The 71,747-nt window shown below is 39.1% G+C and overlaps 6 protein-coding genes across 9 annotated transcripts; 5 read left to right on the forward strand and 1 right to left on the reverse strand.

The window, feature by feature from the left end:
* The first annotated feature begins 19,956 nt into the window (after nt 1-19,956).
* LOC121986706 (zinc finger MYM-type protein 1-like) lies at nt 19,957-21,003 on the forward strand. Its single transcript, XM_042540654.1, has one exon. The coding sequence runs from the start codon at nt 19,957-19,959 to the stop codon at nt 21,001-21,003; it is 1,047 nt and encodes a 348-aa protein (XP_042396588.1).
* A 64-nt stretch (nt 21,004-21,067) lies between these two features.
* LOC121986707 lies at nt 21,068-22,049 on the forward strand. The gene is made up of 3 exons (XM_042540655.1): nt 21,068-21,388; nt 21,467-21,523; nt 21,588-22,049. The coding sequence occupies exons 1-3, from the start codon at nt 21,068-21,070 to the stop codon at nt 22,047-22,049; spliced, it is 840 nt and encodes a 279-aa protein (XP_042396589.1).
* A 938-nt stretch (nt 22,050-22,987) lies between these two features.
* Nucleotides 22,988-24,903, forward strand: LOC121986708 (chaperone protein dnaJ 20, chloroplastic-like). The gene is made up of 2 exons (XM_042540656.1): nt 22,988-23,428; nt 24,431-24,903. Exons 1-2 carry the CDS (start codon nt 22,988-22,990, stop codon nt 24,566-24,568), a joined length of 579 nt encoding a protein of 192 aa, XP_042396590.1. The 3' UTR covers nt 24,569-24,903.
* A 3,023-nt stretch (nt 24,904-27,926) lies between these two features.
* Nucleotides 27,927-30,370, forward strand: LOC121986709. The gene is made up of 4 exons (XM_042540657.1): nt 27,927-28,205; nt 28,825-28,900; nt 28,956-29,077; nt 29,189-30,370. The coding sequence occupies exons 1-4, from the start codon at nt 27,927-27,929 to the stop codon at nt 30,368-30,370; spliced, it is 1,659 nt and encodes a 552-aa protein (XP_042396591.1).
* Nucleotides 30,371-40,020: 9,650 nt separating this feature from the next.
* LOC121984490 (60S ribosomal protein L32-1-like) lies at nt 40,021-43,062 on the forward strand. 2 transcript variants are annotated; one of them, XM_042537423.1, is made up of 5 exons: nt 40,032-40,156; nt 40,252-40,297; nt 40,433-40,524; nt 42,465-42,646; nt 42,735-43,062. In XM_042537423.1, the coding sequence occupies exons 3-5, from the start codon at nt 40,435-40,437 to the stop codon at nt 42,862-42,864; spliced, it is 402 nt and encodes a 133-aa protein (XP_042393357.1). In that variant the 5' UTR covers nt 40,032-40,156; nt 40,252-40,297; nt 40,433-40,434; the 3' UTR covers nt 42,865-43,062. The 2 variants fall into 2 exon arrangements, with proteins under 2 accessions (XP_042393358.1, XP_042393357.1); XM_042537424.1 differs by lacking the exon at nt 40,252-40,297 and having other exon boundaries at nt 40,021-40,156.
* A 480-nt stretch (nt 43,063-43,542) lies between these two features.
* LOC121984491 (pentatricopeptide repeat-containing protein At1g06710, mitochondrial-like) lies at nt 43,543-48,487 on the reverse strand. 3 transcript variants are annotated; one of them, XR_006112930.1, is made up of 3 exons: nt 45,326-48,487; nt 44,886-45,059; nt 43,543-44,804 (listed from the first exon to the last, which is right to left on the reverse strand). XR_006112930.1 is itself a non-coding variant. In XM_042537425.1 (2 exons), exons 1-2 carry the CDS (start codon nt 48,329-48,331, stop codon nt 45,018-45,020), a joined length of 3,048 nt encoding a protein of 1,015 aa, XP_042393359.1. In that variant the 5' UTR covers nt 48,332-48,487; the 3' UTR covers nt 43,543-45,017. The 3 variants fall into 3 exon arrangements, 1 of the variants encoding a protein (XP_042393359.1); XR_006112931.1 differs by having other exon boundaries at nt 43,543-44,592; nt 44,659-45,059; XM_042537425.1 differs by having other exon boundaries at nt 43,543-45,059.
* Between the last annotated feature and the right edge of the window lie 23,260 nt (nt 48,488-71,747).

Raw genomic sequence — 71,747 nt, forward strand, 5'->3', positions numbered from 1 at the left:
TTCATTTTTGACATTTTGGTTTCATTTCTCACTGAATCTCTTTATATTGTCGCTTGTCTCGGTTCTTGATTGTTTGTGGCTCCCGTGGACTCCCATTTGCCCCGACCATGTCCCATTTTTGACCTATTTAGGAAGAAATCAGCCGGTGAGGGTTCCTCTAAGTCATCTGCTGAGAAGTCCAAGTCCCAGGCACCCTCCCGACCTCAACCTTCCTCTTCTTCGAGATTTCCAAACCGACAGTTTGAACAAGCGTTTCAACAGAGGACATTCAAGCTACTCCCATGTCGATCTGTGGATCGAAAGTACATGGATGAGTTTTGTCCCTCTATATCCGAAACCCTAGCCTATTATAAACTTGACTCATTAGTCTACCTAGAAAGGGACATCAACTATGACCTAGTATCTGAATTCTACAACAATCTTCATCAGAACAGTGATGGTGCTTATAAAACCTGATTCGCTAAAAGAACTATCGATTTCTCCATCAGAGAATTCTTTGGGTATCTAGGTTGACGTATGTGTTCAGGAGATCCTTTTCCCATTTATCCTGATTTACCAGAGTCACTACCTCCTCTACTTGATGTATCACTTGACACTATCTATGAGTATTTCTTTGGACACCCTAGACCGGATGGACTGGATGAGTTGGATGTCGAGTTTCCTACTTTTGCGGCTCTGAGACTAACTCCTCCTGACTATATTCTTTTTAAAATAGTCACCAACTGTCTTCTTCCAATCACATCCAAACCTCTAGCAGAGATCCGACCATACCACTGCCTAATGCTTTATGGTTTGCGTCGGCGTCTCGATTTTGATATCATGTCGAGCATCTATTCTTCGATCATCTCATATTCTCAGCCTAGCAGCTCCACTGTTTATATGCCTTATGGGCATATAATTACATATTGGCTCGAGACCCTTCAGATTGATGTCTCTAAGGGTAGAATAGTCAAGATGGTCAGACAGGATTGCAGACTTGGGAAAAGGGCATTTTCCAAGTCTGGAATCATAGGACAGAATGGGACTGTTCGGTGGAAGGATGGGAGAGCACTAGGTGAGTTACCACGGGGACCTCCACGACAGGTTGCTCCTGTTGCTGCTCCTCCTGCTGCTGACGATGGAGAGGCCGATCGACGAGCGCTACGATGACTTACGCAGTCAGCAGTTGGTGATGCAGTAGCTGCTTCTGGGCTGGATGGCCAACTACCCACCTCCGCAGCGTTTCTCGGGTCATCCACCTTCGAGCTCCAGCATGCTGCCTCAGGATTACATGCCTCCCGTAGATGATGATGATGTTCCTCATGTTGAGGACATTGATTGATACATTCTGTTTGACTGTCTGTGTTTTGGATGCTATTCTGTTGGATATTTTTGTATGACCTGGATATCTATTGATATGTTGTTTTTCTTGTTTTTTTTTATGTGTCATTTCCTATTGACTATTGATATGCTGTTCATATGCTTTGTCTTGACTACCTCTTATTTCTTTATTACTGTCTCATAATACACTTAGAGGGAATTCTAGGTGCATTAAGAAAATGACAGTATGGGTTAAGGGGGAGTCTTTTGAGTTTTGTCACCTCATTTGCACCTTTTCGGTGTTTGACAAAGGGGGAGAGGATATCTAAGTTTAGAGATGTATGGAGATTTGATTTTAGGGAGAAGATAACGGGGAGGATCTTGATTCCCGTTATTGACTTCCTTACATCGTGGTGTATTCATCTGAGGGGGAGGATCTTGATTCCCCTAAAATTATGAAAATAAGAACATTTCTGATCTAAACTTAAATCGTGTTATCAAACAACAAAAAGGGGGAGATTGTTGATACAGTCTGACCTGGCTGTTTAAGTTTGTATCAGATGTTAATTAAACTCGATTTGATTAATGATCAAGGTTGATCAAGTGGAAGGAAAAGTCCAAGTTGGAAACTTGGCACGGGAGGTCGGAGAGGGCTTGGTAGCTCATTCTCGGACCAGTCCGAGAGGGCCAGCTCTCTGACCCGAGAGAGGGCTCAGTAGCTCGTTCCTGAGACTGGCTCGGCGGCTTCCGGACTAGGTCGAGAGGGCCCTGGCCCTGGAGCTGACTCGGGACCGAATTAGGTTAGAGAGGGACCTAAGTGGACATTCCATGGTACATTGAGACCGATGATATGGATCGGCGCACGACCGATTGATGGGAGTTTCCATGGATCGGTGACCGATCGGGAAACAGATTGAGTAATCTCGGTCTTTGGACCGATCAGAGGTATTGCGAAGAGAAGAAGGAGGGATCGGTCGTGGAGACCGATCCAGCTGCGGCCTGATCGGTGATATGCCCTGATCGGTCCATGGATCGGTGACCGATCCACACACAATCAAATTTGTTGTTGTTTCTGCGATTCCTCCACTACATTTGATTTGCCTGATTCATATAACCTCTGTCTGTTAGCTTTTGAGTTTGCAGGATCACAGGTATCATTCCAAGCCTAATTTCAAATTAAGTCCATAAGAGGAATACGACAAATGGCCTTTCTGCTGTGATTCGCGGCGCATGGTGCATTTGAAGCATCAACGGCTACTGGTGTGATCTGGCTGCGATCCGCTTGACTCCTGGTGATTGGTTCGAGCTCAGAAGACACCAGTGAAGACTGTGATTTCATTGGTGTGAGTTCAGAGAACCAGGTAAGGAGGAAGAGGGATTGGCTGCAGCGATGATTCTGTGCAGTTTGACCATGATCCGTGACAGCGGGGACAGGGGCTTAAGAAGCAGTAGTGCTAAGTTCTTGAGCTCTCGGGTGAGAAACTGCTGTCTGTGAAGTTCTCTGTTTCCACTGATCCTCGCGTGGTTGTAAGCTTTAGTTCATTCTTCTTTGCCACCGAGCTCTGTAAGTCTTGTGCTTTAACATATATATTTCTTGAGATTTTGTGGAGAGGTTACTCCACCGAGAAGGAGGATCTTTAGCCGGAATTTATCCGGGGTGCGATCTACCGAAGAGTAGGGGCAAGTTATCCCCGAACCTCATAAATTCGTGTGTTAGTGTCCTTGTTTCTTCTTTGTTTTAGTTTCCAAATTCCGCTGTGCTAACAAGTTTCTTTGTAGAAATTTGTGTTTAAGTTTTTAAGAGGCTATTCCCCCCCCCCCCCCCCCTCTAGCCATCTAAGATCCTAACAATCAACATTTTCAGTTCATTGGCAGTCAGATACCTTCCGAGTAGTAGACAGAGTTCACACGAGATGATGCAGGTATTATTTATTTCTGAGACCGATTATGCATACCTCCATCTCACCCGGTCAGGGAGGAGTTACTTCAGGAGGCTCATCGCTCCTGATTTGCTATCCACACATGTGAGACCCGCATGTATCGAGATATGAGCCATTCCTACTGGTGGAACGACATGAAGAAAGACATCGCGGAATTCGTAGCTAGATGTCTTGTCTGTCAGTAGGTGAAGGCTGAGCACCAGAGACCTGCTGGATTACTTCAGCGGATTCCTATTCCTGAGTGGAAATGGGAACACATTGCCATGAATTTTGTGGTGGGTTTACCTAGGACACGACGAGGCCATGATGCGATTTGGGTAATCGTTGATCGATTAACCAAATCGGTGCACTTCTTAGTGATCCAGAAGACTAATTCCTTGGATCGATTGGCAGATCTGTATTGCTGAGAAATCATCAGATTACATGGAATTTCTTTGAGTATTATTTCGGATAGAGATCCTTGGTTCACGTCCCGATTCTGGAAAAGTCTGCAGTAGGCTTTGGGCACTCAACTCCATTTTAGTACAGCTTTCTATCCGTAGATAGATGGGCAGTCAGAGCGGACCATTCAAACTCTAGAGGACTTGTTGAGGCCTTGTATATTGGATTTCGGAGGCAGCTGGGAGGACCTTGTGTCATTGGTAGAATTCACATACAACAACAGCTTTCATTCGGCTATCCAGATGACATCGTTTGAAGCGTTATATGGTAGGCCTTGTTGAACACCCACCCTCTGGGAGGAGGTTGGGGAGGCTCAGCTGCTAGGGCCTCATAGAGCTCAGCAGGAGGCAGAGTTGGTCCGGACTATCAGACGGAGGATGTCAGAGGCGCAGGACAGCCAGAAGAGTTATGCTGATCGGAGACGGAGACCCATGGAGTTCTCTACTAGCGACCATGTTTTTCTACGTGTTTCACCCACGAAAGGGATGAAGAGATTTGGTATTAAAGGTAAGCTAGCTCCACGATACATTGGATCTGGTAGCTTATCATCTGGCACTACCACTGTCCCTAGTGTTGGGACTTTCGGGCCGCAAAAACCGCTTTTTGCGTTGCGAAAACCCCGAAGTTCCATGCCACCGGATCCGTGTGAAGATTAAAATTTTCATGTATAAGTTTTCTAATCCTAGATCTACACTAGATCTACATGGTAGAGAAGTTATACCTTTGATGCGAAGCCCTTCGCTTATCCCGCTCGTCCAAGGTTCGCCGGATCTCAAGGGTGTCAAGTGAACACCCCTCTATGTGTATCCACACGAACAAAAAGGTGGAGAAGAAACCTTAGAGTGTGCTAGCACTCTTGAAGGTTTCGGCCAAGGTGGAGGAGAGGGAGAAAAGAAGATGAGAGGAGGAAGAAGAAGGAGAGAATGAATCACAAAATTGTAACCCACACAATAATGTGGTCGGACACTTCATGAGGAGTTTTAAACTCTATGGAAAACCAAGAGTCACAACTTTTGATCTCCCTAATGAGGTGGCACACACATGTACTATCCTTGATGATGTGGAACATCATCATTGGCCCACTCTATGCCAACTCACAAATGAGGTGGCATTGGTCAAGTCAAACTTGACCTTTCATCTTCCCTTTTTAAGTCAAGTCAAACTTGACCTCTTCTCTCCCATGGTTGATCAAATCTAACCATTTGATTCAAACCAATTTAATTTAATGAATCTATATCCATTGAATTAAATTGACTCAATGAATCCAAATCTAATTAGACTCATTTAACACATGAACCAAATTGAGTCCAACTCAATTAGTTTAATTAGGATTACTCTTAATCCAATTTGGTTCATCACATGAACCTAATCCTCTTGGTTCATCATATGAACTTATTCTTCATCTAATTTCCCTTTGTGTGTGACCCTATAGGTTCTTGTAACGTTGGCAATGCTCCTAAACTCATTTAGAAGCATAAGTAATGAGCGGTATCTAACAACACATCATTACTACCCAAGTTACAAGAATGTTGAGATTCAACATCACCTTATGACTACTAATTGTGACTCTTCACAATATTTGACAATTTCCTTCTATCATTGACATCTAGATTGATCAATGTGAGGCATAGATCGTGTCATCCTCTAATCAATCTAAATCTTAAACTCCAAGTAGACTCACTCTAATCAAATGAGCTCAATATCTCATATTGACTCATTTGGGCATGGCCATGCACTTAGTGGTCTCACTCTATCAAGAATAACGATGTCACTCCCGTTATATAGGAGGGATAAATCTCATCTACATCACTCACATCCCTCCGCATAATTTGTTACATACCCAGTAATCGCCTTTATAGTCCACCCAGTTACGCATGACGTTTGATGAAGCCAAAGTATGCAACTCCTTATGTAGGGAACCATGGTGACTTCAAGTCCAAGGACTAATAGTCATACTAATAGCCACATGAGAAAGTATATGACACTCATATAATGATCCATGATACTTTCTCATGACGGGTCATTCAGTATACATTCTCCAATGCATACCCATGTGTCAACTTGATATCTCTATATCCATGACTTGTGAGATCAAGTCATCGAGTTGACCTACATGCTAGTCTCATCGTACTAACATTGTCCCTGAATGTTAATACCTGACTATGAATGATTAAGAGTAGTGTTCTCTGTATCATCTCACTATTGATTCAACCAATCGATTGATATAGATAAGAACCTTCTACTCAAGGACGTTATTATACTTAGTTATTTGGCACCAATACAAGTAAGTATAATAACCAAAACAAATATCTTTATATACATAGGAATACGATACAATGAGTCCATACAACAATCATCATATGATTGGATCTAGGGCTCTAAATAACACCTAGCAGGCATTCACGACGTATTCCATGTGTCTATGCTGAGGAGATATATATCCGACCCGACACATGTGCTGGCAGATATCTCAGTTCCTATTCAACTTGATGTTACCTACGAGGAGGTTCCGGTACGGATTCTGGACAAGAAAGAGCGTCAGCTGCGGAACAAGACTATCCGGCTGGTTAAAGTCGGATGGCAGCATCATTTGGACGAGGAGGCTACCTGGGAGCTCAAGGATACGATCCGAGCTCGATACCCCCATCTTTTCACTTGACGTATGTGAGTTAATTTCCGTTCAACATTTATACTATCTATTTATTGTTAGTACTTACTGATGGTAATAACGAAAATTTGGGGACTAAATTTTTATTAGTGGGGGAGAATGTAAAATGTCGAAAAAGGGAGAATAACCATAAGGGATTTTTCTGAAATATTTAGAAATTTTCTGAAAATTTTTCGAAGCTTGTATGAAGAGTTTAAGGGGATCAAATATTAGACCTCGGGAAAGCCTATTTAGACTACCCCATTTAAACGAGGGAAAGATTGATTTTTATTTTTCTTTCCTTTTCTTTTCTTTACTTTATTTCCTTCGTCTTTCACCCGTGCCCTAAGCAACCCGACGGTTTCCATCTCCCCAAACCGTCGACGTCGGTTCTCCACCTACTCCTCCTATTTCTTCTTTCGATCCTCAAACTCTTCCTCTCGATCTCCACTTTTCTCCCTTAGAGGAGCAAAGGATCAGTGTGCTTGGACTTGCCTGTCCTTCACTGCGAATCCACTTCTCCAGCTATACCCAAGCAACCGGGGTCGAGGTCTTCTTCTTCCTCATTGTGGTTGAGTTATGGTGCTAGTTAAGGTGACCCGCCCGATCACCTTACAGTCATCCTCGTCAGATCGCGCCTCTCCCTTTCTTGCGCATCCTTGCCCTGCTCTGCTCGTCGCCACTGCTGGATTCCTATCTTTGGCCGCATGTACCAAGGGGCTCTCAGTAGCCAAGCTTCTGATCGTGCCATAGAGTTGCCTTCGGGTCACCTCTTTCCGATCTAGCACCAGCTCACTGTGTGCTGGCACACCTGTGCCCTAGATTGTCGGGAGCCAAGAGTGTGAGTAGGCGACAGAGAGCTGTGGAGACCTGGCAGTGTGACTGGGAGGTAAGGGATTGGATCTCGATTGTGTGCTCTATTCTTGTCCAATTCTGCCGTGAGCATCACCTGTGTTGGAATGGAAGGTTATGCTAACTTGGGAATGGTGGTTCTGGTTTCTCCAGCAGTATTTGCAGTAACTTCACAGTAGCACCACCAAGATTTTCGGCAATACCTCTACAATTTATTCATCGTCAGCAATACCACGATCGAAGTTGGGTGAGTTTGTTTGGATAGGTTTGATTTATTATATAGTTGGTTGTTCATGTATAGTTAGGTTAACTTGTGGTTAAGTTAGGAATGGATTGTTTTTAATTTGATTTAAGGTTAGGTTGATTATGTATAGATTTTAATCTAATTGATAAGTGGAACGATTAGGGTTTAACGAAGTTAACCCTAGTTGATCAATGGATTTGATTTTTAGCCGGAGATTTGTTTTAGCTAATTAATTTATGTAAGTAGCTAAATTTGTATATCATGCGTTACAGGACTTTGATTCGAGACGAGCGTCTCGACGAAGGATTTCTGGATTCGATTTTCTATTGAGGCGGGTACTTTGACTTATCTTTTAAGATATTGTCGTTTGATATGTATAGTAATATTTAACGAGTAGTAATATTTATGTTCATTTCTGCATTGGTATGTCATTATCCATTACCTGAGCATGCTATATTTATTACCTGCTTTTGCATTCATATTCCTTCGATTATTTATGTCCTTAAAGTAATGACATACCATGCCTTATTATGTTCAGGACATTGATTTATTTTACCATACATGACATGTGTACCTAGATCATATTATTTGATCCATATATCTTTTGGTACACATTTTGGTAGAGATAGATAGGATCAGGATATGTCCATGCTTAGTGTCATGCATCATCTCACATGATTGCATGTTGTGCGATTGTTGGATCCATTATTGTTGAGCACATCGTAGTTACATGGATCTGCACACACAACCACTCACGGGTTAGTGATTTTTATCAGGCAGGGTGTGTTGCAGTAGGTTGCTCTGTCAAGGGCTCCGCTGGTCCACTCATGGGTAGTGTGACACAGCGTGGTAGCAGGGCAGGGATCCCTCCTCTGGACTGGCTCAGGGAGATGAGAGCATTGAGCTCCCCCACTTATGATTTGGGGTAAGGAGGATAGGTGTACTCCGATAGTATCCCGTCCACTCGGTCACTCAGGAGCAGTGATGGCAGAATGCACGGTTGTCATAACCCTACCCACTCGGTCTCACCATCGTGTGTGAGATGGCTGACTAGCGTCAGGGGTGACCAGGACATGTTGCATCATATGCATTGACTGCATTTATTGCTTGTGTTTGCTTCACTTTATATGCTGCATATTTGGTGGATGCATATGTTTGACATGCATACAGGATTTATGATACTCTGGGTCTGACAGCCTTGTTATCCTTATACTAGGTCCTGGTTAGTATAGATACTCCTGCTCCTTATAGTTTTGTAATTTTCATATGATATATATCCAGGAGACTGTACGCATATGTATTATTAATTATTATTTTTTACTATGCATGTTAGTAGTTACCCACTGAGGAGTTGACTCACCCCGTTGATATTACTATTTCAGGTTGAGGCTGTCCGGAGGATTTCCAGTCGCTAGTTCCCCCTCTAGATTGCGAGGATTTCCATTTTGGATCTTTTCTTTGGTTTTCTTATTATGTTATTGTCTATGTTTTCAGACTTGTATCTTTTTGGCACTTGGATCTTGTATGGTCCTTTATTATCGATGGGTTTTCATTTGGTATATCTTCCTACATGCTTGCCCGGACGGCAGAAGAGGTAGGTTTGGATGTATGCTGGTGATTTGAGTTTTATGGGTGTAGTTGAGTAGAATATAAGATTTGAGTTTTATGGGTGTAGTTGAGTAGGATATTTGAGATGATTTCCTTATCATTGCTTAGGTTAGGGTTTACTATTATACTGCGTGGTTGTCACTTTTATTTTATTGTATGTTTTCGACCGTGTTGACCGTGTATGGTTATGTTGTAGAAAGTTTCAGATTGTCACCCATACAGGGGAGATGCTGCCGAAATTTCTTCTGGCAAGGACTCCCCCGGGGCGTGACAGTTACCACCCTCTAGGACCTAAGGTTGCCGCCTCTCAGGGTTTCAACCACCTAGGGTTACCGCCCCCTAGGACCTAAGGTTGTCGCCCCTTAGGGTTTTCCTCCACCTAAGGTTAACACCCTCTAGGACCTAGAGTTACCACCCCTTAGGGTTTTCCACCTGCCTAACCGCAGTTAGGACTTTCCTGAAAAACCTCATTCACGCATGTTAGATAACAATTAACCTTAACTTTGAATTCCTTTGTCATTATCAAAATTTGAGTTCGATCGTCGAATGCTTCCCGCACCAACAATCTCCTCCTTTTTTTATTATGACAATAAAAATTCAAAGTTAAGTAAAATAATGCTATAAAGAGTTTTCAAAAGATAGTATAAGCAAGATAGTACAAACATAAACTTAAGTACAAAGCTCCCCCTTAGTGAAAAACTTAAGTATAAAGACTCCCCCTTAATAAAAGCCCTCTTAAAAATTTAAATTTGAATTTTCTTATACTCTCCCCCTTGTCATATATAAAAAATCGTCAACACAAAGAAGGAAAAGAAAAAAAATTGAGAAAGTGATTATTGGCCTTAGCTAAGAATAACTTTGTTTGAGAAATGATTAGGCTTTTAAAATTGAACACACTTTGATAAATTCTTAAATTTTTCTTTTGACAGCTTAGCTAACTTTTTGAAAGTACAAACTAGGATCCGGCAAAGGTGAGCCATTAGATGGAGAATATCGAGCATTAGTCTCAATAGGAGTATCGAGAACCCTATTATCTGTAAGACGAGCACGCTCAAACGGATCAGATATATACTTTGACTGAGATAAAAGATAACCTTTCGAGGAATAAGCAACCTCAATGCCCAAAAAGTAGTGTAGTATACCCAAGTCTTTCATAGCAAAACAATGAGCTAACTCAGACTTCAAGGAAGCAATTCCATCAGAATCATCACCAGTAATAATCATGTCATCAACATATAATGATAAAAGAATACGACTTGCACTCGTACATCTAACAAACAATGTTGAATCATGATTACTAGGATGAAAACCAAACGAAGTAATCACTGTAGAGAACTTCTCAAACCAAGCACGAGGTGCTTGTTTGAAACCATAAAGCGCTTTACAAAGTCTGCAAACTTCACCAGGTTGGTGTGAAATACCAGGAGGAGGTATCATATAAACTTCTTCATAAAGATCACCATTTAGAAATGTATTCTTGACATCCATCTAAGATATTCTCCATCGACAAACAGAAGCAACAGCAATCAGAGTATAAACAGTCGTCATTTTTGCAACAGGAGCAAATATTTCCTTATAATCCATGTCATACTCCTGAGAATAACATTTAGCAACAAGATGAGTTTTGTATCATTTGATAGATCTATCAGATTTAGTTTTGATCTTATATACCCAACGAGAACCAATGGTATGTTTTCCTGGTGGCAATGGGACCAAATCCCAAGTATGACTCTAATGCAAAGCAGTTAGTTCGTCAGCCATAACACTCTACCAAAGTGGGTTACAAAAAGCTTCTCTATAGGATACGGGCTCAGAAAGACAATGAATAGATGAAACAAATGAAACAAAAGAATGAGAATAACAAGAATAAGCAAAATCTGGTAGTTTAGTAGACTTACGAACACGAGTGGATTAACGACCATGGAGAGAAGGATCATTCGCAATCTCAGGAGATGATTGGGTGCTGGCAGAAGGAGGAGCATATGGAGCAGATATCTCGGGAACCAAAGCACCAGATTCAGTTGAGCTACCAATAGGAGCTGTGGGTGAAGTTTCCTTAGTGTCGGTATTGAAATGATCAATGCAAAGTAGATCTGACTTTGTCATATTATGTGAACTAGCAGGAATAGAAAAGAATGGAATATATTCAAAAAACACAACATAACGAGAGACATACAATTTTTGACTAACAGGATCAAAGCAACGATATCCTTTTTGACTAACACCATAACCCAGAAAGACACAAAGAACATACCAAGAGGCTAACTTATTACGCTCTGTATGTGGACGAAGGACAAAGTAAGTACAACCAAAAACACATAAAGAGGAATAGACAGGAGCATACCCATACAATTTTTCAAAAGGTGACAAACCTGAATTGTGTGAGATTGGAATTCTATTAATGACATGAGCGACAGTAAGGATTGCTTCCCCCCAAAAGGCACTAGGAACACTGACAGATAATAAAAATGAACGGGTTGTTTCGATAAGATGACTACGTTTCCGTTCAGCCACGTCATTTTGTTTAGGAGTATCTGTACACAAGGTTTGATGAATAGTACCATCAGAAGCAAGTAAATGTGAAAATTGATTTGAAATGTATTCACCTCCCAAATCACAACGAAATACTTTATGACACTAGAATGTTGAGTTTTCACAAGAGCTCTAAAGTTATTGAAAATTGTAAGATAATCAGACCTGCATTTCATAAGATAGACCCAAGAGTAACGAGTGCAATCATCAATAAAGGAAACATAATACCTTGAACCTACTTTTGTAGGAATAGGAGAGGGTCCCCACACATAAGAATAGATAAGATCAAATGGAGCAGAAGAAAACAGAAAGACTTTTAGAAAATGGTAAGGCAGAAAATTTGGCCAGTTTACAACCACTACAATCAGAAATATCAGAACTTTTTAAAGGTCCTAATACTCCTATAGAAGCTAAAAATTGCAAACGAGACGCTGAAACATGACCTAAACAAGAGTGCCACAAATAAAAATTAGAAGATGAACGACTCAAATGAAAAGATGATAAATCCATACTTGAAGCTACAACTTTTGATACTTTGAGTTAATCTTAAACATAGAGTCTTCCTTGCCTATGATCGGTCCCAATTAGCATCTGAGATCATGGGTCTTGAACATAACAATTGAATGAAGAAAAAGAGACTAGGTATCCAGATTCACATAATTGACTAACAAAAATAAGATTTAGAGTAAAACTTGGAATATAATAAATATTAGTTGGAGATAAAGAAGATGTAACAATTGAACCAACACCTGCTAATGACATAGGAGTACCATTAGCAGTCATAATAGATATAGATGAACTAGGAGAAAAAGAAACAAAAGATAACAAATTGGATGACATATGATGGGAGATACCAAAGTCCAAAATCCATAAGGACGAAGATATATCTGAAATACCAGACGATGACAAACCTATATGAGAGGAAGTTGACATGGCAGAGGGCTATGAGGCAAGGAACTATTGAAACTGCTCAAACATATACGAATCAGATTTCCATGAAGCATCTGCATAACTAGACATGATGACAGAATGAATAATTCTCAGAATAACCAAACTGTAAGGATATACATTTGTATGATCTGTAAAAAATGACGGCAGTGTCGAAATTAGTAGAAAAGGATGTCAGTGCAAAAATTGGCAACATAGGATGTCAATACTGAAATCGACATAAAAGAATGACGGCACCGAAATTGGCAGCATAGGATGTCGGCGTCGAAATCGACAGAAGCAGGATAGAAAATAGATGATGGCGCCGAAATCAACAATAGCAGTAGGAGACGGCAGCAGTAACAGGAAGCAATAATAGAGGGCGGTAGAAAAAAAATTAGGTTAGAGAAGGAGAACCTTGCTATGATACCATGTAGAAATTAAGAGAATGAAAAACTAACCGTATTATTGAATCTAAAATTAATTGAGAAATAAAGAGTACAAGGCCTTTATATAGTTAATTATAAGAAAAAAATCTAAACCTTAAATTGAAAAGGTAAAAGACTAAATCTAAACCCTAAACTAAAAAGGTAAAAGACTAAATTGCCCCCAAGGCTATAAACAAATAATTCTAATATATTATATAATATAAATTATATAATCTAAAATTATTGAGGTACCTTCTCATGCTATTTCTTACATTAATAGTGATAAAACTACTCATGTTGGCTATGAATTACCTTTCAGGCATAATCGGGGTAAACCCCCAAATCGATACTCTCTCGAACAAAAAACCAAGTAATCTAAATATCTCATTGTGAATTATGTGTCTACACTTGTCTGATCCTCTAAACGTGTTGTATCTGAACTATCCTCAAATCAAGTTCCTACAAATGTAGAAGAGACATTGGGGAGTCCTAGGTGGACTCGAGCAATAGAGGAAGAGATGACAATATTACTTAAAAATAAGACATGGACACTAGTATCACTACAAAAAAATAAAAATATAGTTGGCTGCTAGTGGGTATTTTCTATCAAATATAATGTCAATAGATCGATTGAGAGATATAAAGTAAGGCTAGTGGCGAAAGGATATACACAGATATACAGTATAGATTATCAGGAAATTTTCTCGCCAGCAGCAAAATTAAATACAGTCAAGGTACTTTTGTCTCTTGCAAGAAATCTTGATTGACCTTTATATCAATTTAATGTAAAGAATGTCTTCCTCCATGGTGATCTAGAAAAAGAAATATCATGAAATTGCCTCCAGGTTATAAGACAAATGCTCATACTAAAGTGGTATGTTAGTTGCAAAGAACTCTGTATGGGTTGAAGCAATCTCCTAGAGCATGGTTTGGTTGTCTAACTACTACCATGAGAAGATATGAGTTCAAGTAAAGTCACTCAGACCACACGTTATTCATAAAGCATCGTCAGGGTAGGATAATTACTCTAATAGCATTTGTGGATGGCATGATCATTGCAGGGGATAACCTAGAAGAAATGGCCAATTTAAAAAAGAGGCTGGCCACCAAATTTGCAATGAAGAATTTGTTATGTTTGATAGGTGTCATAAGACAATCGTCTTATGATTTGTATTATTTATTTTGATAAATATAAATTCACTAATTAAGTGCACTTTACTTATATTTTTGAATGGTCTTAAACTCATTTACTAAATATCTACGATATGACTCATAGCATGAGAAAACTTGTGATTGTATCACAACTAGTGAGAGTCTCTATATGTGTAATTATTAAAATATTGAAACATTCCCTAGCCAATGAATTGATATATTCGGATATCATCACTAGCTGAAGATATTGAGATGTTGAGAGTTAAACGTGGATGTTAGTTATGATAACAGTTCATTAGAGTGACCTGCTGTAAGACTTTATATGGTTCTCTACATATATAGATATATTTGTGAAGTACTTACTGCAGCTTGAGGGCAAGTTTCTTTTGACTTGAGATATTCAAGTCGCTTTGGTCATAGAGGCTTATACTTTGACATCTTAAGTAAAGCATATCCTTAGAGATATAAACCCGAGATGATTGAATATAAGTCAAAGTATCCGAAGGTGTTTGGATAGCCCATAAAGGATTCATTGATCCTTGTGAGGAGACGTGTACCTGATGGTCACTTATTAGGATTATTACTCAAAGTCTTTGCAAAATATCACATGTTAAGAGTATGAGACTCTTAGACACGTGTAGGAGTAATTTGAATCCATAGGATGAGAAAATATTACTTGGACTAAATGTGACGTAGCTAGTCTAGTGGGGTCATACATATAGACCATGTCCTGAACCAAGTAGTTATAAGATGAGTGAAAGGAACAAGACACAACTCACGGTAGCTATTGAAGGATTCAGAACTAGTTCTAAAATCAATTATGATTTTCTAATTAATTAGAGATTATGATGTACTACTAGGTGTCATTCATAATCGATCCATAATTAAATAGTTGATTATAAATAGCCAAGATAAATCAAAAATCTATTGGGTCACACACACTACGAGTATCTAAAAGACATAAAACAAGTTTTAATTTTCAGATCAAGAGATAAGATGTTTGGTTGGACCAGATGAAGGGCAAATATGAAAGATACTTTATCAGAATGGAAGTATGGATGGGTCATATCTCTTATAAAAGAGTTAGGCCCTATATGGTTTAGTAATAAACCATATTGGTTTGGTTTAAACCAAGTTAGTTTATTTTGAACCAAACCAAGAGGTTAATGGACTAAATTTTGGTTAAGAAAGTTGGGTCGAGTTTGGGTTTTTCTAGACCATATATATATATATATAATTAGGTGGAGAGAAGAATATAGATTTCATTATTTGTTGGTTTAGGTTTTTTGAAAAACCTAGCCTCCCTCCCTTTCTCCTCTCCTCTATATGTCACCGCCCACCACAAGCCAAGAGGAAGAAACTTTTCTTCCTCAAGCTTTCATTTCTTCTTCTTCTCTTGGATCACATCAACTCCACGCTTGGATAGTACCAATAGGAGGTGAACCTTGTTGCTTACCGGAGTTGTCTTAAAGAACTCGGCATGGATACAAATAGAGGCGAGATTTGTGGGCGTCACTAAAGTTGATACCCTTTTCCCTACGCATCATCCGTAAGGAACACCTAGAATAATTATTATTCTTAAGTTTTTTTATACGATTATATCTGGATGAGTTGTATCATGCATGCATATGGTGTGTGTTGTAATAAAATAATTTTATTATCATATTTTTGCTTTCGATGCATATTCTGTGAAACATGTTAATCACACACTGCATCGAGTATAACCCAACAAAATCTTGGAGGACTGAAGTATTTTCTAGGCATTGAAGTTGCTCGTTCAAAGTAGGTATATTTCTTTCTCAACAAAAATATGTTCTTGACTTATTAGTAGAAGTTGGACTACTAGATTTTAAACATGTGGATACCCCAATAATCCAAAATCACAGGCTTAGAGAATATCCTGACCAGGTTCCAACAGACAAGGACAGGATCAAAAATTGGTAGGGAAACTAATTTATATCTCCCATACTCAACCTGATATTGCATATGTGGTAAGTGTATTGAGTTAGTTTATGCACAGCCCAAGTGAAGATCACATGAGAGTAATGGTTCGTAGTGTCCAATATCTGAAGTCATTTCCAGAAAAGGGACTTATGTTTATAAAGAATCATCATTTATTGATTAAGGGGTATATAGATGTTGATTGGGATGGTACAATTTCAAATAGGAAGTTCACCTCTGGGTACTTTACAGTTGTTGGTGGTAATATAGTTACTTTCAAAAGTAAGAAGCAGAATGTGGTAGCTCTATCCAACACTGAAGCTAAATTCCGAAGTATAGCAAAAGGGGTGTGTGAACTCTTCTGGCTAAGGAGTCTATTAACTGAAGTGGGTTTTGCCTCTGATCATAATATTAATTTATTTTGTGATAATAATCTAGCTTGACATGATCGGATGAAGCATGTGGGAGTTCATCGACACTTTATTAAAGGAAATTTTGAAGCAAAGATAATTCAATTTCCTTTTGTCAAATTTGAAGATAAGTTGGTAAATATATTTACAAAAGCAGTATGTAGAGCAGGAATTTTTATGACTCACTAAGTTGGAATTGCAAGACATATACCTACCAACTTGAGGGAGAGTGTTGGAGTGAGTTAGGAAAGCTAATCGTTGAGTTATGGTAGGACTATAACATGATAGGAATGTAATCTCTAAATTACGATAGGATAGGTATGTAAAAGGTAGCATTTGATTTCTACTGTGATTATCGTATCACTATATAATGTATATTGATATATTGATGAATAGAAGAAAGAAATTTTTTTTTTCCTCTATGCTATGGTTTGACATGCACTTGACAATTAAATAATTGATTTAACAAAATGTCATTTTTTGTTACCTTTGAATTGGATGTTTCTTTATAGAATTCAATCAACTTGTCCTAAAGATTCTTTGCACTATAGAATGGTCTGATTCAATTTATCTTTTCTTTTGTCAGTATGCATTGTAGGATGTTTATAGCTCTAGCGTCAACTTGTGCTTTCTTTTTCATGTCTGGGTCCATTTCTCCATCTTCAAGCATTCTCCAAATTCGTTGTTTGACATTGTGAAACCCTTTTTGTTGATTATCCACATATTGATCTTTGTCTTCAAGTAATATTCCATCCATTTCTTTTAGTAATTGAAGTCATTGTAGTTAAAGAGAGGTGGGCAAGCTGCACTATAACCTTCTTGATGGACCATAATATCTTGCAAAAATAAGACTAAAATATTCCAAGATTGTTTACAGTCTTAGGTAAGTGATGCAATATAATAGAAATAAGAAACATTATTCTAGTAAGAAAGAGAAACTTGTTTTAAGAAACGAAAATTTTAAAAGGTTTGAAAGATGGTTAAACATTTTCAGAGTAACTTATCTCTGAACCAATTATAGGACCAAGAAGGCAATAGAGGGGTGAATATTGCACTTTTAAAAAAAAATATTTTCGCAAGTCTTTTTAAAATAAGAAACACAACGGAAAAAGTAAATTGCAAACAAGAGTTGTTACTTGGTTCACAATCCAATGACTGCTATTCCAAGGCCTATGATCTCTTGGATCATTTTCGAATAGGCAATCAACTATAAATTCTTATTCCAAAAAACTTTGGAGGAGAAAACTTTATAATGATATAGAGAATAATACAAATTAGTATTTTTTTATTACAAATGAAATATGCATGAAATTAAAGCTATCAATAACTTGAATGATCAAAACTCAATGTGGGTTGTTAGTTGTCGATGAAGCACGGGTGTGCAAGGCTTTGATTCATCGAGTATAACAACAATGAGCATGACTAAATCAAAGGAAGATTATTGTTGAGCCTTGGATCTCGAGGCTTCTTTTATATACTTTTTTCAGTCAACCAAACACCACGTTCGACTGATTGAACTCAATTAGATCTCGTAGATTTGGTACTTAATTTTTGGGTTTACCAGTTGACTGAATCTTGAGATCGGTTGATTGAACCCAAATTTCCTTACTTGCTCAGCTTGCTTTGATTGAACCCCCATGGAATTCGCTTGATCAGTTGACCGATCCTCCTGATCTATCGACTGAACCAAAGGCTTCCTTTGCTGTTTCGATTTGATCACATCCACTAATCCTTTCTTTCCATGTAGGTTTGATCAATTGGTCCCTGTGATCGGTTCACCTACCCTTTGTTTCCTTTTTGAACTTGAATCATGTCCAAGTCATTCTTATCCATTGTGATCGGTCGACTGAACCTACCTGTTCAGTCGACCAAACCATCTTGTAGATGAATGTCTCTATATTTCTCTCGTTTTTTTATAAAAGGAATTTAGTATAGCAATAATATTATTCCTACAAAACAGAGTTAGCAATATAAAATAATATTAATAATTCATGTTTATTCTGATAGCTAAACTATCTAATCTTAACTTTGAATTTCAGAGTTGGTTTCTTAATTGGATCACCGTCTTAGTGTTTTATCCCAAATGCGACACGTGTTTATTGCCTTTCAATCTGAAAGACCTCTCTAGAACTTTCCTTGTCAAACATCTAGTTCAGCTAACCTATTTGGACTTCCTTTTGCTTAGTGTTTGATAAACTCACTAGGACTTTTCGTACTTGATATCCAGTCTACTTGTCCCATCAAGTCTATTCTGAAATTTATATGGTCTTCTTCTGCCTGTGTCTAGTCCTCATGATCCACTAAGACTTTTGCTAGTTAGTATTCAGTCTTCTTGACTCACTAGGACCTTACATGGAAAGTATCCTACACACTTACCATTCGAATCAAATACTTCCAAACATCATAATACAAAGTTCGATTATCGATGTTGCTTGAACCAATAGCATTTTTCCTATTTAAAACTTGATCAAGTATCCATCCATTATTATATATGAATTAAACCTAATTTATTTACCAATCTGATACTATTTTTCTGATTTCACGAGAAACAAATGTTGCCCCTCAACCACGGGATGATTTTCAAATATATACATTGACACACCGGCGGAGGCAGGGGGTGCGAGGGGGTGCGGAAGCACCCCCTTGCTTCTGGAGAAAAAAAAGAAGAATTAGTTATGATTAAAAAATTAAGGGCATAATTATAATTGTTTAAAATTATTGGACCTTTTCACAAAAGTACCATTAAAAACACCTTATTCCCTTTTTCTTTCTCAGTTTCGATCATGTTCCTGCACTTTCGTTTTCGTTTTATTTTTCAGCCGCTGAACCCTTTTTTTCCCCCGCCAATCTTTTCTTTCAACCAAAATATCTCATTATTTCCCCTTCTCCAGTCTCCTCAAACCGTTGCCCTCATCTTTGTCGCCTTTTCACTTCGTTGACGCCTCACGCCAGTGACACCACTACTGTTCACGGTTAGCCTGTTCCGTCGACGTCGCTGCCAGCCTGCCACTATCGACGCCGCTGACATTGTGCTCCGCCGGTGATTCTCCACAACAAGCAAAAATTTTTCAATTTTAGGTAAATCTTGTTCCTTATTTCATCTAATTTCTAATTTCATGATTTATACTTGGTAGTATATTAATTGTTATGTTGATTGCATAAATTAATAATTTTGAGAAATTGACATAGGTTATGGAGAAATTTTTAAAACGAAGTATTGAGTCTTCTAAGAATTCTATGGAAGAAAATAGTAAGAAAAAATATTCTCGTGTTGAATTCAACCCGGATGATGTTGTTAGTGACCCAGGGCTACGCAAACCAATTAATGAATTTGATATTTCTATTAGAGATCAGATTCGAAGAGAATATTTGATTTGGTAAAGAGCATAAAAGTTTCCAAGTTGCTTGGTTTAAAAAATTTTCATGGTTAGAGTACAGCATATCAAAAGATGCAGCTTTTTGTTTTTGGTGTTATCTCTTTAAAAATTCTCATAGAGGATGTCGAGTTAGAGATGAGGCATTTACTAATTCAGGGATGACTAATTGGAGAAAAGCAATGGAAGTATTTAATACGCATGTTGGTGGTGTAGCTAGTGCTCACAATGATGCGAGAACACAACTTGAGGCTTTTAAAAATCAACGACAAAGTGTGTCACATTTGCTACAAGCACAGGGGCGTGAAATGGAGGTTGCATATCGAACTCGATTAACGGCAACTTTAGATGTTACACGTTTTCTTTTGAAACAAGGTTTGCCTTTCCGTGGACATGACGAGTCATTGAATTCCTCAAATAAAGGTAACTTTCTTGAATTGATTGAGTGGTATACCCAAAGAAATGATGAGGTTGCCAAGACCATGAATGAAAATGCCCCTGGAAACAATCAAATGAAGTCTTCAACAGTTCAAAAGGATTTAACACGGGCTTGTGCTGCTGAAGTCACAAATGTCATTCTTAATGATATAAAAGACAATATATTTTCTCTTATGGTTGATGAGTGTCGAGATATTTCAGTCAAAGAACAAATGGGAGTTGTTTTAAGATACGTGAATAAACATGGATGTGTTATTGAAAGATTTCTTGCTATTGTACATGTGTCTGACACTTCTGCTATTTCTTTAAAGAAGGCTATTGATGAATTGTTTGCAAAACATAAGTTGTCATTATCAAGATTGAGAGGTCAAGGATACGATGGAGCTTCAAATATGCGAGGTGAGTATAATGGATTGAAGGTTCTTATATTGAAGGAAAATTCATCTGCAAGGTATGTCCATTGTTTTGCTCACCAACTTCAGCTAGTTGTTGTTACAGTTGCTAAAAGCAATCGAATTGTGAGTGATTTCTTCCAATATGTTACTATGATTGTGAATATTACTGGTGCTTCATGCAAAAGAAAAGATAAGTTTAGACAACTTGAACATGATAGACTTGTAGAATGTTTGGAGAAAGGAGATATTGTTAGTGGCAAAGGAAAAAAATCAGGAAATCAGTTTAAAATAACCAGGGGATACTCGTTGGGGTTCACATTACATGACTATTATCCGTTTGATGTCTACGTGGACTTCTGTTTTACAAGTGCTTGAAAATGTGTATGATGATGGTACTAATGATGATAATAGTGGTATCGCCACCAGTTTAATTAGTAAGATGGAGAGTTATGAATTTGTGTTTGTGATGCATTTGATGAAATCTTTATTGGGAATCACAAATGAATTGTCACTTGCCTTACAACAAAAGGATCAAAACATTGTACTGGCTGTCAGTTTGATCAAGACAATGAAAGTTCGATTACAAAAATTGAGAGAGGAAGGATGGGAGAATTTTTTGGACGTCGTCAACAAATTTTGTAGTAATCATATGATCCTAGTACCGAATATGGAAGAAAATATGAGAACTCGTGGTCGCAGCAGACGTAATGGACAAATGATTACTAATTTTCATCACTATCGTGTTGAAATTTTTTGTCAGGTATTATTTTTAAATATTTTATTGAATTTTAATTTTCTAATAATGTTTTTTATTCTTTTTTTACTGTTACAATATTAGGTTCTTGATATGATGGTTCAAGAGATGAGTAATCAGTTTTCAGAATCAAGTACGAAGGTACTTACTTGCATTGCTTGCTTAGATCCAAAGGACTCTTTTTTCTCAATTTGATATTGGTAAGCTACTCCACCTTGCTGAACTTTATCCGGAGGACTTTTCATTGACTGATCGTGCAATACTTGAGGACCAACTTGAGACTTACATTCAAAATGTACGAGGTGAATTTTCTATGATTGAAGATTTGGGAAGTCTTGCTAAAAAGATGGTTGAAACGGGAAAGAATACAATTTTTCCATTGATATATTGTTTGATCGAGTTAGCATTAGTTTTACCAGTTGCAACTGCTTCTGTTGAAAGAGTTTTTTCTGCTATGAAAATTATCAAGACTGATTTACGTAATAGGATGGGGGATGAGTGGATGAATGACAGTTTGGTAATATACATTGAGAAGGATATTTTTGCTACAATTGAAAATGAACAAATTTTACAGCATTTTCAACAGATGAGCACTCGTAGGATCCAGTTGCCTCCTCTTGTTTGTATGTCTAGATCTGATGTTGGTGGTTCAAGTATTAAAAAATAATTACTTTTTGGTATGCACATATTTTTATGTCTGTATTTAGTACTGTTATCTTTTAATATATTTATTTGATAATAAAAAAAAAATTTAGTCTTTTTTTGAGCACTCTTCTAAATTTTTCTCTGGATCCGCCACTGCATTGACATACAATTTATTTATTTATTACCTTTTTTCCTTTATCATTAAAGAAAAATATCAAATTATTATTATTATTATTATTATTATTATTATTAGTTATTGGGTATCCAACACCGAGTATCCGATATCACTCGGGTATCCCGACTTATGGGTACCCAACCACATCGGATATTGATCGAGTATTTTTTTTCTATCTGATTGCTAGATACTCAATTTTAACTACTCGAATTTGATAAAATCTGACAGCCCTCACCCCTAGGGATGTTACATATGCTGGAAGTAACTCGTTTTTTAATTCGAACTTAGCTTCAAATTCTAATTTAGGTTGCGTTGAGATCCTCTTGTTGTTCTTCTCTTCAAGTCGTATATGGCCTTCCAATTACAATGACGATGACTATAATATATAGAATTAAAACAAAGGTGCAGGGGAAGGGTGATGGTTAATGCTTTCGTCAGGAACAATTGAGGATAGTGCCTGATTGACTCCACAATATCTAAATAAAAGTACCTTGTCACATTATCATTAATATTTAATAGTAAATACATTCACCTATTATAAAGGATAAGATTTTAAAACAGAAATTATTAATTTATAATAATAATAAATCTAACCATAATTTAAAATATATATATTTTTTGAATGGGTGATTTGCCTATATTAGCCTTGATATAACAGAAAATTTAGGATTTAATAGAGTAATAATATTTCGATAATAAATGGAAATTCCATCGAGAGGCTTCCAGTCCTTCGACTATAAATACCGCGCTCTGCAACATCACAGATTAACCCACGAGCTAGAGCGATGAACGCCGCGATTGCTGCCCCAATTTTTCTCCAATCCCTTTCCTCTCCCACGGCGTCCTCCGGCCCCGCCGCCTCCGCCGGCGGCGGCAGTAGCATTCCCCGCCGCGTTACCCTGCTATGGGGCGGCCGCGCTCCGCCTTCTCTCCGCTCGCCTTCAACCCGGACCCGCGCGGCCGCCCGGAGCGACGGGACGTTCTACGATCTTCTCGGAGTGCCGGCGAGCGGGAGCTCTGGAGATATCAAGAAGGCGTACAAGGAGTTGGCGCTGAAGTACCACCCGGACGTCTCCCCGCCGGATCTGGCGGCGGAGTACACCCAACGGTTTATCGAGGTCCACGAGGCCTACGAGACTCTCTCCGACCCGGACCGCCGCGCGCTCTACGACGACCATCTGAGAAGCGGCCTGCACGTCCTCTTGTCTGGGCAGCGGCTCGATGAGGTACGATCGATGGGCTCTACTTTACTTTTCCTCTCGAAATGTTAATATCCAAGTTTTGGTTAATGAAATTGAATGCGTAGATTGAAATGGTATTTGGTAAAGTTGCAACGTTTAAATATCATTGAAACTTAGTTTGTCTGATCGCTTCTTCTCCCATCTGCAAAGAAAAAAGGTATGTTTTTGGTACAATTTGGCTTTAATATCTCGCTGATATTGGAATTTTCTTTTATAAACCATGAAAATGCTGTCATGCTTGATTGCCAAAAGGCTTCCGTGAAGATAATAAGTTGGTAGGAATCATCTAAATCTCCTCCCAGGATTTTTCCTGTTTATGATTATTGCTACACGGTCTTGAACATTTGAATTTTTTAAAAAAAACATACTCGTTATCATTGATTTGGGTTCTTGTTTCCAAGGTATGAGTTCAGAAGTGCTATCCTTGTTACCTTCATCTAATGTTGTAGGGTTTGTGGGTGGGAAAATTTCTTTTGTCACGATTTGATATGTGGATTTCTCAATCAAATTTCTACAATACTCGGTACTTAACATGCCCTGAGTTTTCTTCTGTAATTGTAGCTGAGCATCTTCTTTTTTGAATACTACCAATCTTGCAGGCAATATAACTCTAAATTTAGAGTCACGAGAAATATTGTTTTCTTGTATTTGTAAATCTTATGTTTAAGCTCTATGAACAAGATTTCCACTTTCCAATATTTACATGGATATTTTGAGATTTTAGCGTATGCTTTCTTCTCTGAATGATCTTTTTGTTGCTCTACAAATTTGAGAATATTCTTCAAGTACACTTCCAATCTCGCTTATTTATATCTATTGGCAAAAAGAATCTGTAAGATTATTTTCCTTTGTTTAAAATTTACTTTGTTTATTTAGTTTGTTGTTGATTAAACAACAGAAGCCTGAAGTGGTTTTTCTTTTTGGCTTTGGTCCTAAAGCTTTTTGAAATGAGTCTTAGTATATGAATTACTCATTTCTCCTGGGCAGGAAGTGGATGACTTATCTGGTTGGAGAAGTCAGTGGCATGATCAGCTTGCAAAATTAAAACAGAGGAGCAAGAATGATTCTGAAGGCAACTTATCTTGGGGAGCTCGGATGCGCAAGCGATGGGCTGAATCATCTTAGTTAATGGCTTCACAAAAACAAATGTATCTCCCATCTTCTACCTTATTTCTATAGTTCCAACTGTGGAAGAAGAAGAAGCCTCTACACCTTATCAGCCAGGGCTTCAAACGTCACTCAACCTCTAAATTTATGGGCTCATTAGCTTTATTTTTGCTATAGAGTCAGGAAGCTGAATTTCCATTAGGGTAGGGAATGAGCTGTGGTTGTTTTACCTCGCAGAGGTACAGAAATTGTAAATGCCAGAAGTTGAATGTAGAGTTAAATATGAGGTTTCTAAAAGGTAGGTCTGTTTTGTATACATTTTCTTTTTGGTTTTCCCACTGAGCAAATAATAGTTTTTCAGAGCATTACGGCTGAAGTTGCAAATGATGTCATTTGCCAACATCTTTAACCATTGGATAGTAGACCTGTAAAGGAGTCAGCCTGTGCTGTTAAAAATTATTTGGTAGGGTAACTGAAAAGATTAAAATTAATTAAGCTGTTCAACTTTCTGTTCAAATTTAACTTTTTTTAAGCTTAAGCTTGTTTAAGTTTGTCTTAAGTTTAGTTGATTTAGAATGTTATCAATCTCTTAGTTTGGAACTGTTTGATTATTTAATGTTTTTTTATTTTTAAATTGTTTGATTGCTTACTACGAGTTCTTTTTTTTAAAAAAAAAACTTATTTATTGCTTTATTTATTTATAAATTAAATAAGAGAACATCGATCATGATTCACAATCTTAATTTACACAAATTAACAAGTCAAATACATATATATTTAAGTTTGTCTATTAATATCTAGTTCACCCCATGAGGTGTAAGAATATCAGGATTTAAATTTCAAATGAGAGATGATCCGGTGGTAAGAAAGGGGAGTCCGCCCGGATGATGGTCAGCGGCCCTGTGGCGGTCTTTGTCAAAGTTAACCTATCTGAGTGATCGGCGCGGGTAGCGCCCGAGCCGGCGCTTTGACAGCTCGGCCATTATGCCGAGCTTCCGACACTCACAAGCCAAGCAGGACTCCTTTTGTTCAGAAGATCGCGGTAGTCGCCCTCAGCCGAGTGGACGACCCACTCGGCTCAGCTGCGATGATTCACCAAACTACCGGGTGGCCGACGGGCCGAGCGTCTCTTCCGTTCGGTCCAGTACATGTCCCTTCCCGGACGACAATGAGTCCAAGCATCTCTCCCGTTCAAACTAGTAACAGACAAAAGGTGCGAAAGAGGACGAAGGGGACAATTGGTGATATCCTCCTCGAGACATGTGTCGCCGACGAACAGCATGGTCGGCGGCCGGACTGGACAGAGAATCATACGGTGGAAGTTTCCGCTGTCAGGGCAGAGATATGCTCGGACAGTTGCGATATGACGCCAGACGTACTTTTCTGACACATCCATTCTGAGGTATGTCTTGGGAAGCGCATACGTCTCGAGAAGCGTGCACACACCTCCCAGGGGTCTTATATAAAGACCCCAGGTTTCGACGGAGGTATGCATTCTCATCTACTGTAGCTAGCCTTCACGCTCGTTATTCTGCCTCGATCTATTCTCGCCGGAGCTGACTTGAGCATCGGAGGGCCGTCGGCGAGAACCCCTTCCCGACTCGGTTTTGTGTTTGCAGGTTCTCACCAGAGGCTCACGCCAGTCAGAGGTCCATACGCCGTCAACAAAAGCGCTACGTCCCCTGAATCCGGAGCCGAAGCGTATGGAAGAAGCTGAACGTCAACATACCGTGACGCTCTCCCAAGAAGAGCTCGACGCACTCATCTAGGCGCGAGCAGCGAGGATAGTGGAGCAGCAACAAAAGGCTCACGCCGAGTGATTGGTACAGCAGGCCACCTCAACATCAGGGGGCCGAGCGGCACTAGAAGATCGACTGGAGCAATTTTCTACGTGGGCGCAGAATAGAGGGCAGACTGGCACGCCAAGAGAGGCACCCGCTGCCCCTATTCCCTTCCATCGGGCCCTGTTCCAGACTCCGTCCGAGTTGGCCCAAGCCAACCAGGGATCATCTGATGAAGCACCCGTGCGGGAGGCTAGGAAAGGAAAGGCGCCTCGAACCGAGTCATCTCCCGAGCGGATCAATCGCCAGTTCTCTGAGGCGATTCTACAAGACCTGCTCCCGAAACATTATGCTCTGCTAGCGATCAGAGAGTACAATGGTACAACTGACCCGGATGACCACCTCGGTAAGTTTGACAATGCCGCTACTCTTCATCAATACACCGACAGAGTAAAATGTAGGGTCTTCCTCACCACCCTGTCCGGCTCCGCACAACGTTGGTTTCGGAGGCTGCCGGACGGATCGATTCGGAGTTTCAAGGATTTCTGAACGGTTTTCCTCCACCACTTTGCGAGTAGCAGGCGCTACCAAAAGACCAGTGTCAGTCTGTTCTCCATGAAGCAGGGGGCCAGAGAAACTCTCCGAGCTTACATCCAGTGATTCAACCAGGCCGCTCTAGATATTCTTGCAATCTCATCCGAGACCATGATGCACGCCTTCACCCAAGGGATGATGGATGGCGACTTCTTCCGCTCGCTCATCAGGAAGCCGCCGCGCGATTATGACCATATGTTGAAAAAGGCGAGCGAATACATCAACGTGGAGGAGGCGCAAGCGACCCGTAAAAAGGAAACACCAGCAGAGTTATTAGCACCAGCCGAGCGGCGACCTCAAGCCATTCATCGACCTCCCAGAGGACCCCGAGTCGAGGGGATGAGGCTGCATCAAGAATCAAGGTCGCACGTAGTCCAACACGTGGAGGCCAAATGGCCTAAGCCGAGAGGCAAAGTATGGACTCCCATGTTTTGTTCACTTCATCAGTCGGCAACCCACAACACCCGCGACTGTCGGAGTCTCGCCCCGGTCACTAAGCCAAGGAACTATCGCCGCAGATCGTCTTCGCCTGACCGGCATCATAATCATCAAAACGCTGGACGGCGAATAGCTAGACAGTCACCCGAGTAGCGACATCCACACCAACCAAGAAGCAACTCCCGAGCCTCCCAAGAACGAGCCAGACCGTCTGCTCAGGAGGAAGAAAATAAAAGCCACACCGCTCGGGGGGAAATCAACATCATCGCTAGAGGGCCAACAGCGGAGACTCCAACCGAGCCCGCAAGTCGTACGCCCGACAGTTGGAGATCCATGCCGTAGGATGCAGCCGAGAGAAGGCGAATGGGCCCGAGATCAGCTTCGGCCCTGGCGACCTCGAGGGAGTTGAAATGCATCACAACGACGCTCTTATTATCCGAGTGGTAATAACAAACTACACTATTCATCGCATCTTTATTGACACAGGGAGCTCGGTCAACATCATCTTCAAGAGGACGTTCGACCAGCTTCAGATCGATAGGACTGAGCTGCTGCCTATGACAATGCCCCTGTTTGGATTCACTGGTAACGAGGTTCAGTCGGTTAGCCAGATGAAATTGGCCATTTCGCTTGGTGAAGAGCCGCTCAAAAGGACGCGGGCCACTAACTTCATCGTAGTGGACACGCCCTCGGCGTACAACGTCATTTTAGGCCGACCAGCCCTCAGTGAATTCCGGGCTGTCGTCTCAACATTATATCAGAAGATCAAGTTCCCTGTCGAGGACCAAGTGGGAGAAGTCAGAGGCGATCAGTTGGCAGCGCGGTGCTGCTATGTGGAAATGGTCCGAGCCGAGTCAAGGTCCGCTCGGAAGGCCCCCCGGATCGAGGTAAATGCTATAACTGAATGGACTCCTACCTTAGTTTATGAAGAAAAAGAAGAAGTGCATATCCGAGATGGCCGACCGGACGCCACCACCTTCATTGCATCCGACCTGGAAGCCGACCCGAAGGAGGAGCTGATCAGATGCCTACAGCGCAACAACGACGTCTTCGTATGGTCAACACATGAGCTACCAGGCATCTCGCCGAGCGTCGCACAGCACGAGCTTCATGTTCGACCGGACGCTCGACCCGTCAAGCAGAGGAAGAGGGATTTCAGCGCGAAGCAGAATGTCATCATCCGAGCGGAAGTCGAGAAGCTTTTGGAAGCCGCCCATATACGGGAAGTGCAATTCCCGAGCTGGCTCGCGAATGTGGGGATCTGAACAAGACATGCCCGAAGGATTTTTACCCTTTGCCCCAGATTGATCAAATGGTGGATTCGACGGCTGGGTGCGAGCTGATATGCATGCTGGATGCATATCAGGGGTACCATCAAGTGCCGCTCGCTCGTGACGATCAGGAAAAAGTAAGCTTCATAACTGCGGATGACACTTACTGCTACAACATGATGCCGTTCAGATTGAAGAACGCAGGTGCTACATACCAGTGGCTCATGAACAAAGTGTTCCAGAAGTAGATCGAGCGAAACCTAGAGGTATACGTTGATGACATACTTATTAAATCAATCCGAGCGGTCAATCTTTGTGCAGATATAGAGGAAACCTTTGGGACGCTGAGGACATACGGGGTCAAGCTAAATCCCCAGAAGTGTCTGTTCGGAGCAAAAAGTGGGCGCTTCCTGGGGTACATTGTGACCGAGCGAGGCATAGAGGCAAATCCCAGTAAAGTGAAAGCGCTGCAAGACATGTCGCCTCCCAGAAATCTGAAGGAAGCTCAACGCCTTATGGGATGAATAACCGTGCTGTCTGGATTCATCTCGAAGACCGCCGACTGGAGCTTGCCATTTTTTAAGATTCTGCGCCGAGCCACTAAGTTCCAATGGGACACAGAGTGCCACAAAGCCTTCAAAGAGCTCAAAGTATACCTCAATTCCTTACCTGTGTTAGCCAAGCCGGTCGCTAGGGAAGCCCTTAGAGTTTACTTGTCCTCGACTGAATATGTCGTCGGGTCGGCTCTTGTGAGGTCGGACGGTGAAGAACAACCTGTGTACTTCTTAAGCCACATACTAAAGGATGTTGAGTCTCGCTACACTGGTCTCGAGAAGTTAGTCTTTACGCTGGTACTTGCCGCTCGAAGGCTCCGCCCTTATTTTCTGGCGCACCCGATCGTTGTGATAACGAACATCCCCCTGGGGAGGGCCCTTCTCAATCCAGAGGCATCCGGTCGGTTAATCAAATGGATCACAGAACTTAGTGAATTTGACATACGGTATCATCCCCGGACGGCTATCAAAGCGCAGTCGTTAGCAGATTTTGTCACTGAGGTACCATATCCCGAGCCCAAAGCCACCTGGAGGGTGTACGTGGATGGATCGTCCACTCGGCAAGGAAGTGGGATCGGTGTGATGTTAATCTCCCCCCACGGAAAACGGATGCATTTGTCCATACTGCTGGATTATCGAGCGACCAATAATGAAGCAGAGTATGAGGTGTTGATAGCGGGCCTGCAGGCCACTCGGCATGTGGGAGCCAACAAGGTCTTGATTCATTCCGATTCACAGTTGACGGCTCAGCAACTCTCGGGAGCATTCGAGATAAGCAACGTCAGGCTCAAGCTTTATGCGGGAGCCTTCAAAAAACTGAAGGCCAGTTTTCGAGAGGTGCTCATCCAGAAGATCCCCCGAGCAGAGAATCAGGCTGCAGATGAGTTGGCTAAGCTTGCCAGCTCGATATCACCAATTGTCATCCAACAATCAATCGAGCAGGTATCTTTGGTCGCCCACATCGACCGAATGGAGGGGCTCACATTCCCAAATGACTGGCAGACGACTATAGCAGAATTTCTAAGGTCAGGGGCAACACCTTCCGATCGGGAGGAAGCGCATCTGCTCAGGAAGAGAGCTGGTCACTTCGTCCTCATTGGCGACCAGCTCTACAAAAAATCGTTCTCCAGGCCTCTGCTCAAATGTGTTGGTTCGGAGGATGTGGACTATATTCTGCAATAGGTACACCAAAGCTCATGTGGCGGGCATTCGGACGGCCGCTCGTTAGCAAGAAAGATTCTTTTGGCCGGCTACTTTTGGCCAACTTTACAAGATGACGCTGCTCAGACCGTCGCCACGTGCTTATCTTGCCAGAAATACCATAATTTCTCACATCGTCCCACGGAGGAATTAAAGACATCCACAGTATCCTGCCCTTTCGATCAATAGGGCATGGACATTATAGGATCATTTCCAATGGCAACCAGACAGCGAAAGTTTTTACTGGTTGCAGTAGACTATTTCTCAAAGTGGGTGGAAGCCGAGCCGCTCGCGAAAATAACCGAGCAGATGGTCAAGAAGTTCATCTGGCAGCACATAATATGCCGGTTCGGCATTCCACGATGGCTCGTTTCCGACAATGGGCGGCAATTCATCGGACATCAGCTCAGAGAATGGTGCGAGGGGTATGACATTCAGCAACACTTCACCTCCGTGGCTTATCCACAAAGCAACGGGCAGGCTGAGGTCACTAATCGGGAGATCCTTCGGATTCTTCGAGATCGGCTCGACCATATCGATGGTAGCTGGGTAGATGAGCTCCCGGGCATGTTATGGGTGATTTGCACTACCCCTAAGGAGGGAACGGGGGTCACGCCTTTCCACTTAGTGTACTGAGGAGAGGTTGTCGTTCTCGTGGAGGTCGGAGTAGAATCCGATCGGGTCCAACAGTATGACGCGAGTAACGCCGAACGGAGACAGCTGGAGTTGGACATGGTAGACGAGGCGCGAGCCAAAGCATCCGTCCGGCTAATGGCGTATCGGCAAAGAATGAAGTAGAATTACAACAGGCGAGTGATTCCCAGGGTATTCCAAGTCGGCGACTTCGTATGGAAAAAGGTGAAGCCGGTCGGAGATGTGAGCAAGCTGGAGGTACCCTGGGCTAGGCCCTTCAAGGTCATCGAGAAGCTCCGATCGGGTGCCTATTACCACGAGGATGAAGATGGACGGCAGTTAGAACGATCATGGAGCGCTAAGCATCTCCAGCCGTATCAAGTTGGATGAAAGGTGTGCCCATGTAATTCGTTATATGTACTTTCCGTTCCTTGGTTCCCTTTGAATGCAGGAATGATATCAAAAAGAAAAGAATACGCCGAATGGCTAGGCCCCATGAAGACCGTCGAGCGGTGACGTTAAACTCTAGGGTCGAAGCGGCGACCATAAATATCCCGCTCGAAAGACCGTCGAGCGGCGAGGCTAAACTCTAGGGTCGAAGCGACGACCATAAATATCCCGCTCGGAAGACCGTCGAGCGGCAACGTTAAACTCTAGGGTCGAAGCGGCAACCATAAATATTCCGCTCGGAAGACCATCGAGCGGCGACGTTAAACTCTACAGTCGAAGCGACAACCATAAATATCCCGCTCGAAAGACCGTCGAGTGGCGACGTTAAACTCTAGGGTCGAAGCGGCGACCATAAATATCCCGCTCGGAAGACCGTCGAGCGGCGACGTTAAACTCTAGGGTCGTCGGCGACCATAAATATCCCGCTCGGAAGACCGTCGGGCGGCGACGTTAAACTCTAGGGTCGAAGCGGCGACTATAAATATCCCGCTCGGAAGACCGTCGAGCGGCGACGTTAAACTCTGGAGTCGAACCAGCGACTATAAATCCCCCGGCCAAAAGCCCGTCGGGCGGCGACGATAAAACCCTAGAGTCGAATGACAACCAAAGGGTCGGTTCGGCAAGCATGAATATCCGATCGAAAGAATATCTAAATCGCTGGTTAGTGGTCGAACGGTGGTTTCATATTGAGGAGTCGCTATCCTGGGACTTATCAGAAGCTAAGGTCAAGTATTCAGCTCGGACCTAAGCAATCAACCAATGACAGGAGTAAACACGGAAAAACTAATTTCATTAAAAAAGTTCCAACCGGACGACCAACATACATCCACGACTTACAAAAGCGACTTACAAATGGATTAACCCTCCTCACTCGAGATAATCAAAGATTGACTCAGGGATGGCATCGAGCAACCCGGCCAAATCCTTAGGCGGGATAGCCATAGCTTCAGAAAGGTGACCTTTGCCCTTCAAATAAGCAGTCGTAGAATTAATGGCCTCCTCAAAGGCGACAACGTACCGGTCACAAACCTTCTGGGTAAAATCATCCGAGCGGACGTAAGCTTGCCTCATCACAAGTAAAGCGGCCTGATTCGCCATCCTGGTACTCCTTGAGGGCGGCTCGAGAGGCTTCAAGGGCGTCAAGGAGATTCTTCAGTTCTCCTTGGAATTTAGTCTTTTCCATCGATCGACTTTTCCGTTCGGCGGATAGCATGTCGGCTAATTCCTAGACATGTTCCTCCAACGCCCGGGCCTCAACATTCTTTGCGTCCAAATCAGTAATGGCCTTGTTCTTCTCCGCAGTCGCCAGCTTGATCTCCTGGTCATGTGCCTTGACCTTGGCTTCGAGCCGAGCCACCGTGGTTTCCAGTCCAGAGGATTTATGCCGCTCATCCTCCAGGAGCCCCTTTGTATCGACCAGCTCGGCCTTCAGCTCAGCAGGTGAAGGCCCCTAGACCGAGCCTCCCCCGGAAATCTTAAGTTTCTTCAACTCTTCCTCTAGCAGGGCCAAGCGGTTGCTGACTGCGATGCTCTCCACCCAACTCTGCACTCAGAGAAAATAATGTTAAAAGCCAAGCAAAAATAATAATGTGAAGGAAGGAGGGGGAGGCATACACCTGTGGCTTGTTGCAGATGGCTGTCGCCGAGCTGACTGGGGGTCATCATGGCAACACGGGCCCTTGCATCCTCCCATATTTTGGCAAGCGGCCCACGAATGGTGATCTGGTGCTCTGGAATTGTCGGCCGGTCGACCGCTAGAAGGAATTCTTCTGTTGGTAAGTGCAGGATGACCTTAACTATTCGGCGGCCGCTCGGAGCAGACTGAGCTGAACTTGAAGGACCGGAGGACTGGTCGGTCCGAGCGGAAGTGATGCGGAGTGCCGTATACGTCGACGGGCCGGTGGCACAGAACTGACTGGTTGCGCTTCAATTGGATCCATCGGCCGATCGAGCTGGGAAATAGTGCGATCTGAGGAAATTGCTTCGATAGAAGTCGGAGCCAAGTCAACCCCTGCGGAAGGAGCGCCAACCTGCTCCACATGTGTTGCCGAACGGGCAGGTATCCTCGTCCAGCGGCGTTTGCGGATCACCAAAGGAACATTCTTGGTCGATTGCTCCACGTCCTCATCTTGAGTAGAGGGGTGTCTAGCGGACGAAGTAGCATCGCCCACCGCTTCTGTGGCATAGACCCGAACGGCTGATCCACCGATAGCAGTAGGTGCCTCGCCGCTCTCCCCTTCGTGCGAGCCGACCGGCGCAATGCCAAGGTCGGCCATCTCCTTAGCAGTTGCCGCTTCAATCTCGGCGGCCCTCAACCTCATCCGCTTGGTAGCGCGAGCGTGCATCATGATGTCAGCTGCAAAAAGGGAAAATAAATAAGTTAGATCAAAAGGAAAAGAGGATCGAGAAAGCTCTTACCCATGCTGCTCGGAAGTTTCGAGTGGATCGGACTCATCCTGAATATATATAGCACGCCCTCATAGAGCAGTTTGTGGATGTTGAACCTTTGGCCGGCCAGCAGGTTGGCTGCGTGAAGGTAGGCCGACTGGCTCTTGTATTTATCAAGCTCTAGTGGAGTGGGTATGGTGGTCTGCCATTTGGTTTGGAAAGGTGATGATTCAGGCAAACACAGAAAGAAAAAATATTCTTTCCAGTGTTTATTAGAAGTGGGCATTTTGTCGAAGAAGATAAGGCCGATCCGAGACTGGAAAAGGAAAGTACCCCACTCGGACTGTTTGAGATAGTAGAAGTAATGGAAAACCTTGGGAACTAAAGGGATGTCGTGCAGCTTAAATAAGACAACCACACTGCACAACAACCTAAACGAGTTTGGAACGAGTTGGCCGAGCGGGAGGCGAAAATAATTGCATACTTCAATGACGAACGAATGTATGGGAAAACGCAGACCAGCTGCGAACTGGTCTCGGAAGAAACAAGTAGTGTCGGTCGGCGGATCATTAGGCCGATCGGACGAAGTAGCTAATACTAATTTATGGTCAGGGGGAAGTTCGAAGGTGCGGACGAGGCTCACCGCATCACCTGCATCAAACCGGCTCTCCATGGTAGTATATCAGAGGCCGGGAGCAAGGTCAGACGGTTGTGATGAACTCGCCATTGCCGGAACAGTGGAGAAAGCGAGAATATAGGGAGGTCGACAAAAAAGATGATAGGGAAACACCAAAAACTCAAAAAGGCGAGAGAAACAGAGGCGAAGACAAGAAGAAACAATGACCTTACTCGGAGGAGGGAAGGAAAGCGCGAATTAACGGAGCCCTGAGCGCAACTCGTCGACGGAGCGATGAGCACCGAGTAACTGGAGCACCGAGTAACGTGAAGACTGCGAAATGAAACAGGAACCACGCTACGACTTTATAAAAGAGAGGTTCGGCCGAGCGGAGCCGTTCGATCTAGGTCGCAGGCCCCAAGGCGCAAATCGCACCTTTGAATTCAAACCGCCAGAGGTCACATCGAGTCTGCCGCCTCGTGCGTGCGATGACAGCGGCGGTGCCACGTGGTTGTCAATCATAGGAGGGCATTTAATGAACGCCATTACGAAGGCGTGGTCGCATGCTCTGCCATGATGGACGGGATTTGCGAACATTCCGAGGAGAACTGAGGCAGGTCATCACTGACCATCTTCAGGTTGGCAGACGAATCAGTAAAAATTCTGCCAAGTGATAGCGAGCATGCTTCCGTTCGGCTGTATGAGGTAATGTTATGGTCGCTTAGCATCCCTGACCGGTCGACCCTGTGTTGGCATACTAGTCCAGTCAGTCGGACCTACAGTCTCCTTCGACTAGACTTAAGGGGGAGGCACGTGATCCGGTGGTAAGAAAGGGGGGCCCGCCCGGATGATGGTTAGTGGCCTTGTGGCGATCGTGGTCAAAGTTAACCTATATGAGCGATCGGCGCGGGTAGCGCCCGAGTCGGCGCTTTGACAGCTTGACCGTTATGCCGAGCTTCCGACGCTCACAAGCCAAGCAGGACTCCTTTTGTTCAGAAGACCGGTCGATGGGTCGAGCGTCTCTTCCGTTCGGTCCAGTACATGTCCCTTCCCGAACGGCAGTGAGTCCAAGCATCTCTCCCATTCAAACTAGTAACAGACAAAAGGTGTGGAAGAGGACGAAGGGGACAGCTGGTGATATCCTCCTCGAGACATGTGCCGCCGACGAACAGCATGATCGGCGGCGGACCGAACAGAGAATCGTACGGTGGAAGTTTCCGCTGTCAGGGGCAGAGATATGCTCGGAAAGTTACGGTATGCCGCCAGACGTACTTTTTTGACACATCCATTCAGAGGTATGTCTTGGGAAGTGCATACGCCTCGAGAAACGTGCACGCGCCTCCCAGGGGTCTTATATTCAGGCTTCGACGGAGGTATGCATTCTCATCTACTGTAGCTAGCCTTCACGCTCGTTATTCTGCCTCGATCTCTTCTCGCCGGAGCTGACTTGAGCGTCGGAGGGTCGTCGCCGGGAACCCCTTCCCGACTCAATTTCGTGTTTGCGGGTTCTCATCGGAGGCTCACGCCAGTCGGAGGTCCATACGTCATCAACAAAAGCGCCACGTCCCCAGCATCTGTCGACTCAGCGTCCGGACAGGATCAAGAGAATATTTTAACGGTTGATTTTTTGAATGTATATATAAATTGTGCTTTGGATTTGTTAGATATATAGATGAATGGGGGTTAAAGAGGACAATTAAAGAATAATGCATATTAAAATTTAAATAGAAAAGTTAAAGAATAAATAGAAAAGTTAAAGAATAAATAGAAATATTAGCTTATACAATACAGATTATAAAAAATAAAAATATCAATAATTAAATATAACCTAGACAATGAACTAAGGAAAATATAAAAATAATATAAAATAAAATAAAAATTTATATAAATTAAAATAAATTGATTATAAAAACTATTATAATTAAAAAGTTAAATCTTCAAAATGAAAATTATAAAAATTAGAGAAAATAATAATAATGGAATAAAAATAATTTAATTAATCTAATATTTCCAATAATATTATATTCCACATAGCTAGAGCATTTATTATTAGAAATATTTTATTCATACATATTCGTTCTAAAAATTTTAGTTTAAACAAAGAATCTATAAGATTCAGCAATATTAATTCTTGTTAAATTTGTATTTAATCATACCGCCGCAAGTGTTTATTATTGCATGATTTAATTTTCGTTACATTTCATATTTTAAAAAGTTAAATAACAGGCAGTTGTTAGTAAAAGTAAGAGAACTATATGATTTACTAGTGATCGTGCGTTGCATGAAGAACTAAAATATATTGAAGTTATATTGATTTTTTATAATAAAATTATATTAATTAGGGTAAAGTATTTGTCTTTTGAAAATTTAAATTATTTGGATCTTTAAAAATCCATGTTGTTTAGATTTTTTAGTGCCATCCTTACATTCAGAACCAAGAATTAATTATTTGAATAACATTCGTCAGACCCATACAATAGTGCAATAATGCAAGGGTGATACTAGAGAATCTTAATAACAAACTATTGTAACAGGTTTCCCTATGAAAAAAATTAATTTAATTTAATATTATATTTATATTTATCTTAATAAAAAAAACTAAAAAAAATATATTTTTTAATATTGTTGACCTAAAATATTTATAGAAACTTTTTTGATCATAGTGTTGTCAATTCTAAGATGCGGGACTAAAGATAATTATATTTTTTTTATATAAAACAACTAGAGAAAATTAATGATGAGAAAAATTCATAATAATACGTCACAACTGAGTCTCGAACTCTAAATCACTGATTGTTTCGCTTGTGGAATTACTAATAAATCTTGAAATTATTTTTAATGTGAATAGAAAAAAAAGATATTAACGTAAATTCATTTTAGACTTCATCAAAATTAGTTAATAAAAGGGGAATATTTTTAATAAAATAATAATAATAATAATAATAATAATAATAAGATAGTAAGATATACAATACACTCACTAAAAAGGCAAAATGATTTTCATGCAAGCCAGACTTTAAATTTCACGAGCATTTCTGAATGCTTGCGGAGTTTGTATTATTCTTATGGTAAAAAATAATTCGTTCATGCTTAATATTTTTGTTAATCTAATTTAAAACTAACACGGAGGAGATATATAGAGTTTGCCCATTAATGATACTAGCTAGATTGTCATGTTTGAATTCATCTGTGCTTCTTAAATTTATTTAATGATTGATATGTGTGATTATCCTCAAGATTAATTGGACCGAGAGTATAAGATATCTAGATTATTTAAAAAATCATCTAAAGAGAGAAAACCGGCCTTCAAATAACAAAGTATACCGACACAAGTCAAGATAAAAGATAATTTCATTAGCAATTCCAAAACTCTAAATTTATAAATTTCATTACTAATCCCTAAATCTTAAATCTCTGTTGACTTTTAACCTTCCTTTTTTGTTTCCCTTTTTCTAAGGAGCCGACTTGCTTTTGGAGAGAGTGAATTATTGAAGTTGATAATGCAAGCGGTCATATTGAAACATGCATAGAAAATCATAAAGCATAGATTGGAACTTAACCAACCTAAATAAATGATCATTCCAATAAAAAGAAGTTTTCTTGAAAGACCCGCCGCATATAGCACGAACATAGGCATTGAATTTATTAATGCAACTTTTATCCGGATCTATTTCAACAAAGTAGCATACTCATATTAAGTATTGGAAAATTTGAATGGAAACAAGAAGAGATGGATGGAGGATACTTCATTGTCAATAAGATTTTAGTCTCACATTGGATTTTATGACAATATGATTGATTTGTAATGATTCAAAAGTATTAATGGTGTAGATATAGACATGAGAAGATACTTTCTCTTATGTGTGGGCTCACAAAGGGATATAAATTCAAGATTTAGATTACACTAAATTAAATTGACTTTTGTGTGAGCACATACTTTTATATAAGAAGGTTGTGAATAATTGAATCAATGAGTAATGACTTTTATTTGACCAAATAAACACATAATGAAGAGCAGAAGCAAAGAAATCCATCCACTTGGTTCCCTACTGCCTTTTCTCTCTGTCGTGCACTTTGCTTGACGGATCTTTTGGTGATCGTATTTGGGTACTTACTCAACTCATCATGGACAACCGATATTTAATTGTGTATACAGTTAAGTTATGTTGTTATATTCTAGAAAACAAGCATCCAGTATGACCTCAAAGTACAACGATAGAGAGGGGGGGTGACAAATTTATTTTAGAGAAACTACGTTGAATACATTCCTTAGCGCTTCTTTTCTCAACTCAAACTTGGTTGTCGGGCGACTATGCTACTCGACTAATTCAGTAGTCGGGCGACTATGCTACCCAGTCGACTCAGTAGCCCGACAACTCTGCTACTCGGTCGACTTGATAGTCGACAACACAATGACTCGGGTACCCGACATCCTAACTAACAACTTGTATGAGCACTTAGCGTCACTCTGCAACCCACTTGGGTACTCGGTGACTTGCTTAGCACTCAGTCAGCTTGGCACTTGATGACTCAGACAAGTCTCGACTCGAACAAGTCACGACTCAACAGTCGGGAGATATTCCGATTTGGACTCGACACTCCGCTTCCCACTCGTGCATGAGGAGACTCAAGAGCACTCAACTCAGCAGTAGCGACATCCTACTTTGCTCAGACAAGCAAAAGCTGTGTTAAACTAAAGTGTCAAATAAAAATATAGTAGGTTCGGAGTGAATTTTATATATTTATTTTTATAATGATTTATTGATTTTTACTAAAAAGTCATTGGTATCACTACGAATGTAATAATATAAATAAATTCGAGCTCTTTAACCGCATCCATCAATAGTTTTTTTAAGTCAAAACTCATTAATAACGCTAAAAACTATTTTAAAAAATATAAATAAATTCAGGAAATCTCTAAATGTATAACCATATTCATTCTGTACAAATATAAGATTTTTAGAGCATCAAATATTTTTTAGCCAAGAGTTATTAAGTACTTTCACATATTCATTAATGATTTAAAAGAGATTTTGAATTGAAAAAAATATATAGATGGAATTAGATGATCATCAGGAATGCAACACTAAAAATTTAGAGCAAATTTTACTCATTAATAAATTTAAAAGTTTTTTTTTTTTTAAAAAAAGTATTGATGAATTCAGAGTGGCACTTGATAAAAGTTCTTATTAAATAATTAAATTTTTATTCTTTTTCCTCAGTTCAATTTAATTTTCGGTAATAATAATAATTTTTTTTGTTTCATTTTCATTTGGTAAAATATAAAGTAGGATGCATGGTACTAAAATTATCAGAATTTTTTTCCCAATGAAAAATAGAATGAAATATGTTTCGATATTTTTTTAATACATAACTTTTTTAAAAAAAAATTGATAACAAAAAACAACGAATATCCATTTGACTTTTACCGAATTATCAAAACACAAGAAATCATTTATTTGCGAAGGAAATAGTCGCAGAGGGCCCTTACTCTACCACTCCCCCTCCCTTTCTCTCTTTTGGACTCTCTCAAGTAAACATGCGCTTATTAGCGTTGCATCTCAATTGGACGGTCCTGATGTGAGCCGATACCCAGACCAATCCCGTCCTCTAAATATATCTTGCCGTCTTAGGGTTACAGTCGGACTCTGGGGACGGCGGCGGCGTACAGGAACGCAGAGGTGAGCTTCTGTAAATGGTTTCTTAAAATTCGCTTGTAGAGATCGTTTTTGACGCCGCACCTCATCTACTTGTTTTTTTTTTTTTCGTTTTATAGTTGTGCATCTCTTTGCTTTATCTGGTGGTATCCTATTGCATTCGAGGTAATTTGTTCTGTCATTGATATCTATGACGATATGTCATGGCATTGTCGTGAATGTTTGAGTGGATGGAGTTTTGTGTGGTTTAAAGGTGATTGCGAGATCTTAGTTGAAAAAAAACCTTTTTGTGCGAACCAGGAATGGCTGTCCCTCTGCTTACGAAGAAGATTGTGAAGAAGCGCGTGAAGAAGTTCAAGAGGCCTCAGAGCGACCGCAAGATATGCGTGAAGGTAAGACTGTTTTAGAAACAAATTTGTTCCAAGCTCAGCGTTACTTATTTTACTACAAAACTTTCAACCTGTAAGTATTTTTAGACAGATGCAATTGCTTCAAAGGTAGTACCTTTTTGTTGATTCTTTTTTATTCTGTTTACATGAGTTTGCTTGCTCTTCCATTTGTATCAGCATCTCTATATGCAAGAAGGTTGGTCTACTAGATTAGTTCACACATAATGATGAAATTGGTTGTCAAAAATTCATATGTATTTATAATTGATATTTGACCATGACAGTAGTTACTCAATTGCTCTACAGAGGACAAAAGTAAACTTTTGTGTAGGATTTTAATCCCCACGCCTCTTAATTGCCAAAGTGTATCACTAAGAAATGCATGTTCCTTTTGTGTTTGAAGGGAGGTTAAACTTCCTTGGAGATGTATATAATTCACATTTAACAAATACGAATCATATTTTTTTTCTTTCCAATCGATCACTATCTCAATAAACTTGTAGTTTGTCCTTGATCTGTTCAACAGTTTGTTCATTTCTTTATTCTTTTATTACTTTGCTCAAAGTTTTAGAAAATAGTCTAATTGTTTTGTTTGCCCATTGATAACTATTTTAAAGTTTGTTTTGCCAATTGAGGGTAGTGTGAGGATATGTTTTTATGTGCTTCGGGACCTTATGTCGCATTTGGTAGGGTGAATGCTTTGATCCTTTTATAATTCTATTCTAATGTTTGTTTGAACAATTTGAAGGAATGATGTATTCCAAGAAATCACCCATCGTTTTCATCCATTCCATTGTTTCTGAAATAGAAAATTTAATTCCGCCTCTATTTAAATATAGCAATACTTAATTAGTTATCATTTCGAAACAAAATAGAGATAAATGCATGAGTAAACCTGTAGAGTTGGGAAGCTTGAACAGGGTGGGCTGAATGAGGCCGATATACTAGGCACGTGGTTGAGCTTCTTAAACTTGATGAGCTGAACATGCTTGGTGGAACTGTGTTGGGTGGATTGGATCACTTGACTGGGTTGGCAGGATGTTTAGGGCAGGCCAGACCAGCCAGGAGGCATGTGTTGAACAGACCGGATAAGCTGGTTGGACAAGATGGGCCAAACATGTTCTATGGACCAACAGGGTCAAGTCTATTGCTCGGAAGAAGGTGGATGAGTTGGGCTTTGCAGATTGATCTGGTGGGGTTGGCTGATCAGATTGTCAAATAGGTTGAGTTAAGCGATGTGGGCTCGTCAAATTGGTTTTGCAGTGTGGATTTAGCAGATGAATTGGATTATTCAGGTTAGGCAAGTCGGTCAGGTAGGATGACACAAGTGAATTTACTTGGTCATCAAATGTTGGATGGATTAATCAAGTTGGATGTATTGGGTGGACAGGACAGATCAAACAAATCAAACAGATCAAGCAAGTCATTGTCTAGAAGATGAGTTAAACATATAACAAGCATTGTAAAAGTAAAACAGTTCCCTTGTTACAAACAAAGGAATAAATTTGATAATTTCTCTTCTCATTCCATTTCATTTCCATTCTCATCTCTATTCTATTCCATTCCCATCTACTAAAAGTAACCAAAATTCATCATGTCTCCCTAACCTGCCACAAAAATGCAAAATATGGAAACAATTTCCCCTTTTCTCTTTCAGGATATTGTTTTTGGCTGTTGTTTTACTTTAATTTTTATGCATTAGATACTTGTTCTTTTGTTTTTGATATAATAGCTCTTTCTGTGAGCGATATTTCTTTGGGTTTATATTACATAATCCCACACTAGAAATCCTTAAATTCTAGTTTCTCTCCAGTTTGTAAGTATCATTCTGTTAATCTTTTTTTCATATGATTTCATGGTTTTTATTATTATCATCTCCAGTTAGTTCACTAGAGCATGCTCTTATTGATTGAATTTTTTGGTTTGAAATGTCTTGGTGGTAGGAAAATTGGCGCAGACCCAAGGGAATTGATTCTCGTGTGAGAAGGAAGTTCAAGGGCTGCACCTTGATGCCCAATATTGGTTATGGCTCTGACAAGAAGACACGCCACTACCTTCCCAACAGATTTAAGAAGTTTGTGGTACAAAATGTTGCTGATTTGGAATTGCTAATGATGCACAACAGGTACACTCGATTTCAAAATTTACTGCACTGGCTTGCATCCAAAATGCATACGTCCCATTTCAAAAATTTATTTCTTAACTTTTATCAGGACCTACTGTGCTGAAATTGGGCATAGTGTTTCAACAAAGAAGCGCAAGTTGATCGTCGAACGAGCTGCACAACTCGATATCGTGGTGACCAACAAGCTAGCAAGGCTTCGCAGCCAGGAGGACGAGTGAGCCATTAGTTTAGTGGCATGTCATCTTGTCACCTCTACCATGAAGTTTAGTTCTGATAAAGTTATCACATTTTTATCTCTAGGAGATTCTCCTAATAGTCAGTCTTCACTGCAAACTTGATAACAAGATTTTGACTTCTTTCTCTGATTATTATTATTTTCCATGAACCACATTAAATGGAGCTTCTATTTTCCTAAAGCTATAGTTTGTCATGGTAGCTTGTTGACTCCTGTTCAATATTGTGCTGGCTGGGTCAATATGGTTTTGGTGGAATCAATCCAGATACTGTCTTGATCAGCATTAGTCAAATCTGTTTTAATAAAAAAAAGTATTATAAAAGTCAATCTTTACTGTGTGAATAAAGGATAAGTTGGCCATCTTTCAAAATCTAGCTTTTCTTAGAATCTTCCTTCCTAAGAACAATACTGTTCCAAAAAGGAACAAAACAAAAGAGAACAAATCTATCTGCAATAAAGGTTCATATTAGGTAACACGCAAATTTAGACAATAATGTTGCCATCATCATTAGCACACTCAACAACGGCCAATGAATTGCACAAATAATTGGAAATTCATAGTTCTTTACTCATCCAAATAAATGATTCAGTGGAAGAAAATGCTTAGCTGTTAAACATTTAATGATGGGAACAATGATAATCGATAAAACAAAGTTTAAAATATTGTCTGAAACGCATTATTTTTATTAAAAAAAAACAATGAATAGCTTTGTTTCAAAGCTTCAGAATGTTTGTACAGGCTTCATCAGGGCGGTCAGAGTTTTTGCAGTAGGCGAACCTCTATTATTCCAGCTGAGATCTTTGGTCCGCAAAAAATAGATAAGAAGATGATTTTTTTTACATGTATTACTGGGATTGATGACCCTCACCTGTAAAATAAATGGGGACTATCAATTAACACCAATATATGTGAACAGACCATCCCCTTGTCCATAAAATGCGGACCAGAGGTTCCGGCCTCTTATTTCTATCAGTGATTCTGCGTGTTGTCAGTAAATCCAATTTAAAGCCTTCCTCAGGCTTCTAAAATGACTGATCACTCAGATCCCCTCGATGTATTTAATTGTCATCAGGCAGCGAGGAAAAATAAAGTAGAATAAAATCTGTTGAAAGGAATACAACTATGGGAGCATTCCATTCATGCTTTATTCAAAACAATAGTAGTCAATGCAGTAGGAGCTCAAGGAGTAGCGGACTGGAGGTAGAGTTCAAATTTAGACTTTTGAAATCCAACATCATAATGGATTCTGAACTCCAAGTTAAATGATGGCAAAATTGCAGAACTCCACAAGGTTCAGAAATATTTGGCATCTCTTTCCTGTCAAATAAATCTGATGTTTCGGCTCTTAGACTAATCGATAATAACAACATAGTCTATCCTCTTTCCATAATGCTTTTTATTGAAGGAATTCAACACCGGTGATGGATGATAAAAGACATTTTAATCAGAGCCCTCATCTACCCCTCTTCAAGATTACCTAGGCTGATGACGTGATGGCATCTTCTGCATAGATGATATCCTTGGTATTGTGGCAATCCTCTATGATGCCCTTGGTTTCAATGGATAATCCTCTTCCACTGGAATATTGCCCTTCTGAAACATTGCAGCCATCATGTATAGAGGAGAGGGATCTTATTAGGCAGGGAATATTGCTGGAGATCCAACCATGGTCATCTTGCTGCTGATCATGACTGACTTGCAAAATCATTACTGGACAAAATGGATAATTAATGTCCATTGCCAACCAAAGTATCCCATAAAGACAGAAAACATTACCTAATAGTTATTTGGATGGTGTTTCAGTGCAAAGGAGATAAAATGACAAATTTCTACACTGATGGATGGAAGTACTACCAAGATGTTGTGTATAACCATTTGAAGCGATTTGGTTTATTAATTGTGAACAATGCAAGTAGAGTAGTCTGAAAACACAGAACACAATAATGTCGTGTCATAAAAAAACACAGAGTTGCTAACATTAATTGGCAATTGGAAAAGCATACCATTGTTATGCAGAAGGAACATCTCAAAATTTTGTTTTTGGTGATGCGTTATCCAAGGAATCCCATGTTATGTGTGCTCCCATTATTCATAAAGGGAACATGGAACAAGACAAGAATGCAGTATAAGAATGTCTAGCTCCCATCAGATGGTTCATCATAGTGCCAATCTATACCCTGTGAAAAAAACATTCTGAATTAGAAAAAGAATAGATTTGATGGACAAATCAAATTTTAGAAGAACTAAAAAATATCAAATTTTAGAAAAACTAAAGCCCAGCAAGCACGCAACTAGCGTGAAATGTGTTGGCAATCAAAAAGCTGTGCATGTATGAACAACTTGTGGAATTAGTAACTAACAATAGGGTTGTCTGACCGCTTCAAAAATTCTTTTGAAGAAATCACCAATAATGATTAATTAGAGGGATCAACGATGAACAAACCATGTGGCATGCACAGTAAAGAAGCTGGAGCCCTTCTTCCCATTTATTAGCCATTAGGAGTCCCTTAACAAGGTAAGAGAAAGTTACTAGTTCCGGCACACATCCTCTTGTTATCATTTTACTGTATAAATCAAAGGCCTTCTCAATCTGAGATGATAAACAAAGGCCCTCAATAACTGAACTGTACATTTTTCTGTTTGCAACACTTGAACCTGACAAACTGCCTTCTATCTCTCTGTGCAATTCCATAGCCCTTTCCAGATTACCAGCTTTTGAGAAACTAAATATTAGAATGTTGTAAACAGGAGCAAGTGGTATCGTTTTATAGTTTGTTATCTCATCTAAGAGGCCAAGTGAACTAATAAACTTCTTGCTGAATCCTTGGATGACATTAGAATAACTGGATATGTGCCTTGGCCAATAAGTCTGCTTCATCTCCTCCAGAAGCTTGTGAGCGACATCAAGAAGGCCAGCAGTGCAACAATGGTTTATCAATATTCTGTAAGTGATAAAATTTGGGGCACAACTCTTTGCAGTCATTTGTCTAAAAAGCTCTAAGCACATATCGATTTTACATGCTTTCCCAAACCCATCTATCAGGGCGGTGTAAGTCACGACATTCGGAATACATCCTTTTTCTTCCATCATAATTAAAAGCTTATGGGCCTCCTCTGTTTTACCTACCTTACAAAGGCCATCAATCATCTCAGTATATGTGACGACATTTGGAGAACAAGAGCTCTCTAACATTTTGGAGAGAACTTTCAAAGCAAGATCGAGACGTTTATCCTTAAATAACCTATCAATAAGGGAGCTGTATGTATATACACTAGGAATATAACCATTTTGAGACATTCTAACAAATACCTCCTGTGCATCATCAAGTTTGCCAACCTTGCAAAACCCATCAATGAGGGCATCATAAACAATCTGATTAGGATCACAACCAGCAGATGACATTGCATTGAGTAAATCACGAGCCTCAACTACTTTATGAGCTTTACATAAGCCATCAACCAATGCACCATATGTAAAAACATTTGGCTCTAAGATTTCAATGCTTCCATCATTAAAGTAATTGTCAGTAATTTTCTCACAATCTCCTCTCATCCTAGCATAGATATGACAAGCACCATCAATCTCTCCAGCCTTGCAAAGACCATCAATCAATGCAGTGTAGGTGATGACGTTTGGAATACAACCCATGCTAATCATGCTCTTGAAAAGTTCATTAGCCTTGGAGACTTGTTTTGTTTTCAAGTAAGCATGTATAAGTGCAGTATAAGTCACTACATTTGGGGTACAACCATTTATCTGCATTTCATTGAACCATCTACTAGCCTGTTTAATTAGCCCCACCTTGCAAAAAGTGTCGATTAAAATTGTATATGTATAAACATCAGGCACAACATCATTCTTCTTCATTTCTTGAAATAAAAGGAAAGCCTCCTCTAATTTACTTGCTTGGCAAAGAACATCAATAACCTTTGTGTATGTGTTACAATCAGGAGCAAATCCCTTTCCCATCATCTCCTTTATAATCTGAAATGCCTTATCAAATTTCCCCATGTGACAAAGACATTGTGCAAAATTGCCCACATTTATTTTGTTTAGCACAAATCCTGCATTCAGCATCTCCTCGTATGCATGTTCTGCCAACTCCAGCAATTCAGAACTTGGGAACTCTTTATTTCCACATACTCCCCCAATAAATATGTTATAGGTCACATAGCCTGGTTGACAACCACAAGCAATCATCTTCTTTAATAGCTTATATGCATAAGCATAGTCTTTGGTAGAACAGTATCCGTGCATTAGAGAATTAAACAAAGATGGGCTTGGATTGCAACCCTCTGTAATCATCATTTTAATAATTCTCTTACACCAACCAAGCTGCTTCTTCTTGAGAAACCCTGAAAGCAATGTCTGATATGTCACAACATTAGGGACATATGAATTAGACCTCATCCTATGAAGGAAAGACATGGCTTCTTCAAAAAGAGAAGCTTCCAACAATCCACTAATCATTTGAGTAGATAACACTGTATCTAGAGTAAAATCTTCTCTCTCTATAATATTAATAGCTTCAACCCACCGTCCTGCTTTACACAAAGATTGGGCATAGCAGCCTATTGTGAACCTGTTCAAACCAAATCCTGCATCAGACATCTCTTTATGTACCAAAAAAGCTGGACCTAGTTGGTCTGCACTCAAAAGAACTTGCAGCAAAGCATTGTATGTCACCTTGGACGGCTTGTATCCAAAATCCTTCAAACGACCAAGCTCTTCCAGAGCATCATTCCAAAAACCATTATGACAGCACTTCCTTACCAAAACATTTAGCAACCTCTCAAGAATTTCTTGGTCATCCTGTTCAATTTCTCTAAGAAAATCCTGAGGAACTCTGTTCTTCTTATCAAAGCCTAAAATTTCTATCAATACATCATACACTGAATCCGTGTGGCTATAGCCAATCTGCCGACCAGCCCAAATAAAGAATCTGAGAGACAAATCAGGAGTTTTGATTAACCTTAATACCTCAATCACCAATGACTCGTTCAATTTTCCTCTGAATTGCCTAAGTGTCTCCATCGTCTTGTGATCAAAGTCACTTCCACATGCCCTAATAGCATTGACGATCAAAATGGCATCCTCGGAGAAGTTTCCTGAACCAGCAGACTTCTCATAGTGGGCCTCATGGTCTCCAGCAGCGGCTTCGTGTAAAAAGGCGAAGTCTTTCAGCGAGATTGATCCCTCCTGATGATCCTGTCGATCGGCAGACTCACCGTTGGGCAGAAATCCGAACTCCGCATCGACTAATCCATCCAAATCATCGCGGGGTGAGGAACAGCTACTACCGGTGCTGAAGTGGTGAAGGCGGGGCCTCTTCAAGGGATTGCCGAGGGAAATCGGTGATTGAATCGGCAAGAAACAGCGTTTGACGCCAAACAAGGAGAAAACGGCAGGAGACTGGAAGAGAATCACCGCCGCTGCACGTCGGCTCATGCTGCTCCAGCGGCGTGGAGATTGGACCTTAGCATTAGGGAGGCGAACAGAAATCAACTCGACATCAGGTTCATGAATACTTGATGTTGGCGACGAGGATTACGGTAAAGAGGGGGCGATTCGATCGCACCTCGGAGGTTTTGAACGTTGTTCTACTAAAACCCTAGAACCAGAGCAAGATCGCAGTATAAAATATGAGGGTATTTTCGGTACTAAGACAACATTAAAATTATTTCCTATAATTTTAATTATGTAATTATTAAATAATCATATAATTAAGATTATCGATGATAACTTAAATTAAACATATTCTAATAACCATCTTTATTTTTTTTTTCTATTGACCTTTAAATGAATTAACGGATGTACAAACGTAATCATTTTTTTGACATCATAATTTAACTGATAATCAATAAAAAAAATAACTAATACCAATTAAAAAAAACTTTGTTACTAATGTTAAAGTTAAAACACTTACAATTGCTTCAAGCCTTCAACACAGCATCGTGGATAGTCCATGGCACCCAGTTTTGATACTCTATCGGGGCATGCATTGACATTGAATTTGATTGAATTGGACGGTTGTGACCCGAAATATTTGTATGCGAAAAAGTCCATGAATTTAGCTTCACAATTAGAGTTGGATTAATAACTCTAGAAAGATAACTGAGGTCAGCTGTTGATACCGTATCAGTACTAGGGTTGTAAATGAATTGAATCGGTTCGAAAAATATTCAATTTATATTCAAATTTATCGAATTTGAGCACCGAAAATTACTATCTACCACTTGCCAAAATTTAAAAATAACATCTCTATTATATTCTCAAGAGTTTCTAAAGTCATTCTATGTTCTATAAAAAAATTTTGCAAGACATGCTCCTTGCCTATTTTATGACCAACCATCTTCATGCAACAGTAGATGCTACTCGCCCAGGCTAGCTAATTTATCACAGAAGGCCATCCCTTTCATCTTACTAATACGCTGTCAATGCCCTCAGCGTGGTATGATAGTAAGTGGTAGGGTGTATGGGATTTATTTTGATGGTCGATAAAATTTTTTCATAAATCGAATTATCAACTTCAAGGTTAATTGAATCGTAAGAGTGGAAACTAGATTAAAAAAAATTAAAAAAAAAATTAATACGGAGTGATTGCATCTTCTACCTTGTATTATCACCTCAAACAAGGAGATTAATCGTGGCCCCTATATTGCCTTCGACAAAAGCTCAACACTATGTTACGTGGAGATCAAGTATGAACGAAGAGATTGGTGCCAACCTACTTCATTAAACGCACAAGATTAAATGATGGACATTGATGACAAACTTCATGAATAACTTTTTCTATGGCTTAGTAGTTAATGCATGGAAGTTTGCACAATAGAGTCAAGGGTAGATCCTCAGTAAAATTGTGAGGATTAAAAAAGACCCTCTCAATTTACCTGGTTGGTGGGTACATGTATTGCCCTTGGGATGCCTGAGTTTAATAAGTTCATCCGGTAATATACCAGTCATCCACACAAGACCATCTAGAAATATATTCGTCTTTGTTTCAATGGTCCAACTTTCCACTCAGGATGCAACTTAATATACCTCCAAGCAAACAATACATAACAGGACAAATATATAGGTCTTCATTATTCATTCTCCATATTTTGATCTCCACAAATTAAGCATGCAAGGCAAATCTTAGAAGATATTTGGTCGAGTTTCTAGAGTTCAAGCTGTCAGTGCGTGGATAAGCTCCCAAGCACAGGCGATCGGCTAAGAGTGTCGATTGGGCCTTTCGAGTGTCAATACCTAGTTATTCAGGAATGAGTATCCTTACAATGGTCAGTCGATCATGGAACTGCCCAGAGCTAGGGGGCTTGGTTCTCCATTACTCTATCATCATATCTCTAATATTATACGAGATATATATATATATATAGTCTCAAGTGCCAGCTAGCCTTACAAAACTTAGGGTTCCACTCATCACCCGCTGTAATATGCACCCGGTCAGCTAAACTTCTGGTCGGGATATATCCAGAGGACAATATTATTAGAAAATTTTAACAAATTATCATAGAATAATAGTCATTTGTCAGAGAATATTCTTCTATAATGATACATGCCTTTAATGGAACCTTCCTCGAAGATGATTATACTTTTCCTCAACCAACACATTAGGATAATATATTCCTTCAACCGCCTCATTGATGACATCAGTTATAAAAGGGTGCACATTGGTAATAGAAGATTTCTCAGACTATGGCTACATGCCTTCCAAGATGTATATATTCCATTGCTCGACAATTTCTGACACCCGACATTCTCTGTAATCTCACGATTGCAGAGGTTATAGAGGTGATATATAAATAGGGGGTCCTCTCTGATGGCAAGGCACATACACTTCATACATTTTACTACGCGTGCATCCGACTACTCGTTTACTGTTCTACTTCTCGCTCGGGCAATACACTGACTTGAATGTCAGAGGGCTTTCACCAGGGACCCCTTTCCTGGTTTTTGACGTTGACATTTTGTTAGCTCGTTTGAGTGTGTGTAGGGAACTTAACGCACCAACCCATAGTCCTCAATTCAATCTGAAAGTCTTCGCCCAGTCAACGTTTCAGCTACTTACCCAGTGCACCATCTCCAGCTTTTAAATAGGATCACATATCAATCATAACAAACATAGAACCTATCAAATTCCTTTTAAAGAGTCTATAACCAACATCTCATAGCATTAGGGTTGATTTGTTGATCTTTACTAGAGGAGATGAGTCCACCTTCACACACGTAGCAAACTGCTGTTGGTGCGGGAAACATCCGATGATCGAACCCGAGTTTTGATAATGGCAAAGGATTCAAAGTTAAGATGTCTTGTTATCTAATATGGTTGAATGAGATTGCAGGGGAAACCCTAAGGTTTCTTAGGCAAAGTCCTAGCTGCGATTAGGCAGGTGAAAAACCCTAGGGGGCGGTAACCCTAGGTCCTTGGGGGTGGTAACCCTAGGCGGAAAGTCTTGGCGGGTCGAAGCTTTGGGCAAAAGTCCTAGGGGGCGATAACCCTAGGTGAAAAGTTCTGGTGTCACGAATCAGGTGAAAGTCTGGGCGCGCCGTGGAGCGGAAGTCCAGCAGAAAAACCTGAAGACTCGGGCACTGAGCAAAAATCCAATCGATCTGAAGGACCGGTCTGACAACAGGTATGCTCTCCTGAGTGGAATAGGTGAGGACGCGTTCCCCGCTAAGGGAACAGTAGACGTCGATTCAACCTAGGATTTTTGGTCGGAAATCCGAAATCAAAACTAGACAGTCCATTGACTGTCACACATTTATTTGTATGTTATTATTATGTGCTAACTTAGTTTTGCAGGATATGTTGTTGTTTTGTGGACTGACATATCTTGCAGGGACAAAATAACAAGGTTTGTCTCGGATGAATAGTACCCGAGGCACCCTCCATGGAGCTTGGAGGTGCATCGGGTGCAAGGCAGAAGCTGCGTAAGAAGCCAGGCTAGAGGCACCCTCATGGAGGCTTGAGGCGCCTCAGATGACATTGAAGGCGCCCTCCAGGGGATTGGAGGTGCCCTCAAGTGGATAGGCGAAGACTGCTTCGGAGCTTATCTGCGCTGCGGATCCGGCGGTGATGGAGGCACCCTCAAGGGGCTTGGAGGGGCCCTCAACAGCCTTTATAAGGCAGTCTCGACTAGCAGCCTAATCAATCAACTCCCAAGCGATCTTTCAGCTGTGCACTGCTCTAAAGACGATCCAAAAAGTCTATAGCAAGAACCCGACAACCCGAAGCTGCAAATTTCATTTCTTTGTTGTCGGTAAAGCTTTCTCAATATTATTTTGTAATAACTTTTTGTAATCTTTTGCGCTATTATAGTTGTTGCCCAAAGTAAACGCTTAACGAGCGTGGGTCTTGAAGTAGGAGTTGCCCAAGGCTCCGAACCAAGTAAAAATACTTGGGTCCTTCTGTGTTTGTTTTAATTTCCACTGCAATTACTCGTTAAGTTTTCCGAATACGAAAAGTAAAAGTCATGAGCGCTATTCCCCCCCCCCCCCCCCCCCTCTAGCATTTTTCGATCCAATAATTGGTATCAGAGCGGGTCGCTTCGATTTGGTGCAACCACCAGTCAAGCATATTTTTCGTGGTGATTTTCAATTTTTCGGAGTCGATCGGAATCGGTAGTCTTGCCCCATTCCGATCTAATTTTTTGTAATCGAAGTTTTTCTCGAAGTTGGTGCAATATCACCCGAGATCGCATTTTATTCTTTTTATCGCACTACTAATCCAAGATCAAGTCCTGGGACAAGTTTCATTCTATTTTTCTTGTGCTAGTTTTTATGACTCTTCAAGAAGGCTATAGTACAACCCGACCTCCGCTCTTCATCGGAGAGGACTTCGGCTACTAGAAGGGTCAAATGAAGTCGTACCTTCAAACGTATTTTGACGTATGGATGATCGTCAAAATTGGTCTGGAACATCCAACTGACGGCACCGACAAGCCAATATCATATGAGAACTGGGATGCAACTCTAATAAAGAAAGTAGAAGCCAACACCAAGGCGACCTGCACCCTCCAATGTGGATTGATGAAGGAGGAGTTGAACCGCGTCGGCCCGTTCTTGAGCGCCAAAGAACTGTGGGGGAAACTGATTGAATTACATGAAGGAATATACGACACCAAGGTAAGTAAGAGGGATCTTATCCTTAACAAATTATATAATATAAAATTGCAGGAAGGTGAAACGGTGAGCTAGTTGCATGTGTGCATCCAAGACCTCCTCAACGATCTCCACGCAATCGGACAAAAGGTAGAAAATAGAGACATAATAAGGTATTCTCTAAATACTTTTCCAAGGACTACCTTATGGGCATCCATGGTAGATGCTTGCAAGGTATTCAAGGATCTCTCATCAATTAAATTAGATGAACTATTTGCTGAATTTGAATTGCATGAATAAGTTAATGCTCGATCAAATAAGAAGGGTGTAGCTTTGATTGCAGGAACAAGCAGAACCAGGGAACCAAAAGCAAGATGCAGAACTGAACCGGAGTCAGAAGAAGAACTAGACTCGGACAATGATGACGAGGAGATCACAGCCGAGCTCATCAATCTGGCGAGAAAACTTTACAAAAAGAAGAAGGGCTTCAACAAGAAGGACATCGGTGATCCAGTCCAAGGAGGCCCAGCCAAGCTTAAAGATGAAGTTCGAGGTCATCTGCTATGGTTGGAATCAAAAGGGTCATATCAAAGCAAATTGTCCGAATCAAAAGGATGCGAAGAAGCAAAGAAAGAGTTAAGCTTTGAAGGCGACTTGGGACGAGTCTTCTTCAGAAGAGTCTGACGATGAAGAACTCGAACAGACGAGTTTCCTTGCAATGACGGCCCGGTACCAAGTCAACGAATCCGGAAGCGAGGATGAATCAGAAGCTGAGTCCGAGAGAAGCCACGGATCCATATCCGTTTCCAAAGGGCCTAACCCCTCTGTAAGTACTTCATGGTTATATAATTTAATTAATTATCTAATGCATAAGTTAGCTAAATCTAACATTCGGATCAAGTCACTTCTATAGGAGGTAACAACCCTTAAAGAAGTGACCATCTTCGAATCCTTGACTGACCCAATTCAGATTGGAACCTCAACTCAAGTCCAAAAGCTTGAGGAAGAGAATTCCAGCTTGAAAACTCAAGTCAAGGATTTGAAGATTGCATTGGAACGATTTACACTGGGTTCCAAGAATTTTGACTTGATTCTTGGAAAATAGAAGGCCGTATACAATAGACCCGGACTAGGATTTAGAATAAAAAGAAAATATCGTTCATACTTGTCACTTGTTAACAGACCAAATAGAAAGATAGTTCAAGCATGGGTACCTAAGTCCAACTTGGTCAATCAAGTTGGACTTGATAAATATTGGGTCCCCAAGGATCAAGTCTATTACTTTGATAGACCATATCGAGGCTATGATCCAGGGGGAGCCAGTAGAAAAATTATCTTAATAAATAAATAGAATTGTTTGATGATTGTTATTTTCTGCTTTACTTCTATGCATGCGTAGATTAGGCTAGATTAAGGACCTAGACGTAATTTACACTTGATTAGTTAAACCTGGGGATTTTAAAAAGAAAATTAAATATACAATTTCTTTGAAAGGCTCTGTCTAGAAGTGATGGATGATCCCATACTCAAAAAGGCCTAGTGTCTCGCCACAGCCTGGGAGCTAATCTTAGAAATGTGTATTTAATTGACTAATTGGAAAATCTAAGTCTAACTCAAATGTAAATTAATCCTTAGATATAATCTAAATTAAAGATACCCATCTCACAAAAATACATAAGGTTCCCTGATTGACAACTTAGAATCGGGTGAGATGAATCTAGATTGAATTTAGTGGAATTTAATTAAACCTAATTCAATTTAAATCTTAATCCAATTCAAATGAATTAACTTAACTATTTAATCAAATTAATTAACTTAACTATTTAATCAAATTAATTAACTATTCAATTAACTAATCACATTGAGTAACTTAACTATTTAATTAACTTAACTAACTTGACCAAATTAATTTAATCAATTAACTTAACCTAACTTAATTAAACAAACTAAGTTAATAACTTAATCAAAATTAACACAAATTACATATAACTTAATTACTTAATTTAATTAAATCTATCTAATAAATTAAGCATAACTTAATGTCTTAACAATCTTAATTAATTTAGACTTAATATTAAAAAAAAAAAACCTCGGCAAGGCGCCTCTTGAAGGCGCCGCAAAGCGCCTCTCGAAGGCGCCTCCAATGCAGAACAGAGACTCCTCTGCTCGCCATTTCTCGCGTTTTCTCCCAAAAACAACGACACTAAGGCGCCTTCAACCCAAGTTTCTCCCCTTCAAAACTCATCAAAGCTTCACAATGCCACCTAGGTATATCCCAATCCATCTTAAAGGTTTCAATATACTTTTATTGTGCATTTTTGGTGTTATATCTATGTTTAGCTAAAATTAGGAAACGACGCAATGTTGCATCCACTTCCGGTAGTGCCCCCTCCGCTGATCCTAGGTTCCCCACTAAGCGACATAGGGTTGATTTCATTGAGCATACATATTCTCTAATCAAATGTAGATATTTGAGTAGATAATTTTTTACTAGTTATTGTTAGCCCGTGGCCCAAATGATTGAGCATTTTCGGCTTGATAAGCTGGTTTACTACAGTGATGCAGTAAATCAGAACTTATGCGCTCAATTCTATAACAACCTTGAAATGGTTGATGACCCGACCTATTTCACCAGAGTTGGTGGAAAGGATTTTCAGCTTACCCCCACCTTATTACGTACTAGTCTAGGTCTTAGACCCTCTACATGTCCATTTTTGTGCTACCCTAGTAGGGATTTACCATTTGGCGAGCCATACTCCCACATTACATTGGATACACTCTATGTGTATGTTTTTGGGGAGGAGAGAACACTTGGAGTTTTTGACTTCAGATCACTCTCTCTTAGGGTTCAAGACTACATTATATATAGAGTCCTGACTACATGCATTTTGCCTATCTCATCTTGGGATGTCCCAAAGATGCGTCCATCACATTCCTTCTTTTTGTATGCATTATGTCAGCACTTAGATATAGACATCACATTATATATTTTTTATAATATCATTCATGCGGCCAGTCTTGTTACGTCCCGTGTAGTCCACATGCCTTACTGTCATGTCTTGACATATATCTTCTCGACTATAGATGGTATAGATATGACTCAGGGAATGGTTACCCACCTTACACCATATGATGAGATTGGCCAGCGTCATCTTAGGTTAGCACATATAGACATCACTGCTCAGGGGGTCCTTACATGGAGAGGTGGGATGCCACCAGCCGATCCAGTCGAGGATGAGCCGAAGGACGGGAGGAGTTATTTAAGTTCACGGATGTTCAGATATTTGGGGAGCCTCTTGATCCATCACAACCCTCGACATCAGCCCAGCCTTCCACTTTCTTATCTATTGAGGATAGACTCGCTCATCTTGAGCGATCTTCCGAGCAGACACGGCAGCTCATCTCGGACGGTTTCCATACACTACGGGCTGAGATGACCACTCTCCGAGAGGAGATTCTTCGTGCACTACATGCACCCGAGCGACCTCTGTCACCTCCTCCAACTGACGATCCTTCTAGTTGATCATATTTTGGACATACATTATATCTATTGGATGTACACTTACTCGTTGTGTAGATAACTCTCTTTTGGTTTGTCTGGTCTTATGCTTGGTAGAATAGAATTTACCTTTATTATTCTATTTTCTAAAAACTATGTTGTTTGTTTTAAAAATTATAGGAAAAATAGTTTTCAAAATCCCAATTTGGTTAGTTTTCAAAAATTTAGACTTAGCCTAGGAATTTACCCCCTAGAAATTATGTACCCCTAGTTTCAGCCAGAGCATCTCACAAGCACACTAGGTTTAACTTGCTTATGTATGAAAACACTTAGAATGGTGTGAGATGCATAGGGTACTGCCTGGACTTAAAAATTCTTATGTCTGTGCATCGACATAAGTCTGGGTAATATATATGACATTTATAGTAATCAAGTTAAGTTATCTTGTCTTAGTCAAATCTAACTAGATCACTGACTTAACTTGACTAACCAAGTGAAAGCTATTGCCTTTTAGGTAAGCAGCTAGTAGCTAATGGTTAGACATTTGTCTAAGGAAATTAAGTATTTTACTCATGCTTGAACTTTAGGACTTTGGAAAACTAAATTTTTTCTTTAGCAAAATTGTCTTTACTCTCTGTTTTAAAAATAGCTAGTATGTCTTTGGTTTTAACTAGAAAAAGACTTAAAAGTTTTGAGCATTATTTTTCTTCTCAAATTTAAGTTAAGTACTTTACAAATACAATTAGTTTTTGAAAATCCTGAATTTTTTTTCAAATATTTTCTCACATTTTTTAAACTAAATTTTTCTAAAGCCAACAAACTTAGATAAAAACTTCCTTCCAAACTTACATTTTTAAGGAAAGGGTTTTCTAAGTATTTTTTTTTTTTCAAACATCATATTATTTCTAAAAGCTAAGTTTTTATCAAAATGTTTTCTATCAAATTTTATTTAAAGCCAAGTTTTTATAAAACTAAATTTTTAAAGCTAAGTCTAAGGCCTAAGTTTTAAGCTAAGTGTTAAAAGCTGAAACAATTATTAGCTATATACTTTTCAAACTAAGGCCTATGATCATCTTCTCAACTTGTCTATTATACCCTATTTTTGCTGATTTTTTGATATATGGCAAAGGGGAAGAGTATGAAAATTCAAATATAAAAAATGAACAATTTTAAATGAAAAATTTTAAAGAAAAGAATATGAAAATTTTAAAATGAAGAGCTTTAATTAAGGGGGAGCGAGCTTTAACCAAGGGGGAGCCTTGTATTTAACATTCACTTATGCTTGCACTGTTATTTTTTGTTATGCTTACATTTCTTGAAAAGTTCTTTATAGCATTTTGTTTACTTAACTTTGAATTTCGATTGCCATAATCAAAAAGGGGGAGATTGTTGGTGCGGGAAGCATCCGACGATCGAACCCGAGTTTTGATAATGACAAAGGGTTCAAAGTTAAGTTGTCTTGTTATCTAATATGGTTGAATGAGATTGCAGGAAAAGCCGTAAGGTTTCTTAGGCAAAGTCCTAGCTACGGTTAGGTAGGTGGAAAATCCTAGGGGGCGGTAACCCTAGGTCCTAGGGGGTGGTAACCCTAGGAGAAAAGTCTTGGCGGGTCGAAGCTTCGGGCAAAAGTCCTAGGGGGCGGTAACCCTAGGTGAAAAGTCCTGGTGTCGCGAACCAGGTGAAAGTCTGGGAGGGCCATGGAGGCAAGTCCAACAGAATGACCTAAAGACTCGGGCGCTGAGCAAAAGTCCAGTCGGCCTAGAGGACCGGTCTGGCAACATGTATGCTCTCCTGAGTGGAGTAGGTGAGGACGCGCTCCCCGCTGAGGGAATAGTAGGCGTCGGTTCGACCTAGGGTTTCTGGTCAGAAATCCGAAGTCAGAACCGGATAGTCCATTGAGTATCACACATTTATTTGTATGTTATTATTATGTGCTAACTTAGTTTTGCATGATATGTTGTTATTTTGTGGGCTGACATATCTTACAGGGATAAAATAACAAGGTTTGCCTCGGATGAACAGTACCCGAGGCACCCTCTATGGAGCTTGGAGGCGCCTCAGATGCAAGGCAGAAGCTGCGCAGGAAGCCAGGTTGGAGGTGCCCTCATGGAGGCTTGAGGTACCTCAGATGGCATTGAAGGCGCCCTCCAGGGGATTGAAGGCACTCTCAAGTGGATAGGCGAAGACTGCTTCAGAGCTTATTTGTGCTGTGAATCCGGCGGTGATGGAGGTGCCCTTAAGGGGCTTGGAGGCACCCTCAACAATCTTTATAAGGTAGTCTCAACCAATAGCCTAATCAATCAACTCCCAAGCGATCTTTCAGCTGTGCACTGCTCTAAAGACGATCCAGAAAGTCTATAGTAAGAACCCGACAACCCGAAGCTACAAATTTCATTTCTTTGTTGTTGGTAAAGCTTTCTCAATATTATTTTGTAATAACTTTTTGTAATCTTTTGCGCTATTATAGTTGTTGCCCAAAGTAAATGCTCAACGAGCGTGGGCCTTGGAGTAGAAGTCGCCCAAGGCTCCGAATCAAGTAAAAATACTTGGGTCCTTCTGTGTTTGTTTTAATTTCCGCTGCAATTACTCGTTAAGTTTTTCGAATACGAAAAGTGAAAGTCACGAGCGTTATTCACCCCCCTCTCTAGCGCTTTTCTATCCAACAACTGCCAGTGAATATTTGAGAAATCTATGGGTCTGAGCTAACTTGCATAAGTCCCACATTTATATAGTACGTGTTGATGGGCGAACCATAGACTAACTACTTGAGATATTAAGCTTTCAGTTTAGAACATTCCCCTTCATATATCTTGGCATTAATGAGGTTGCACACAATAGATTACAATGCTTTGATCTAGATGGTGATTAGACGCTTTACTTCCTAATCGAGACACACCTTATCTTACACTAGGAGTTGGAGCTGGTTAGGATAGTTCTGCAAGCCATTGAGTGTTTTTTTAAAGGAATAGAAATACATCAAAAACAAATTATATGATGTATCTATAACAGGATCTAGCTATCATCAAGTTTTAAGATAACATTAAAAATCGAAACAATTGACAAACCTGAATCCATTGCAAGAGTCATTGACCTTGTCATCGGAGATCCTGCAAGTGCGGAATGATCTTCTAGAGGAATGAGCAGCAATCCGTATTCCTTCTCAATGGAGAAGAGAGGAGGAAGATGAAAAAGCTCTATTGAATCTCATATTCAAAGATCATCCCCTAATAAATGAGCTTCTTCTCTTATATACTAAGCTCATCCTATAGAGACTATCCACATAAAGCCCATACATCATTAACAACCCATTAATATTAATGAACTAGGTTAACGAATCTACACATTGAATCCATATCTAATATCATAAACTCCCCTTTATGCATAAAGCATTAGATCACTTAATTGAGATTTAGTTTTCTTAATGTCAATTAGTCATGTATGTGTTAATCAAATGTAAATCCACGCTATGGAGATTTAAGCTCACTAATGTGGACTAAATCCTTCAATCTCCTACTTAGGCTATATTTGATCTCTTATATATCACACAACCCCTTAGTTAAGCTCAACATATTAAAACTTTATGAGTTAAATACCCCTTTAAATAATTTAGTCCATTAATTCGATTAATGCATAACTAAAAAAGTTAGAGTTAGTATAACTGAACAATACCTAAAAGTAATTACAGTATTAATATCATTAATGACATATATCAAATGTGGATGTATAGTATAAGAATGACACGAAATGCTATCTATAAGTGCTCATTCTCAATAAATTCTCCTTATTACCCAAACCAAGTCCAAATTATATTTACCAAAACTTTATGTTAAACCACAGTAGTAAATAATGATTCAAATTCAACCTTATGACTCAAAATTGAGTCTTACATCATATTTACAAAATCATATGCAGAACTGCAATAGTAAATCATGATGTCCTCATGTTCAGCGAGTTGAAAATCTATATACACATGTAAAACTTTAGTACGTATAATAAGCCAAAAATATATATGTTCATTAATATAGAGCATCATACAAAATATAAGTTCTTACAAAATAGGTACTTCATCAAAAGAAAAAAACCCACATATTCAACACATGCTAATGAAACACATAGGGTGATAAACCCTTGATGAGCAGGTCTACTAAAATAGAATCTGTCCTTATGTGCTCTATCATAATTTGACAACTCTAAATTCTTTCTTTAACCGTTAGAAACTTTATGTCAATGTATTTAGACTTCGATGAACTACGGCTGTTCTTGGAATAAAATTTTATAGTTTGATTATCACAGTTGATCCTTAATAGTCTGTCAATGTCTCCAATGATTTGTAAACTTGTGATAAAGTTCAACATCTATATCCTATGGTTGGAAGCTTCATAACAAACTATAAACTCTGGCTCTATAGTGGAAGTATATGAGCATGTGTTTGACATTTTTCCATGTATAGCCCCTCCTACCAATAAGAAGACATAACCTGAGGTGAACCTCTTGCTATCTAAGTATTCAGCAAAATCAAAGTCTGAATATCCAATGATCTCCAAATGACCTAATCTTCGATATGTGAGCATGTAATATTTAGTTCTTTGTAAATATTGCATAACCCTCTTTACAACTTTCCAACGCTTTGGTCTAGGATTACTCAAATATCTACCCAACATCCTCATAATGTAAGAAAGATCTGGATGCATATATACTTGAGTATATACATCAAACTTTCTACTATTGATGCATAGGAGAATTATTGCATTTCCTTAATCTTAAGTTCATGGCATGGACATTATTGAATCGAAAGAGATGAGAGAAAGGGGGATGAATCTCACACGTTTAAAAATCCTTTTTTTTTTCTAAAACCGAATCAAAGTAGTAGCGAAATAAAGTAAAGCAAATAAGAACATAGTTCAATTTTAGTTGATTCATAATCCAGCGAGTATTATTTTAAAACCCGCGATCCTTAATCGCTTCTGAATGGGCAATCATTAAAGTTCTTTTCTTTAAAAACTTTCAGAAAAGAAGCAAACTCATACAAGAATGGAAGTGGATAGTAAAAAACTATTATCACCTTAATGAATGCAATTAAGAAAGAGTTTATCGACAACATAGAGATTACAAATCAAGCGTTGGTTGCTGGAGAGCCCTCACGCCATTGTAGTTGTGGAACTTGCATAAACAACAGAAACATAAGTAGATTGGATGATCAAGAAATTGAATACTAAGTGTTGAACTCCCTCCCGAGGCTTCTTTTATAGAACTATATCAGTCAACTAGAAACCGTTTAGTCGACTGAACCCTATCAGTCAATTGAACCTCTACCACATGACTGGTCCCTGCTTCTTTCCTTTCTTGCTCGGATTTATTCTGATCAATCCCACAAAATCTAGGTTTTTGGTTAATTGAACCCCATTTAGTTGACTGGTCCCTAAGGATTTTCTTCCCTACCATGATCCGATCATATCTGTAATATCTTTCTAAATGGGGTTTAGTCAACTGATCCCCCTGATGAGTTGACTGAACCAAGATTTCCTTTTTCTTATAGTGATACGAATCTCTCTATGTTTATCTACCTAGATCAGTCAATTGAACCCCTTGGTTGATAAAAACTTTACTTTTCTACAAAATAAAGTTAGTACAGTAATACAAATAATGATCTTGTAAAATAGAGTTAAAAACATATAGTAATGCATAAAAAAGATAGACAAATAGGATTATCTTGATCTCAACTTAGAAACCTCCATTAGTTTTTTTTAGTCGGATCAATGCCAAGGATTTGTCTCGACTAGAACACAAACTCATTATTCTTTTTCTCAAAAGAACCATTCCACTCTAGGAGCTTACCTTGACTTACTCAACAAACATTTGATCCTTCATACTTATTTTTACTTTCTCTGCTCAGTGTCCGATTGTCCTGATTCACTAAGAATTTTTCTGCAACACTAAATTAGTATAATAACAATAATAGTAATGTAAAATAGTGTTAGCAACTTATACTTAGGTTTACCAAAATTTACTAGTCCGATTGAAACCTTGACTTACCTAAACTTATAGTCACTTGGTAGATTTCTCACCCTTGCCCAGTCACCTTGACCTGCCTGGACTTCTAGTCACTCTGTAGACAACTCACCCTTACTAGTCATCCGATCAACATTGACCTGACTAGACTTTCAAACATTAAGTCATATTTGGATATCCCTTGGTAAAACTTAACTATACTCCATTAAACATATTATCAAACAAACATCAAAACCCTAGAGGTCGATTGCACCAACAGACATTGCTACAAGCTAAGTTTATCATCCTTTGACACAGGTGTGTCACCAAGAGCACAATTCTACATACCATACCAAATGAGTACATTTTCTATATAGGCCTTTTGTAATAGTCCAAGTGTGCACCTTGAATGATCATGAAAAATCTGTATGCCTAAGACAGTGGATGCATCAATAAGATCCTTCATTTCAAATTCATCGGATAAAAATTATTTGATTTATAATAGTAGACCCTTATCATTACTTACAAGTAATATATTGTCAACATATAAAATAAGTATAATAAATTTGCTCTTACTAAACTTGATATACAAACATTGATCAGCTGGATTCTTCTTGAAACCGTATGAAGAAACCACTTGATCAAACTTTCAGTATCATTAACGAGATGTCTTCTTTAACTATAAATGGACTTCCTTAGTTTATATATTAGGTGCTTTAAATCTCCCGATTTAAAGTTCTTTAGTTGCATTATGTATATAGTTTTCTTAATCTTTTCATTGAGAAATATAGTCTTAGCGTCCATTTGAAGTAACTCTGTCATAATGAGCTACAAGTATCATGATTACACTAAGACAATCTTTCATCAAAATTGGTAAAAAAATCTTCTTGTAATCAACGTCTTCCTTAATTATGAGTGAATCCCTTGGTGACTAGACGTGTCTTATACTTTTCAGCATTGCTATGTGAATCCTATTTGATTTTAAATATCTATTTCTAATTGACAAGTTTCACACTTTAAGCAATTTGACAAATTCCCAACCATCATTGTCGGCGATAAACTTCATCTCTTTCCTCAAGGAATCAATCCATTTTTTCAAATGAGGATATTGTTTGACTTCTTAGAAGAATATGGGATCATCTTCCAACTATATGTCAAACTCATGCTCTTGGAAATATATATATAATCATGAGACATTGTGGATCTCCTTTCTCTAATGAATCTCCGTAGTGACACGTGATCTTAAGGTGGTTAGGAGTCATGCTCAATCCTAGGAGGGAATACCATAATTTGAGCCAACGTACCTTCCAATTGCATTAAAGGTGACACGAAAATATTGTGATTAACTATCCCTTCTGATTGTGTAGCTTCAACTGTATATGGAATGATAACCATCTCACTATCAACTACATCAATAGTTACCATATTAGGATCACCAATGTTTTCCTCAAATGATATTTCCTAGCTTTATCCATCCAACCATCCTCAATGAATTTGACATTATTCATCTCGAAAAGGATCTATTCAAGGGTTTGTAAAACTTTAAATTTCTTGAGTTTTAGAGTATCCTACAAAATGGAAGCTAACTATTCTTGAGTATAATTTTCTTTTGTTAGGCTTATAGGGCCTAGCCTCAGCTAGACAACCCCATACATGTAGATGTCTAAGACTAGATGCTCTACCTATCCATAACTTATTGCCTTACTAGAAACTATGTTGAGTAAGTAAACCATAATTTTAATGCCTCACTCCACAAAGACTTTAGTAAAGAAGAAAATGCAATGATACTTCTCATCATATTTTTTAGGGCCTAGTTTTGTGGCTCTACTACATCGTTCTACTAAGGAGTCCTGAGCATGGTGTATTGTGCCATGATTTCACATTCTGTAAGGTAATTTGTAAATAGCGTAAGACGTTGTTCACCTAATTTTTTTAGATCTACCATACTATTTGTTGGATCATTACACATGTGAGAGGAGGGGGGGGGGGGGATGAATCACGTGGTTTTTTTAAAACACTATATTTTTTTAGTTTTATGAAAGTGAGTATACAGCGGAAATAAGGTAAAATAGAAACCAAAAAAGTATAGTACGCGAGGAGTTACTTAGTTCAGAGCGTTCGGTGACTCCTACTCCAATACCTAGGTTCGGCTAACTTATCGAAAGGTAATCCACTAATAACCTCTTCCAAAATCGCTAGAGGAGAGAATTAAGTACAATGAAAATGAGGATAAATGTAACAAGCTACACTTTCCATTAAACAGTAGTTAAGTACAAAATCAAACTTTCATTACCCAATATTTTTAAACATAGTTAGATCAAGCTTGGTGTTGGATGACTCCTCAGTAGTAGTCAGGTGTAGCAGTGTCGTAGCAGAGCAACAACACAAAGTTGGAGTGATCAGTGCATCAAACAGATGCACAAAAGCTTGTAGAAGAGTTGTGTTGAATGCACTTGCCGAAGCTCTCTTTTATTGAGCATTGAAGGCGCCTTCCATGGCACTGGAGGCACCTTCAACCCTTCAACTTTTATTCTGAATAGTACATCTCTTATAGTCAATGAAGTCCTAAATGTTATCCGACCGAAGGCATCTTCCAAGCTCTTGAAGGCACCTTCAGCACCAAGCTTCAAGGCACCTTCCTTCGCATGAAAGGCGTCTTGAGTAATGTTTATCAAGGCTATTTTCTAACTCCTGTGAAAATATGTTAGTTCAAAAGCAAAAAGTAACCTGCAAAATAGAGTTAGCACAGTAATAAAATAGCAGTATTAATTATTTCCTGTCCTTCCAAGACCATGAACTAGTCATGGTCTCAATTTAATTTTTTAAAATGGACCTAAATTGGACCTGCACCTAAAGTTTCTAATTGGGACTCATCCTCATTAGAACACTCTCCTCTAGTGACTTACGTTACTTACCTTGCAGAATCGCTTGACTCTACCTTGGTCCACCAGGTCTTCCCGCCAATTGTCAGGTCGACAAACCCAACTAGACTTTAGTTGGTTGTCAAGTCCCACGGACCTAGCTAAACTTTTCACCATATATCAAGTCCTCTAGACCTAGCTAGATTTTATCCTAGTGTTAGACCAGTCAAGTCTTGCGCACTTGGTAAAAAGATTAGATTACAACACATCTAAATTTAATCCATTTGTCATTCATCAAAACTTAGGTTTGATTATTAGTGCCAACTGTACCAATAATTTCCCTCTTTTTGATGTAATGACAACCTGGGTTAAAGTTAGAAAAAATAATGTAACAATAAATAACAATATGAAAATGATTCAAGAGAAATTAATTGATTTTTGAATTTATTCTCTTGAGCATTTTTAGGATTATTTTTTTTTTTTAGATTTTCTTAGTTTTTTTCTTACTTAAACCTTGACCCTCCTTTTTAGCATTCATTAAAAATTATGCACATAAGTAAGTGTAAGCAAATTAAAAGGGAGGATGTAGAAAAATTAAAACAAGTAGGTATATCATGCAACAAAATTTTAAAAAGTAAAGTTTTTCATAAAACTTGTAGATCTATTTCAGGGAGGAGTTAATGATAAAAATTTATTTTTGAGAGGATTTTCAAAATTTTGCAAAGGTTTTCAAAATTAAAAATTTTAAAAACAAAACATTTTACAAAGATAAACCTTACAAGAATTTTTGCAAACCATTTTTCAAGACAAATTTCAAAGCACTTTTAAAAGTACTTTTCAAAATAATTTTCAAGGTGGTGTTGCAAAGTAATTTTTAAAGTTTAATTTTTCAAAACAACTTTTAGAAAGAATTTTTCAAATTATTTTTTCAAAATATTTTCAAAGCAATTAGCTAAGGGAACATTGTGAAAATGTATTTTTCAAGGGGACTTCAACGCAAATTTAAAGAAAGTTTTTGAAGAAGTTCTAAAATTACTTTTAAAGTATAAAGTAATTTTCAAAACATATTTTGAAGAATCTTTAAAGAAATTATAGAATAATTTTGAAAATATTTGCAAAATACTTTTCAATAAAGTTTCAAAAGAATTTGCAAATCAACAGTTTGAAACAACTTGAAAAAAAAATCTTTTTCAAAGTAATTTTTAAATATCCTCCCCTTAACCTGATATTGTTTTAAAAATAATATTCATCCATAAATTATTCTTAATTATCTAACCTTTAGTTATTAACTAACTACTAGAAGATAGCAGCGTTCACTTGGTTAGTCAAGTTAAGTGTATTGTCCAATTAGGTTTTTGCTGAAAAAGGACTACTTAACTTGATCAATATACTTTTATATTTTTCACCCAGACTTATGTTGATGCATTGATATAAGCATCTAAAATCCAGGCAAGAGGCCTACTCATCTAACCCCATTTTAAGTGTTTGAATATACAATCAAGGTAGACATAGTGTACTTGTGAGATGCTCGTTATCTAGATCTATATGATCATGCTTTCTAGGGATTCATTCTAAACTAAGGCCAACACAAATTTTGAAACACTAGGGAAATGAGAATTTGAGAAAACATAAGTAATCAATTTTCCTAGAATTTGAAAGTTATTTAAGGAGAAACACATCCTACCCTTTAATTAGATTTTCAAAAAGAAATTCACTATATTATCCAAATAAAGTAGTTAATAAGTAACTGAATAGATAGATCAAGTCAAGCAACAAATAATATATACAAGTGCCTTGAATAAAATAGTGTCTAGTCATCATCGGTAGGTGGAGGTGGGTGCTAATCAGTCACTCGTAAGGCTTGAAGTATGACCTGCATCTATAGGTCTAGCTGCCTAAATCCAGTGGTTATCTCACTACGGAGAGAGGTGAATCCCTCCAAGACTAATTGCTAGATTTGTGCGGAAGACTCCTCAAGTCTAGCAAGGTGATCTCTATGAAAAACGAGGCTGAGGGTTGGGTTAGGGTCGGAAGAGGTGAAAAGAGATCGTCATTCGTAAATGTTGGCATCTCCTCCCCCATGGCTACAACCACCTCATTGACCTTGGCCGGAATGACTAGTAAGATATACTAATCGGCCTCATCTGAAATAGCTGGCTGAGGGCCCACTCTCCAAGCCAATCAACTTTGAGAGGTAACCTCTATATGCACTAATGCAATCTGACGCTAACCAATCTCATCATATGTGCTAAGGGAAGTAGTGTATCCTGGGTCATATCTACCCCTATGGTTGAAAATATAAAAGTCAAAATGTGGTAGTAGGGCATATGTACTTGTCCCCTAGTGATGAGACTAGATGCATGAATGACATTCTGAAACATATGTAATGCAATGTCAATGTCTAGTCCCTGGTATAGTGCATAAAGGAAGAAAGAATGGGAGGGTCACATCATCACAACATCGCGAGATGTGATCGTTAAAATGCAGGTGGTAAGGACTCTATACAAGATATAGTCCTGAACCCTAAGAGAGAGAGAGAGATCTGAAGTCAGTCACAGTAGGTACTCTCTCCTCCCAAAATAAATATATGGATTGTATCTAATGTAATATGGGAGTAGGGTTCTCTAAATGTCAAGTCCCTACTAGGGTAACACAAAAACGGGTATGCAGATCGTCTAAATCCCAAACTATCATACAGTAGAGTGGGTGAAAACCTAAAGTCATCATTGGTGGTATAGTTGGCACCAATGGTCAAACCTGAATTTTGATAAATGAAAAATGGATTAAAGTTAGATATGTTTATGATCTAACGTTGTTACCGAGTGTGCAAGGTTGACTAACTTGACAGGTCAAGAGGACCAAACACCAGGCAGGAAGTCTAGTAAGGATATGTAATTCCTGATTGGCAAAATCCATATGTGAAATTCTGGTAGGAGGTCAGGATGTTCGATTCCCAATGGGTTGAAGTCTGGATGTACAATTTCGGAAGGGGGTCGAGATGTTCAATTCCCGATAGGTGAAGTTTGGATGTGCGATTCTAGCAGGAAGGCCTGGTGGATCAGATTGGACATCAAGGAGCTAACTTGACACTTGGTAAGTGGAGGTAAGTCATTAGAGGAAAGTAACTCAGTGAGGACGTGCCCCAATTGAGGGGACAGTAAGCGCCAATCTAATTTAGGTCCATTTTAAAAACCTAAATTGAGATCTTGACTAGTTCTTGGTCTTGGAAGGACATGATATAATTAGTATTCAATACTATGTTTATTATGCTAACTTTTGTTTTATAGGTTAAATATTTTTGTGTTGGACTAACATACTTTGTAGGGGAAAAGAGCACAAAGTGTCTTGGTTGAACAGTACCCAAGGCGCCTTCTAGGTGGCGGAAGGCGTAGTTCATGGAAGGCACCTTCATAAGCTTGGAAGGTGCCTTCGGTCAGATAAAATCAGACTTTGTCGACAATAAAAGGTGGACTATTCGAGATGATACTTTACGCATTGAAGGTGCCTTCAGTGCTATGAAAGGCGCCTTCAATGCTCAATAAAATATCATTTCGACCAAGGGATCATACACAACTGATTTACAAGCTTCTACACGTTTATTCGACGTTTCGAGTGCTTCAACTTCCTGCTGCTACGATGCTGTTGTACCTGACCACTACTGAGAAGTCGTCCAACACTGAGCCTAATCCGATCATCTACGAAGGTGTTGGGTAATGAACTTTAATATTGTACTTAAATTGTTGCATAAAGGAAAGTGTAGCGTGTTACACTTTTTTTTATTATTTTATTGTACTTGATCCTCTCTTCCGGCAATTTTGGAAGAGGTATTTAATGGATTACCCATTGATAAATCCACAGGACCTGAGTCTTGGAGTAGGAGTCACCGAAGACTCAGAACCAAGTAAAATCAAATGTGTACCTTTTTACTTGTTTTGTTTTCGTGCTTTTCCGCTGTATACTTATTTTATAAAATTGAAAAAAATATTAGTTTTTAAAAATCACCTGATTCACCTCCACCTTTCATGTGCATCTCAATTTATCAACTAGCACCTACTCTGGTGGAGTATATCAAGTCATATATCTTAACTAAGATGTTATAAAATTGGGCACATAAATCTAATTAAGTTGACTAAGTGACTACAGTAAACTAATCTATCTAACTTATAGTAGTCGATAATTTCTATAATAGGGGTACAATAATGAGAAAAGAATGTCTTGCTTAGGTATCTAGACTTTAATGCAATATATGTATGATTCAGAAAGTATAGTCTAAGACACTCAATAGGGAATCTGGCATCGGTAGAGGGGGCACTACTAGAGCTAGTATGGGATGGATTAACGTTCCGTCATTTCCTAAGGTGATTTATACATATAAAAATTCAAGAAAAACACACAAATATAAACAAATAACTATACAGATTGAGTTAAAAGGTACCTAGGAGGCATATTTGGAGTTTTGTAGGTGAAACGTGGAGAAAAATAGGAAAAAATGGCTGGCATTTTTATGAACAAAGAAGCCTTTGTTCGCAGTTAAAATCGGCATTGAAGGCCCCTTTTCTTATGAAGGGTGCCTTGAAATGTGTTGAAGGTGTCTTCACTAGATTACGGCTGAGTTTTGCCGCCCTTCTGTGGAGCGCCTTCAATTGTATCGGAGGCGCCTTTGATACCAAGCCCCTTTTTTTAAGTTTAAGTTGTTTTAGTTTTAATTTTAATTTTAATTTTTTTAATATTTAATTTTAATTTGATTTTAACTTTTAAGTTAAGTTTTAATTTTAATTTTAATTTTTAAGTTGAGTTTAAATTTTAATTTTAATGTTTAAGTTAAGTTTAAATTTTAATTTAATTTTAAAGTTAAGTTTAAATTTCAATTTGATTTTAATTTTAATTTTCAAGTTAAGTTTAAATTTTTATTTGATTTTAATTCTAATTTTAATTAAATTTATTTAATTTAATCTAATCATCTCACCAGTCTAAGTTTTCAGACAAAGGTATTCTATCATTTTATGAAATAAGTTAAGTTTAATTTTTAGGGGTTGATTTAACTTGTATTAGATTCAAGTTTAGCTTTGGGTCAATTAAGCATATATTCTTTGTATAAATGTCTAAGTTGTAATGAGTCACACGGACATCATTAGAGTAATCACGTACTTCGAGATTTTTCAAATAGTCATGCCTAAAGAACTTAATATAAAAATTTAATCTAACCAGTTTAGATTGGTAAGAAGTAGATTCAGTTAGTTCCACTAAGCCAAATGCACCAGGTCGAACACATATGATTCTTCTTAGACATGTATAGACAGAGCTTCCCTAACCTACTATCTTCCCAAACTTCTCTAGTACTATTTGCCAAGTTAAATTAGTCCCTAATTTATCTAGTCCTAATTATCCAGCTAGGTAAACTATTATTTTGGAGGTGCAAACTAGTTTGGTGACTCCCCTCGAATTATTAAACTTGGATTTATTTTAAGTTTTAGATTTATGTTGATTTATTTTATAGTTATAATAAATTTGATTATAGTTTGAGTTTAAATTAAATTTATAGTTATTTGATTTAAATTTAGTTTTTGATTTTATTTTATATTTTAGGTTTGGATTTGAATTAGTGGTTTTGACTTTTATTTTTAGGTTTGAGTTTGAATTTACTTGGTTTATTTTGATTTGGTGTTAGGTAGTGGATTTCATTTTTAGGTTGTAATATTGATTGAATTCTACTTGCATGGTTAGACAAGCTTTTAGAACCCAAGCTTTGGTTTGCTTCATATTTTGGTTTACTAGTGATATAAATATTTTATATCACTAGTATCCGAGTTCGAATTTGTTGTATACAATTCGTTGTGATCCAAGTATCATATCTAGGTACTTGGATCTTATTATAAACTTTTCAAGTAAGCTTTTAAGATTTAATATTTGAGATTTTAGTGTGGAATTTTCTTCTTCAAGTTTAGCAACTTGAGTTAAATTTTTAGATTGATTTGGTTTAATTGTTAGGTTTAATTTAAGTTAATCTTTTAGCTCCTTATTTTATTTACTAAGTGTATCTATTTGACATTCAACAACAGATAACTTCTTATGTAGACATGAAATAATTTAAAAAAAATATAGATCTTAGAACAGAGTTTATCTTGGTGGAACCTTCGGAAATGAGTGCAGACTCGTGACTCGACTACTATTCTGACTCTTCATTTTGTTCCGATTCACTTTCCGATTCTGGTCTGATTGCCATCAATGCCAGATATTTGTTGTGCTTCAATTCGTCGTTATCCAATTCCTCTAAAGATGACTCGTCCCAAGTCACCTTGAGTACATTCCTTTTCTTGAGGTTCTTGGGTTTATCTTCCTTGATGTTTGGACACTCGTGCTTGTAGTGACCTTTTTTGTTACATTCGAAGCAGGTGATGCTTGACTTGCTAAT

This window comes from Zingiber officinale, chromosome 5B (assembly GCF_018446385.1).
Source record: "Zingiber officinale cultivar Zhangliang chromosome 5B, Zo_v1.1, whole genome shotgun sequence".
Taxonomy (NCBI): Eukaryota; Viridiplantae; Streptophyta; class Magnoliopsida; order Zingiberales; family Zingiberaceae; genus Zingiber; species Zingiber officinale.

Coding starts and splice junctions, on each gene's coding strand:
- LOC121986706 (XM_042540654.1), top strand. CDS start 19,957: ATGACTAATTGGAGAAAAGCAATGGAAGTATTTAATACGCATGTTGGT.
- LOC121986708 (XM_042540656.1), top strand. CDS start 22,988: ATGAACGCCGCGATTGCTGCCCCAATTTTTCTCCAATCCCTTTCCTCT. Junction 23,429..24,430: donor CTGGGCAGCGGCTCGATGAG/GTACGATCGATG, acceptor TCTCCTGGGCAG/GAAGTGGATGACTTATCTGG.
- LOC121984491 (XM_042537425.1), bottom strand. CDS start 48,331: ATGAGCCGACGTGCAGCGGCGGTGATTCTCTTCCAGTCTCCTGCCGTT. Junction 45,060..45,325: donor TTTACTGTGCATGCCACATG/GTTTGTTCATCG, acceptor TTTTTTTCACAG/GGTATAGATTGGCACTATGA.
- LOC121984490 (XM_042537424.1), top strand. CDS start 40,435: ATGGCTGTCCCTCTGCTTACGAAGAAGATTGTGAAGAAGCGCGTGAAG. Junction 40,525..42,464: donor ACCGCAAGATATGCGTGAAG/GTAAGACTGTTT, acceptor TCTTGGTGGTAG/GAAAATTGGCGCAGACCCAA. Junction 42,647..42,734: donor TTGCTAATGATGCACAACAG/GTACACTCGATT, acceptor AACTTTTATCAG/GACCTACTGTGCTGAAATTG.
- LOC121986709 (XM_042540657.1), top strand. CDS start 27,927: ATGCCCCTGTTTGGATTCACTGGTAACGAGGTTCAGTCGGTTAGCCAG. Junction 28,206..28,824: donor GGTGCTGCTATGTGGAAATG/GTCCGAGCCGAG, acceptor GATGCCGTTCAG/ATTGAAGAACGCAGGTGCTA. Junction 28,901..28,955: donor AGATCGAGCGAAACCTAGAG/GTATACGTTGAT, acceptor ATCTTTGTGCAG/ATATAGAGGAAACCTTTGGG.
- LOC121986707 (XM_042540655.1), top strand. CDS start 21,068: ATGGAGAGTTATGAATTTGTGTTTGTGATGCATTTGATGAAATCTTTA. Junction 21,389..21,466: donor GTGTTGAAATTTTTTGTCAG/GTATTATTTTTA, acceptor TTACAATATTAG/GTTCTTGATATGATGGTTCA. Junction 21,524..21,587: donor TTTCAGAATCAAGTACGAAG/GTACTTACTTGC, acceptor GATATTGGTAAG/CTACTCCACCTTGCTGAACT.